This window comes from Phyllostomus discolor, chromosome 10 (assembly GCF_004126475.2).
Source record: "Phyllostomus discolor isolate MPI-MPIP mPhyDis1 chromosome 10, mPhyDis1.pri.v3, whole genome shotgun sequence".
In the NCBI taxonomy this organism is placed as follows: Eukaryota; Metazoa; Chordata; class Mammalia; order Chiroptera; family Phyllostomidae; genus Phyllostomus; species Phyllostomus discolor.
Window position 1 is genome coordinate 29,440,791 of NC_040912.2, and position 72,089 is coordinate 29,512,879.

At 38.2% G+C, this 72,089-nt stretch overlaps 1 protein-coding gene and 1 long non-coding RNA gene across 2 annotated transcripts; both read left to right on the forward strand.

The window, feature by feature from the left end:
* Nucleotides 1–33,236: 33,236 nt before the first annotated feature.
* On the forward strand, nucleotides 33,237–44,078 carry BET1 (Bet1 golgi vesicular membrane trafficking protein). The gene is made up of 4 exons (XM_028525616.2): nucleotides 33,237–33,409; nucleotides 38,008–38,123; nucleotides 40,871–40,927; nucleotides 42,900–44,078. Exons 1-4 carry the CDS (start codon nucleotides 33,391–33,393, stop codon nucleotides 43,053–43,055), a joined length of 348 nt encoding a protein of 115 aa, XP_028381417.1. The 5' UTR covers nucleotides 33,237–33,390; the 3' UTR covers nucleotides 43,056–44,078.
* A 535-nt stretch (nucleotides 44,079–44,613) lies between these two features.
* On the forward strand, nucleotides 44,614–51,222 carry LOC118497069. Its single transcript, XR_004899620.1, has 3 exons — nucleotides 44,614–44,623; nucleotides 45,943–45,953; nucleotides 51,073–51,222. It is a non-coding gene; the product is annotated as an uncharacterized LOC118497069 (long non-coding RNA).
* The last annotated feature ends 20,867 nt before the right edge of the window (nucleotides 51,223–72,089 follow it).

Below are 72,089 nucleotides of genomic sequence, written 5' to 3' on the forward strand. Positions count from 1 at the left end.
CTCCCTGTTGGGCACCTTCTCTCTTTCTTAAAAGAGGCTTGGACAGGGGGAAGAAACCCATAACAAATGTTTTAGACCTGTAACAACTATTTCTATTCTACTAGGAGTAATAACTCCTGTTATTATCAGTAAGGAACATAGGCGATGAAAATTATGCCCACATATTGTTGAGGCAGTATGGGAGGGCTATACAAATGGAAAGTTATCATAAGTTTGCATTATTTAAAATTCCAGACTTAGGATGCATTCAGTGTGGGTCAAACATCCATTTCTGAGGCATGTTTAGCCAGTGTTTTCCAGGACAGTTGGGGACTGGAGGTCCTCTCTGCAGCCATCAGCAGAGGTGCTACTGGTCCAGCCAGTGATGGAATCTTCCTCTTCTTCCTCTCTGTGCCTAAGTGTAGAGCAGCAGCTGCTTTGGATTGTTGTTCTGTGAATGGCAAGAGAGCGCCTGAGGTTAATTAGGCAATAAAACATGACTGAGCATGCATCAGCAGTGATTAATCACATCTCAAACTTGTGCTGGGAAACAAGAGGTGAGACTGAGGGCTTGGTGTCCTGAAAGTGAGGCAATCCCCACTGAGACTAGAGGTCTGAAATGCCTCCTCATGGCTGCTAGATCATCCAGACAGCTGCTCTGTGATGGCTATTTGAGTATGCTCATGCAGGAAGTGTAAGGTTCATGCTGGTGCTTCTTATAAGTAGAATGAGTTTGCACATGATGTCACAATGCAACAAGTTTTATTACTCTTTTCCTGAACAGTAAGGAGGGGCAGGTATCTATTATTATGCACAATGCACTGAGCTGAAAACTGAGGGTGAAAGAAATTAAGTGACTCAACCAACCATCACAAGCCACAGAAGAAGAAGGAGGAGGAGGAAGAGGGAAGGAGGAAAAGAAGGGGGAAAGGAAGAAGAAAGAGAAGGAGAAAGAGAAAGAAAGTAAATGAAGAGGTGATGAATTTTCATGGGGCAGCGTTTCACCTAGGTAGCAACATGGACCTTCAAGTTAGAAGTTAGAAAACATTCAAGGCAGAGCCAAAGAATTGAAAGTTTATTTGGAAAGTAATGGAAATCCTTGAATGCAATTTAATAGGGAAAGTGACATAGCAATGTTTAAAGGGGATTAGTCTTGTGGCAAAGAACAAGATTGGCAAAGAAAAAATTACTACCCAAACAACAACAAAAACTGGCCGGCAATACTCTGACCAGCTATGTTCAAAACCTCCCACTGTGGACTTTACACATACCGCCTCAAAGGAAGCTAAAAAAGAAGTGGCATTATTAGCTCTGCTATATAAGTAAAAAATCATTGGCATAGTTACAAGTGACCCTGCAAAGCCTTTCTAAGTAGCGAAGCCTGGGCTCAAAGCCTCATCTACAGCCTTCCTGGGGTCATGCTCTCATCTCCATGCTGTATTCTTAGGAAGAGGCAGTGAAGTTGACCTTGAGTGGCAACCATTGTAAGTCAAGATGTGATTATCCTCACCGTCTGTCTGGACTACTAGTGCAGGAACTTTCTGTTACTATTTGTTTTTACCTCCTATGTTAGCTATTTACTGCCACATAACAAACCGTCCCAACTTTTAGCTGCTTCAAATGACTAAAACTATCTCACTCAGTTTGAGAGTCAGGAGTCTGGGAGCCTTCAGGCTGGCTTGTTCTGGCTTTGAGTTGTCAGGATGTGGACAGGGGCTATAATGACCTGACAGCTTCTGTGGGACTGGAGCATTTGCTCCCAATTTGGTGGCCTCCCCCAGTTTCTTGCCCGAGGTCCTAGTTCCTCACAACATGGCAGCTGGCTTCCTCCAGAGCAAATGATTAAAGAGAGTGTGGGGGCGCCACACTGTCTTTTGTGACCCAGCCTTAGAAGTTATACCCTGTCACAGTATCGTGTCCTATTCGTAAGGAGTGAGTCACTAAGTCCATCCCATACTCTAGGGAAGGAGGATTACGCTCCATTTCCTGAAGCAAGGAATATCAAAGAATTTGTAGACTTTAAAATCATTGCACCCCCTTCTTCAATAGATTCTACATAGACAGTACAATCTTTTATAAGCAAATGTTTACATCTCTCTTCTCAATGTTTCAATGGTATTTCATGGATTTGAAGACAAAAACCCAACTTCTTTGGGTCCTACTTGATGTGGCCTGTGCCCCCTACCCTCTCCAATGTGAGGCTCATGGATTAGACCCATTCTAGGCTGTGAAGTGTCTTTTGCAATAGGAGAAGCATCTGAGTGAAAACTGGAAATCATCCACTGCTACTCATTTGTTGTCAAACCTTTTGCACTCACGGGGACCAAGATGCCTGCATTTCGGAGCATCCATTCACAGGGCATTGCAGAAGAGAGACAAAAATAGTTTGTCAGAAAATGAGTTCAGTCCCAGCAGCACAGCTCTGAGCCTAGACAGAAGACAAACAAAGCTACTGCTCAGAATAAAAGCAAGTCCAATATTTCTCTCATTATAGTTTCTCTTGCTTGAGCCCCTTAAAACCTTTTCCTTTGCATCCAGGCCGGAAAGCTTCTAGTGCCTCTGTAATTGAGTGCTTGCAGTTCATCCTATTTTTCATTAAAAAAAAAAATAAGTTCAGCAGTGCTATAGCCTCAGGGGTCCACATGGAACATGTTTATAGGGAAAAATTTTTGTGTTCATTAGCATCACACAAAGTCCATTATAACAAAAGCCTCCAAAATTCTCCTGGACTTCAGCAAGCTGAGGTTCCAAATGTGCATCCCTGCTGTCACAGCCACAAGTCATTGTTAGTGACAGAGCCAAAAAGTCACAACCATTCATTTTGGGTTGAGGCTGGAGACATTCCGGTAAGACATGCCTTCAAAGTAAAGCATTATGAAGTACCTACTAACCTACTCTATGTCCAGCAAGCTAGGTGACATAGACATGCTGATGTGGGCAGATATTCTCTTGATGAGAATCACTTACAAATCGCTTACAAGATAGATATAAGTTTCTGTTTTATAGATGAAGTCACTGAGACACAAAGAAATTATTGGCTTGCCCCAGGCCCTATAAGTAAAAGGAGGAGTCAAAATTCAAACAATATGAATCCAGGTCTATCTAATCTCAGAGCCTCTCTTCCTCCTATCAAAATGTATAACCTCTTAATACAAATGACAGTTTTCACCAAAGTCGCTTTGAGTGCCTCATCCCAAACTTGGCAGGCAAACTGGTGCCATGAAGGCACCAGGCCAGCAGACCTGGGTTTGAGTTCAGTGCCTGCACTGGGCCACACTGGTTACCCACTGGGCTGGTTGCTTCATCACAGATTAGGTTAACTGCCCTGCCAGAGGAAGACTTTGAGCACAAGTTACGCATCAGGCAACCAATATGTCAAGAACTAAGAAGAAATAATGTTCCACAAGGGTAAGCACAGCAGGAAGGAAACCAAATTAATTTCTATGCTGCCAGAGGAAACAAAGACATTTCAGCAATTGATACCAAATGTTGACTGTTATGAGATGAGCATAAGAGCAAGTGACTTGAAGTGAAACCTGACCAGACTGATGAGCATAAGTCTTCCAGTAATTGCCTACTAATAGCGGCTGCTGGAAAGGCACCCGGATGCTTGTAAGGACTCACAATTTCATCCAGCCCAAGAATTTCACAGCACATGAAAAGAAGGGACACATTTTGTGACTGACTATATTACACATATATACACATATATTACATATTGTATATACGTAATACATTACGTATTATATAATATACATATATATCACACGTGATAAGGAGGAAAAGACTAAGAAGCATATTAAATCAGCCACCTTTAAGAAGTGGTGGTTATATATAGATGTCATATATATACACATATAGGTATAATATAATCTGCATATGTATATTATATATACATATATAATACATAATATACACATATATGATATCTATATATAACTACCACTTCTTACAGGTGGCTGATTTACATGTGCTTCTTAGTCTTTTCCTCCTCACAGAACAGGTACATATTAAATGTTGAAGCAAGAAAATAATAAAATGCAATAAGCAAAGGATGCAACAGGTTTGCTGTATACTGTTTCCTAGGGCAAACTGATGTGCATTTTGCTAAGACAGGAGAGGTGTAAAATGAGATAGAAATGGGTGTCTGATTAACCAAAATTCACCAAAAATTTGGTAGGATTTGGTAAGATATAAACCCATTCCTCAAATATTTCTTCCTAAATTGAGGTTTAATTTTTCACACTGTTTCAATGTAAATCAAATAAAATAATTTTTTGAGTTAGTCATTATAAATCACCTGCCTATAATTAAAATAACTGATACAGAGTTACTGCATCAAAATAAACTCTTCTTTCATATTCAGTATACTAGTTGTATGTTAGGAGACCATCTACAAATGATCTGAAGCCTATTCTGAGACATAAGACCCTGGAGGCAGTGAACTCAGAGCAAGCAGCAAGCTCTGATTAGCATAGGTGTTATTTCAGGGTGTCTAAATCCATTAAGTGTGTTCCAAAGGTGGGTTTGCCTTAGGAAAAACCCAAAACATTGTGTGATTTCGAATCAAATTGGCTAACTGTGACCCAACGGCCAAATGCCGCCCCCTTCACCTGTTTTTATAAATAAGGCATTCTTGCCACATAATAACATCCATTTGCACAATAACATCCATTTATTTATGTGGTACCTATGTCTGCTTTTAAGCTACAAGAGCAGAGTTGAGTACTTTTGGGAAAGATCTGAAGTGCTGAACATATTTACCATTTAGTACTGTATAGAGAAAGTTTGTCCACTCTTGCTCTAAACTTTGACCAATTCTCCTCCAAATCCTATTCCATAAACCCAGTCAAATCAATAGTGCTCACTAAGATCTTATTTTGGGGTAAGCTGGCATACTCACTTCCTGCAGGGCCATCTCAGACAAAATCACCACAGGCTGGAAATAATGGGGCTGGCTGCTTGCACAGACAAGGTTCAGGGTCATGGCCAACACAGAATCTTTCAAGAAGCAAATATGGATCCCTGGCCTCTCTCCCATGGCTCTCTTCTCAGTGTTTTGGGCAATACAGGACATAAAAGGCCCAGATCATGCTATGACAGAGCTGGCATTCTGCCTGGATAAAATAGACTTACAAGAAATTAATACCCACAAGATTTAAATTTTGGAATTAGACTCAACAACCTACTCAAACTTTCAAGCCCCTTAGGCTTAAAAAGGGGGGGAAAGCTGTTAATTTTTCTGGGTTTGTGCAGATTCTTTGCTTACAGTTATATTAGGGTATTCCTACTTAAATTCCTTTGATACTGTAGGTTATTAATAAAAATATACAAAATACATAAACAACCAAATGTATGTAATAGCATGAGAACATACAAACATGTTTGTAGTAGTCTATCAACAAAGATCCTGGAACTGGCTCCCAGGTCAGAAACCCAGGCTTTCCATGACAAAAACCAGGCATGTTGAGGTCAATAGAGTAATCACTAGGCACATTTCTCCCCAAGTGCACTGAACCCATCAGTGGTGACAGTCTTAAAATGATTTGCTTTTGAATGATATCTTCATTTCTAGGAAATTGCTTTATGCCTAAGCAGGATATGACCAATACTTTATTTGATATTTGTCATTGTGCTATGAATACATTTCTCTATTTTGATTGCACATTTATGAGAAGATAAGAGTTCTTGTTAGTTTTCTCAGAAAAAAGAAATGGACATTTAAAACTTGGCAAGTTTTCTGGCAGCAAGTATTCTACAAGGGTTCGTGACATTTCCATGAAGCTGTCTGTAACACATCACCTAACGACCTCTTTGACACCATCTACACTAAAATATCCCAAAGGCAGTCAGAGGTGATGGCTCTGGAGTCTAATTAACCTGAAAGTGTCAAGTGCTCAAATTCACTCCAGCCTGAGGATTCTAGGAAATGTCATATGTATATTAATTCAACAAATATTTATTAAGTTGAAGGCAATATTTAGGATACAAAAATCAGTAAGAACAGGTTTTTGCCTCCAAGCATCCCAAAATCTCTAGTTTGAGTTGTGAGATGGAAAATCCTGACAAAAATTATTCAGGGCTTTTCTGTAGAAAATCACATCTAGCCTTTCAGAGAATCATTTCCTATGTGGAAAGGACTTTGTTAGAAGAAAAGAGATTGTATACTGTTTGGAAATGGTTGTAATTTTTTAAAGCGTCTTTCTGTTTTACTCCTTTAAAGATTCACACAATAAATTTCTTATTGATATCAAGCAATTCAGCCTATTTAAGTCATGGAAATGTAAATTACAGCATAGAGAATATAGTCAAAAATATTGTAGTAACTATGTGTGGTGCCAGGTGGGTACTGGAAATATTGGAGAACACTTTGTAAATATATGATTGTCTAACCACTATGGTGTGCACTTGAAACCAATACAAAATAATATTGAAATTAAATTGCAGTTAGAAAGTAAAAATTTAAAAAATGCAAAAATTAGCCTTTTTAATGAGTTTAACACTATTTTTTAAAATATGGAGTTATGAATAACCTTTAATACTTGTGAAAGATCAAAGCTTTTAAAATGGCTATGTTGTGTTCATTGTGTTACTTAAAGATAAAAAGGAAAAAGCAAAAATCTATAGCTCCTAAATATTAGTACAGTAAGATCCTAGAACAGAGAAAGGTCATATGTAGAATACTAGGGAAATCTGAATGAAGTCTATTTTAATTAGTAGTATTGTATCAATGTTAGTTTCTTTATTTTGATAAATGAAGCATGATTATGTAAAATGTTGATATGAGGGGAAATTGAGAGGCAGAATATATGGAAACTGTTCTCTTCCATTTTTGCAACTCTTCTGTAAATCCCAAATGACTTAAAACAAAACTACTCAAGAATATTGCGTATCCCGAGTCATCATAGATATGAGAGAAGCCAAACAGGAGCATCGGGAATTGGCCAGATAGTAAGGCATTAATTATCAGGACTTATTTTTCCTGAGGAAGAGCATTAGGAACAGAGGCTTCAGTGGCTCACTCGCTGTGACATGGACCCCTCCGCTTGCGATTTAGAGACAAAAGCGTATCATTAGGTACCATGAGGTTTATTCTAGTGTTTCTCTCTTTCTCTTTTTTTCATATACGAACATTCATAGCAGCACTTTTTAAAACTTTTTGATCTTTATTGTATTTTTCATTTTTCCCTGGATATATCCCTCACGGCCAGCGCTGCGGTGCACTCCAGGGGGTGTGGCAGTTTTCCCGAAGTGACGTACCTACAGCTAGAAACTGTCTTCTCAGTTTCAGGTTTAACTTTAAAAAATCACATAATACTTTTCCAAAAACGTTTTACTTATTAACTGCTTTCCCAAAGTTCTTATAAAAATGATGCTCAGAAACAAACAAGAAAAGAACTGATGCTCTTATTACTTAAAAAATATTAGCTGGTTATGCCATGCTGATTCAAGGGTATGGTTTAATCTTGGACACGACACTGAAATTTGGTGAGAGGTGGTGGTAGGAGGAGTAGGAACGGAGTTCAGCTGGAGAAGGATAGCGCTCCTGGGCGAACAGCTTTGATGCAATTTGCTCAAGTTCTCGGTCACCTGAGAAAAGGCCAACGACCACTGCTTCTGGGTGTGCGTGTGGGGCTTGGGCGCGTGGAGCACCACTCTCACCGAGCCCGCCACAGACCCTGCAGCCCGGGAAGTTTTGGTCCCGGAGAGCTCTTGAGGAAATTTTTCTTTCCATGCTCCCTGCCTTTGTTGTTTGTTTTTTCCTCCCATCTTTCCCCCTCTCAAATCCAGTCAATGGAGCAGACTGAGGGTCTGGCGTGCATTTTCAGGTACCTTTTCTTTCGGCCGGTTACCCTGATAAAACCGTCAGAATGGAATCTGAAACACTGAAGGAGAATGTGGGTCCTCCAGGGTTCCGCTTCTGTCAGGTCTTTAAAGTACAAGGTGAAGTTCATCCAGTCGGATGACTTTGGGCAGTCAAGATCAGTGTGCAGCTCTGATTTGAGACATCTCACTTCTCAATTCCACTTAAATAATTAAAGGAAGGCCTGTTTGAATTACTTAAGTAAGCCCCAGTTCATAGATTGATTGGCTTAATTCCTTGACCTGACATTTATTACTCATTTACGTTTCCATAATCATTCAGAAAGTTTGTTTGCCTGTTTTTCTCTCTAATTCCTATTGATGATCAAAATTAGTATGATAAAAACTGTTCTGTGTAGTTTATCAATAATTAGAACTGCAACATAACGTACTCTAGTGTAAATTGTAATTAGTCTGATGAGCTGAAAATCATAAATATTAAATTGCATATCCATGTTCTAAAAACTGGAACAGGAAATCCAACAGCCTGTGTTTCTAGTATATGGCTCATTTTGTAACCATATCTCCAAAAGAATGTTTTTTTTCCTTTTCTCTCCCATTAGGGAGGCAATAAGAAAAAAACAAAGACAAACAAAACAAATAACCTAAGAATTTTAAACAACTCTACCAGTTTCTGAATAATTCTAGGATGACACCATATCTGATCTCAGATTTCAAGCTTCCAAGAAACTTTCAGTAGGAGCATGTTAATAAAAGTCATGAAAGAGGTTTTGGCAATGTGACACTGTGGCATTTTAGAATTGTCATTTATCTCCTAGATTGTCACAATGTAAGAGAGTTTCCTCTATTTTTCCACTAATGACCTTTAGAATGCATTTCTAAACATCATTTAGAAATTGTAAAATGTGTTTTCCAAGTTTATAATTTACACATTTTCATGGGTTGTAAGTTTAAATCAGAATTGTCTTTTGTACATGATATTATTCTAATCCTAGCACGTAGTTGAAAGAAAATTGCTAGATTTACCTATCTCCAGTATTCATGGAATATTAATGCATTGAAATATTCTTCTCTACATTTCTCTTGAGTTCTTAGAAAAGCAACATGAATTTTAATCAGATCACATCATATAGGAGACATAAGAATTTTTCAACACTTTATGATACATGGTAGAGTTTATTCCTTTGCCTGTTATAATATCTAAGATTGCATTTAAAAAGCATAAACTGAAAACAGAAATCTCTCATTTTGACTTTTAATAGTCACCCCATATAAAAGGTAATGGAGTACCTTCTGAAATCTGAAAATGGGAAAAATACCCTGGCGACAGAATATTGACTCTAAACCACAGACGTCAACACTGGTTTTGTAGTCCATGTATCTCTTCTCTCCTTTGCCACCTAAATATTCTTAGTTGTAGTAGTCAAGGTTCTCCAAAAAACACAGACTATTATTCATAAACATGGAGGGGTGGGGGAGAAAGACAGAGAATATGAGTAAGGAAGTGGCTCACATGATAGAATCTGAGAAGTCCCAAGATCTGCAGCTGGAAAGCTGGAGACCTGAGATCCAATGAGCCAGGAGAGCTGAAGGCAGAAGTCCCATCTCAAAGACAGTCAAGTGGAGAGCACGAATTCTCCTTTATTCTGGTTTTTGTTCTATTCAGACTTTCAACAGATTGGATGAAGGCATCCACATGAGCAAGGGCAATCTCCTTTACTGTCTGGGGATGCAAAAGTTAATCTCATCCAACCCCGGCTGGTGTGGCCAGTGGACTGAGCACTGGGTTGCAAAGTAAAGGGTTGCAGATTTGATTCCAGGTCAGGGCACATGCCTGGGCTGCAGGCCAGGTCCCCAATAGGGGGCACAGGAGGCAACCACACATTAATGTTTTTCTCCCTTTCTTTCTCCCTCCCTTCCCCTCTGTCTGAAAATAAATAAATAAAATCTTTTAAAAAAAAGTTAGTCTCATCTGAAAATGTGCTCACAGACAGACCCAGAATAATGTTTAACCAAACATCTGGATATTCCATTGTCTAGTCAGGGCTGACATAGAATCAACCAACATGCCAATCAACCCATGATCGGATGTGGATCATCAGAGAGCTTCCAAGCTAGCTTGGTATTTCAGCCTAAGAAGAGTTCTATTGGGAGACAATTGATGAGTCAAACTGTAGCATCTGTAATTCCTATTGTGTAGCATACTTTCCTTCTTTTATTCTCTGAGTTCTTGAAAAACACTCCCTTCATTTTATATGTTTCAGATGGGATATCAGTTATGCTTCAGTCAGTTACTCCCACTAGTCAATTTCTCAGGACACACTGAGTAGAATAAAAGATAAATACATGGTGCCAGTGGGGCCAATGAGAGTCTTGCCTGGGATTGATATACAGCTGGAAGGAAGAGTGCTGCTTTCTTTCTATGGTTGTCACACTAGGATGGTGTGAAATTGTGATTGCAAGGGGCCATCTACTCTGGCCATGTGGAGCGAGCTGTCTGTAACAAAAAGTAAAGAGGCCATCATGCAGAAGAGAGATGAACAGAAACATGATGTGGATGGTAAGAGGGGCCATTAAAGAAAAGATTTGGAACTCTAGATCCAGTTGTACCTAAAGGCATCATTCCTGGACTTTCTGGTTCAGTGAGCTAATACATTTTGTTGTTCATAAGTTCATCTGAACTGAAACTAAGAGCTTTAACCAATGCAAACTATGTTCCTATGTTAAATAAGCATTCTTTCTATTGATGATTCTCCTTATATACTGAAGAGTATGTTATATAGGTAGATTGTCCTTATTAACCATATGTACAGTTTTGAGGAAGGACCTTTTAGAGCCATGTGGAGGATTAGGATTCTTGACCTTGAAGCTGAAGTTGTGCTAGAAAACAGTGGGATGGTAATGTTATAGCTAGAAGACCTTTTTGAGAACAAGTTAATAAGATTGTAGGAAGGATAAGTCCAGAACTAACACTGCCTGAACTGCAGATATTTAAATGCCTTAAGCCAATGGATACTACATTCAAACTTCAAGAAGAATGACACAGGATCATTCCGTTCCAAGCAGCAATTCTAAAACATAAAATGCTAACTAAACTTCCAGTGAAGTCCTTCCATGCAAAAGGTCTAAAAGAGCAACACAGATCCTCTGCAAAGTGTAATGAAAGATAAAATGCAAAATATTATTAGGGCAAATAAAACCTAGATCACTGTTTAAACCTCCTACAAAATTAGACTTCCACCAACCTGTGAGAAATCAGCCAGCCTCTTATTTCATAGGTGTACACTACATAAGGGCTGAAGCTGCATGGTTAGTAAGTGAAGCTGTTATGATGGCTCTTTTGTTAATTAAGAAAAAAGGGGGGCTCCAAGAGGTATCTGGGTCCCAAGGTTGGGTCATTGCCTCTTGTGCCCTACCCCATGTACCCTGAATCACAGCATGGCCTTCCATTAAAGTGCACCTTTCTCAATGTCCTAATATAATATCACACAACACAGCATCCTGTGAATGGGAGATGAGTTGGATGGTACTTGTCAGAAATTTAATAGAAATACAAACCAGAAAAGATATAGAAATAGCTGTATAATATGAGGGGGGAAAGTCATACTTTATTCTGTCATTGGATAAAAAATGAAAAAATATTAAGTTAGAAATTAAAAGTAAAGGAAAATGAGGAGCCTCACTTCATGAAGTGACCATCCCCTCACTGCAGATTGTGTAGTGATCTCACCCTTTTCAGGTTATTTCTTATCTCTTCCCAGAAGGCCCCTGTGTAGCCCATACCAAAGAAGTCAAAGCTTCTCCACCCTCTAGCCAACCCTAGTTAGTATTATATACTGACATAAAAAGAGACAATATTAAATGTCAGATTTATGCCCCAAAATATTTTTTCTGTGACTTACATATTTTCTTGGATCATCTGGATCCACAAGATAATTAACCTAAACATCCTCAGTCATGTCTTTCAAAGGGGCCTAGAGAAATGAGCACAATAATCCCGCCCTCTACACGTTCGTTACAGCCCAGCCTCGGTATATAGATAGATGCCATGTGTACCAACTGCATTTTCTGAGCAGCTGTCAATGCACAGTACAGAGCTATGTCATTCATGCATTCCAGTGGGTCCCTCAGCAAAACCACAGTCCCCTGCCAACCCATGTTATCTACCGGAGGACGATTTTGAAGGGATGCTTCCTTAGGGATTCTTTAGGAGACATTCTTTGTGAAAACAGGAAGGGTTAGCTCCAAAAGACTTTGTCTTCCATTTTGTAGGCCTCAAAATTTTTGTGTGAAAATAATCCATCCAGATTTTTTTTTTTAAAGATTTTATTTATTTATTTTTAGAGAAGGAAGGGAGGGAGAAAGAGAAACATCAATGTGCGGTTGCTGGGGTCTGTGGCCTGCAACCCAGGCATGTGCCCTGACTGGGAGTCGAACCTGCGACACTTATAATCCATCCAGATTTAATGTTCTCAGCATTTATTCATGTTTGTGGATTTCCTCCCAAATCCCACACACATTCCTCACATCCTGCTTTTCTTGAGAAGTGGAGAGTAGAGCATTCCTGGTCTACTTAGTGGGGAGCTTAAAGGAATACTTCTTTCATGGTTCCCAAAACTTTGCCTTCAAGTGGATCCTGCAGACTTTGCCCTCGACCCCGGTCTTTTTGTCCTGCAGTCCAGTCAGATTCATGTTCTTCTTGCCCTCATCTCACACAGCTGGCTGCCCAGCCCCTGACCCCTCCATGTCTGTGTCCTCTTTCTCTTGCCTTGTAGTTTCCAATTGTTCCTAATGCTGTGTGTTCTGATCATTTGCCAGCTCATCATGCTCATTTGAATTCTAATCTTCTCCAAAATGAAACAAATGAGCATGTTCATATCAAATGTCTTAAATCAATAGCTACTTCAGATACCCAAAGTGATAAAAGTAGAACCCTAAGGAAAAAAAACATACACATAGAAACACTGTTACAAACAGCAATGCAAAAGTCAAAAGGTAGACCCTTTCCTATTCAAACATCTCATTTTTCTCCCTATTTTCCCCATATATGTGAATTTAATTTGTTTTCCTTCAAAATGTGGTAGAGCTTTTTACCACAGTGGAATTTACTTCTAAAGCATTAAAGTTAATATCACCAAACATTGTAAATTATGCTGTACAGTTTATATACATTATTTTATTTAATATTTATAACTACTATGTAGACCCAGACAAATATTTATTTATTCAATAAAATATGCATTGGAAACTTCTGATGTGCTAGGAGAAGGGACAGTGATAAGAAGACCAACAATTCAGGATGCTCTATGGAAAATAGATTATAGTGTGCAAGAGGAACTATGAGAAGCATAGTTGGAACGCTGTGTGGTATACACAGGTGTGACATGATCGTGGCGTGGACTAGAGTGACATTGGTAGTGGTTGAGCAGGAAGAGAGAAAAGGCAGATTTGAGAGTTACTTAGGGTGTACAGTCAACAGTCTATGTTGATGAACTGGATTTTGGGTTGGGCAGGATATAATTTCAAAATGTAAGCCGTTAAGAAACTCATAGGTTTCTGGATGTGTTAACTGGATGAATGAAAACATTGTTCATAAAACCAGGAAACAATGGAAGAGAATATTTAGGGGAAGTACATCATGAGTTTGATTTTTAGACAGATTGAGTTTGAGGTTTGCTGAATGATCCCAGGGGAGATCACAGACAGGCAGTTAGATATACAGACCTGGGGCTGAGAGGAGTGGCCTGTGCTGGAAATACAGACATGGGAATTGCCCACATGTGACTGTTAACACCGTGAAAACAACTGTGGTCATCTGTCTATAAGCTGTAGAAGGGAGTCCCCAGGAAACTGCTTCCAGAAGGAGAAACAATCAAATTAAGACTGAGAAAATATGACCATGGAGCTAGAAGGCATCGGGGGAGACTGTGATAAAACAGATGCTCTAAATATAAAGAAATGAAAATGTGGCTAATCATACTGAGAAGTCACATAGAGCTATTTTATAGTTATGAACATGAACCTAAAAGCTGTTTTCTTGTGACATAAGCTTCAGAAAACTAGGAGGGACAGATGAGAGTGGAGTGGCAGAAGTAACAATGTTCCAGGCATGACTTTGTCTAATCCTCACTGCAGCTCTTATGGATGAGGAAACTAAAGTTTGGAGGAGTAAGGCCAGATGACCTGCCCACGCTCACCCAATTCTGTGAGGCAGCAGATCTACAATGAGTTCTAGCACCCAACGTCAAAGAGAACTGATATGAGTTTTGTTGTGAACCGTTTTAAAATTAAAGATGGAATGCTTCTAAAAGTGAAAGTAGAATAAATTTGCTTGCAGGTTACTTTTGAAAGAGTCAGAACAAAAACAAAAGCACAGTACTTACTTTAAGGGGCCCCGTTTCACTATGTCAGTACAGGAGCACAGTTAAAAGGCTTAATGTAAAAGCGCCTGCACCCTACCTTGTCCTCGCTCTGCCTCTACTCTGCAGAGCAACCACTGCGAACCCATTCAGCTGTGTGTTTGCTCTGGGTTATGTTGAATTTATTTTCACATTACTAAATAACACGCTTATGCTACTGTTTCTGAACTTTGAATTTTTGGATACTGTGTTCTTCCCGTTAGGATAGATACCACCCAATTACACATGCCCACTCCCCCTTCTCTTCCTAGCCAATATATTTACATTGTGATCTGAGTCACAGAAAATTATGCTATACATTAATGTAACTTTGTAAAAATTGTTTATCTGAGACAGATGTATTGTCTATTTTGGTCTGGAGTTCATAATTACTTCATTTTAACTTGCATGCCTCACCATAAGCCAAACTGCTCAAATTTGTCAGCGAAGACCTCCTGTTTCCCAGCATTTTCATGCCTCATTGTGTTTTTATTCTCCCTCCATTTACTTTTTTGGCTTCCCCTGGAAGTGTGCTCTTCTCTTTGGCTCTCACCTCATCCTTTTTCAAATGAAACCTATTGTCAGAGGATGAAAAGTAATCGGATACTGACTGGTCCCAGGTCATTGACATTTAGAGGGTTGGCTCCCTCAGCTGTGAAAGGTAAGGATTTGCTCCCTGCAGAAGGCAGGTGAATGAAGGACTGAGGGGTCCTATTCACCCTGAAATCGGCCTGAGAGGTTCCCTCGAGTCACTGGAGATGCTGGAGCACTGTCTCATCAGTTTCACAAGCATTGCCACGTCGATTTCAGACAATAACCTAACAGTCCACGAGGACCCTCCCTCCACAAGACTGGGGCCATCCATGGTCATCCTTAGTTACGGAAACATTCAGGTGAAGGCTGACTTCAAAACAGTCTATAACTCTACATTATTAATCTTGCATTAAACAAAATTATTCCTTATAATGTAATTTATGTTCAGTAAGTTGTTTTTCCAAGTTGTTAAAGCACATTTTTAATATTTTATAAGCAATTGCTGTCATTTTGTCAGAAACAAAATAACATCAGGGAATTTTACATTGATTTTTAGGAAAATAATTATGCAGTAAGTTGTAGAGCAAAGCAAACCAGTTTATAGTCACTATTCACTTATTTTGGCAAAAACGGTTGTTGTTTTAGAAAAATTAAGCAATCCTAAATACATGCAGTTGAAAACTAGGTACTCTTAAATGCATTAGTTGGGCTGTTCAACCTAATTGCCACTATCTACAATATAATCTGAGCTGGATTTTGTAAAGGGCCATATTATCTTGATCTAAAGAAAGTGACAGCCCCTGGTGAAGGAAGCTCATAGACCACAAAGCAGTAAGTGACAACGGTCTTTTTTTAAAAATTATTTATATAAAGTTAAATTGTATTTATTTACTTTTATTGTTGTTCGAGTACAGTTATCTCCATTTTTCCCCTCCACTCCCCGTCCCACCCACCCCCACCTCCCACCCTCAATCCTTAAGCCCCTTTGGCTTTGTCTCTGTGTCCTTTATACGTGTTCTTTGACAACCCTTTCCCTATTTCCCCCCATCATCCCTCTCCCCTCCCCTCCAGTTACTGTCAGTTTGTTCTTTATTTCTATGTCTCTGGTTATATTATGCTAACTTGTTTGTTTTGTTGATTAGGTTCCACTTATAGGTGAGTTCATATGGTATTTGTCTTTCACCACCTGGCTTATTTCACTTAGCATAATGCTCTCCAGTTCCATCCATGCTCTTGCAAATGGTAGGAACTCCTTCTTTTTTTCTGCTGTGTAGTATTCCATTGTGTAAATGTACCACAGTTTTTTGATCCACTCATTTACTGATGGGCACTTAGCAGATAAAGTTCTTTGAAACTGTGAGATATCTGCTGGTCAGATTTCACCAGATGAAACTTCTCTGGCCTATCCATTGACTAGGTCAGTTATTCTCAAAATGAGGTCCCAGCAGCAGCAACATCACACTCAAGTAAGGTGTGTTAAGAATACAAATTCTTAGGTCCCACTCCACATCTACTGAGTCGGAGACTCGGTAAATGAGACCTAAACCAGCACTTCCTAAACGTTAGTGTGCCTCAGAATCACCTGGACAGGCAATGCTGGGATCAACCTGAATTCATGAATTCCCAGATGACATGGATGCTGCCAGTCAGGGGATTTCACTTGAGAACTAATGACATGTGAAAATAAATCATGTGAATTAAATGGGTTACTGAATGGAATGTGACTATGTCATGATTTTGTGTGGGGAAATTTATCTGATTTCCTTTAGGTGTATACACATGTGGGGAAGAGAAAGGGAGAGTCGATCTCTGAACACATTTATTGACACTCATTGTGTGGCAGGCACTGAAACCAGAAAAGCCAGCATCGTGTTGCCTGTCTTTACCAGACCCAATAAGCAGACACAGGGATTGAATTTTTATGGGAGTTTTATTCAGATGGCCAGCAATGTGAGAAGACGGCAGGTTATGTACCCTAACAGACCATCTTATGTTTCCTTTCAAACCATGCTTTTTACAAGTAGGAAAAAGTATAGGTAAGGGATTTGGAATTCAGGAAAGACATTAATCAGATAAAAGCTGCAGTTCTGCAATTTCCCTAGCATCCTTTCATGCAGTGACTGGTGATTTTCTATGTGGGTCCTGTGTCCTGTGTCCTGTGCCCTGTGCCCTGGGTGATTTTCTTTGTCTGTGTCCTGAGCAGCAGGATGTCTCTCCTCAGAACACAATGGCTCAGCTACCATCTCGATTGCTTATCGACTCTTCTGGAGCACAAAGGTTGACTTGCTTGTGGTCTCCTGGAGTCAGGGCGGGTTGTACCTTCAGTTCTGAAACAGTAGCATTTTACATGCATTAACTACTAAGCTTATTAACTATTACCTAAAACTAAAATTTTCCAACTCTTGAGTTCCCCCATCGGGATGAGACAGACAAGGAACATACCCCTAAAATTTACACAACAGCAGGGGAAAACAACAATAAACCATGAAAAATAAAACAACAAATTTTAGTTGCAGATATTTTACATGCATTGAAATGCTAAAAAAAAAAATAGTAGTGCTGTGTTAATACAGGGTCTAAGTGGGGAACCTGACGATCTGAGGAAATCAGAAAGTGATTTTCAGCTGGCACTCTGAAGGATGAGGTATTAGTTTTTCATTGCTGCTATAACAAATCACACACATGTAGTGGGTTAAACAACATAAATGTTTTCCTATAGTTCTGTAGCACAGAATTCTGACATGGACCTCATTGGATGAAATCAAGGCTTTAGCAGAGCCTCACAGTCCCCAAAGATCATACAGGAAGGGGACTGCTGCTCTGACTCTCCTCTACCATCTCCCTCTTCCATTTTTAAGGAACCTTGACTACATTGGGCCCACCTGGATACTCCAAGCTAAGGGAGGTCAGCTGATTAGCAACTGTAATTCTATCTGCAACTTAATTAATCCTCAGCATGGGTGCATTCACAAGTTCTGGAGCTCAAAAGACTGACTTTATTAATGAATAGCATTCTGTTTACTACAGATGATAGACATTTAGCATAGTTAAAATTAGGGAAAGAAATTCTATAAATAGGTGTGGTTTCATAAACAACATATATGAAGGCCTAGGAAATGACAGGGGCATAATATTTAAAAAGATGAACATCCGTAAGATATATAAATTTCTACTCACTATGTTGTCTACCTGAAACTAATATAATATTGTACATCAACTGTGATTGAAGAATAAATTATTTTTTTAAGGTGAAAAAATTTCAGTGTGACCTGAGTAAGAAAGTGAGGGAGAATGTGAGATAAGTGGAGAATGGTGATCAAAAGGTAGGATCTTCAGAAAAATAAATCTGCAAGCTAATTAAGACTATAATTTTGGCAGAAAAGAGAAATAAAAAATCACCAGAAATATGCTAAAATCACATCAAAACAAATATACCCCAAAACTTTATCCATGCAGTATGAAGACATATCTAACTCTCAATTTTAAAGTGAATATTTTGCTTTGTAATAATGGTTTGTTTATTTCTGGGAGTGCTTAGAGTTACTCAGGTTTCCTAGATTTCTGCCAGAAATATCAATAGAAGAAAGGTCATTAGTCTTGAAATCTACATAATAGAGAGCTTTTAGTAGAAGGAAGTTTCCACATTGTCTTTCTTATCCAGGCAAACCCTTTTTTTCTTTTTTACTGGAGATGTGTAATTTAATGATATTTAAAGCATATAATTTGTTTAAATCTATATATCTTTGCTATTACTGAATAAATATAAATGCCCTTTCCATGAAATTCAGTCTCAAAAATAAAGATTTTATGAACACTATATAAAAATAATTTTAAAGTATTAAAAAGTGTTTTCACTTTTACAAAAAAGCATTTCCATTACATTTTACTTTTTCCTTAATATTCTCCATCTACATTTATGTCTGTGATGCCCTTTACATGAATGCATAGCAATTTCAAATAAAATAAATTTTAGTTCTTTGTTTAGCTGGAAAAGAATTATTCATTTTTATTTTCTCACTTGATTCATTTGAATTTACTGATTCTATTAGTGACATACAAAAAAAACATTGCTTAACTTTTTCTAAAGATGGTTGAGTTTCGATTATGTTTTAGGTGCAGGCTGGTGGAATAAGCTTCAGAAGGCAAACTGAAGGAGTAACCCACAGACTGTAGATCCCTGGCAGTCTCCCAGCAGGCTGCTTAAGGTCAGACGGGGTCAACATCTGACATCACCAGAGGCAGATCCAGAAAGAAAAACAGTGGTAAATACTAGAACAAGAAGAAATTCACGGTGGTCCTCTCCATGATTTGTGATATTTATTTTCTGCATACCTTTTTAACGTTCATTTCTTGTCCATCAAGTTTGTGCATATTAAGTCACTAGCTTTTATACTATAGCTTATTTATCTCCTTTCTTATAATAGTCTTAATCTTTTTACACCTTTATTAATACTTCTTCATTCACTGTTGATACTGGGATTGTGGGGGGCGGGGAGTTTTTTTGCAGGTGTGGGTTTCTTCCCCAGGCTTTGTGCTTTGTTTTGGCAGCACCTGCACAACAGCATACAAGATGTGTTGGGTGGAGTGACCCTCAGTCAACCAGCTGGAGGGAAGGACCCACCGAAGAACAACTCAACAACAATCAAAACCCAATTGCATCCAGAGAGCCAGCATAAATGGGATGAAGGGCATCCCAAAAGCATCAAGTTCAGGAGATCAAGGAGACTGCAGCACTGAATCTTACAGGTCTCCTACCACAGAAGTTCACACCACAAAGTCAGGGAATCAAAACAGATCAATTTAAGAAGCAGAAAAAAAACAAGAAGAGTCTCACAAATAATGGGAAGACAAAGAAACAACTCCCAATCAAAAGGAAAGGAGGTATCCTCAGAAAAAGTCCTAAATGAAATAGATGCAAGTTAACTATCAGATACTGAGTTCAAAACAATGGTTATACGGAAGCTCAATGAGCTCACAGAGAATTGCCAGAAACTACAGGGAAACAACAATGAACTCACTGCGAACTACATCAGCATGAAAAAGGACATAGAAACTATCAACAAGCACCAAGAGGAAATGAAAAATATAATTTCTGAATTGAAGAATACAGTAGAAGAAATAAAAAGCAGGCTAGATGAGGCAGATGACTGAATCAGCGAGCTGGAGGACAAAGTAGAAAAAACTCCCAAAAAGGGCAAGAAAGGGAAAAGAGACTCAGGAAGAATGAAGAGATGTTCAGAGAAATGCAAGACAACATGAAACATAATAATATCCATATAATAGAGATACCAGAAGGAGAAGAAAAGGAGCAAAGGATAGAAAACCTATTTGAAAAAGGAATGATGGAAAACTTCCCTGATTTGATGAGAGAAAAAGCTATACAAGTCCAGGAAACACAGAGAGTCCCAATCAAGAGGAACCCAAGGAGGTCCACTCCAAGACACATTATAATTAAAATGGCAATATTCAAAGACAAAGAGAGAATCTTAAAGGCAGCAAGGGAAGAAACAGGAAGTAACACACAAAGGAGCCCCAATAAGGCTAGCAGCTGACTTCTCAATGGAAACGCTCCAAACCAGAAGGCAATGGCAAGAAATATTCCAAGTAATGAAAGGCAAAGGCCTGCAACTGAGACTACTCTACCCAGCAAGGCTCTCAATTAAAATGGAAGTCGAAATAAGGAGTTTCCCAGATAAAAGAAGTCTAAAAGAGTACACCTCTTCCAAAGCAGCTCTGCAAGAGATGCTAAAGGGTCTGCTTTGAGAAGAGGAAGAAAAAGAGTGAGAGAGAGAGGAACAGGTATGAAGGAAGTAAAATAGCAATGAATAAGTACCTATCAATAATAACCTTAAATGTAAATGGATTAAATGCTCCAAACAAAAGACATAGGGTAGCTGAATGGATAAGAAAACATGACCCACACAGATGCTGCCTACAAGAGACCCATCTCAGAACAAAAAGACTACACAAACTAAAAGTAAAGGGTTGAAAAAAAAATATTCCAAGCAAATGGGCAGGAAAAAAAAAAAGCCAGGGTAGCAATACTCATATCAGACAGAATAGATTTTAAAATAAAGGTCATAAAAAGAGACCCAGAAGGACACTTCATAACATTCAAGGGAAGAATCTATCAAGAAGACATAAACATTATAAACAAATATGCACCCAACATAGGAGCACCCAAATATATAAGGCAAACTCGTTTTTATCTGTTTGACATGATAATTATTCTTAAAGGATAATTTATCATTGTCAGCAAACGTTACTTGGAAATTCCAATGTGGGAATATTTTTCTTCTGTTAGATAAAATGTCCTGAGAGATGCCCAGGCAGCTCCTGAGCATCTACATACTCCATTCTGCTCTTGGGAACACCCTAGCAGGCACTGCTGCACCACATCTGAGTCCAGTTCTCTGTTCTAGAGCAGGGGCTCTGAGGCAGCCTGAAAGTCCTGCCGTTACCTGCAACGTTATCCAAGTAGGTCCACGTTCCATGTCCAATTTTGGAAGAAAAAGATGATTGTGGCTTTAAACAAAGAATTATCTGATTTTAAAAACCATAAGATTCTTAGGGCAGTGAAACTATTCATGTGATACCGTAGTGGTAGACACACATCATTACACGTTTGTCCAAACCCATAGAACATACTGTGTCAAGAGTGAACCCTAACATAAATTATAGGCTTTGGGTGACAATGATGTGTCACTGTAGGTTCAGAGGTATAAGTATGAAAGCAAAAATGCCATCATGACTGATGATCACTGTACATGTTTTGGTAAACAACTTTCTAGATTCTTTTCCATCTCTTTATAAACACACACATGTGCACACACACAATACATGAATACACAATTAATGTGTAATTTACATTCAAATAAAATTTTCATAAACAATACCCAAAATACATTATAAACATAATTTTATGATACTAGCACAATTTACATAATGGATAATCTCACTGATGTTATTTTTCTTTTGGAATTTTTTATAATGATGAAATGAACATTATGGCACTTACATTCTTTTACATTCATTTTCTCCTTGGGAAAGTGTCAGTATTTTTTTTTTTTTTGCCTCAGAAGTATCAATATGTAATCATTTGAAATTTTGATGCATATTGCCAAACTGTCCTACAGGTTTTATTGGTTTACATTTCAATCAATAGTATGCTTCTCTCATCAGTCAGCCCCAGACAATTCCATTAAAATTTTTTTTGCTAATCCCTTAGGCTATTTATCAGACCCCATTGTTAATACATGATATTAACATCAATTGTTTGAACATCAGTAATTAGTTTGAACATTACTGTTAACTTAATAATACCTTCTTTAAAGAATTGCCTTTATCCTAATACTTACTGAAATATTTCTCTTTTAACTTTTGAATTTTAACTTTATTTCACATTATAATAATTTCTATATTTTGGCAATACATATTTTCAGTTTTAAGTTCATTATCTAGTGTAGCCCAAATTATTGTAAAGCAGACCCCTACGTTTATAATGGCTCAATTTAACGAAGTGGTTTTGGAGCTCAGATGCCTTTGATCTTATGACACTACTTATGACATCTTATGACACTACAGGTCTTGTTCCTGCCTTATTATCATATATATCCAGGTGGGAAGACAGCATGGAGAAAGCATACTGTCTGATCAGAAAGTATCCAGCCATGTAGTATGAAAAATAGAGACATTTATTGAAGAAGATACAAGGTACAAGAAACACTGTACACAGGACAATGATACCTCAGTCTGCTTCAAAGTAGGCACCTTGGGACCTCACACAGTTCTCTCAATCGCCATCAGTGCCCTGTCTTATTTTTGAGACAGATGTGAAATCAATGGTCTGAAATCTCTTCCCTTTCAAAGCTGATTTTAGTTTTGGGAAAAGCCAGGAGTCGCAGGGTGCCATATCTGGGCTGTAGTGGGGGTTGAGTCACTTGTGTAGTTTGATGTTTCGCCAAAAAATTCTACAGATTTGATGGATGAGCTGATGTGTTGTCAGTGGTAAAGCTGCCAGTTGCCAGTTGCAAATAGCTGTGGTCTTTTGAATCATCCAACAGTTTCCGAGAAGGAATATTCAGGTTTAACACAAAATTGGACGCAGTTTTGTTGTTCTACTCCAGGGGTGTCGAACTCAATTTCACTGGGGGCTCCATCAGCCTCGTGGCTGCTTTTAAAGGGCTAAATGTAATTTTAGGACTGTATAAATGTAACTGCTTCTTAACAATTAAGGGAGAGCTGGGTAGAAACAAGGTGCTGGGCCAGATAAAACAAGGTGGAGGGCCAGATTCAGGCCTTGTGTTTGCCACCTGTACTCTACTCACTTATTATGAATGCAACGGCCACATAGTACACATGCTCACTCAACTGCATCTACCACCCCTACTGACTAGTGAAGTTGTCTCTGTTTACACATGCACATTCCAGTCCACTCTCCTTGGCTGTCAGGTTACATGGATTTTGTGCAAACTGTTCTCGTAACAATGGCTGGACTTTTTCTGGACATACCTTCATATAATCCTTGGCCCAGAAGTTAGCATGTATTACTTTCACTCATATTTCATTGGCTACACCTGGGAGCAAATGGGATGGGGAAATTTAGTCCCTGGCTGGACCGTTACTTCCTATCTAAAGGTGCATACTATAGAAAGGATGAGCAAAATCTAGCAGACAGATACAATTTCTGATATAACTTGTTTGAGATGTTTTGGCAAGCAGAGGTTTTCAAATTTTGTTCTTTTTCTTTGCAAACTATTTTCTGACTACTGCCTGGGGACATGGAAGCTAAATAGAACATGGTAGCCTAGGACTTCCGTCCCATTGGGCCAGGGAGACAGAAATTGGAATTCAGAGCCTCCAAGACAACTGTTGCGCGTGGGTCACCGGCCAGCAGTGACCACGGAACGCTGTGGATGGCTCGCCGAAAAACATGCGAGAAAAAACACACATGCACAGAGACAAACTAGTTTCTGTGGAGAAGTAGGGATGAAATGGCCACCCCCCCTAGTGGGGAGCACCCTGATTTACCGTCCATACCTGCTTTTATTGAGCTCATTTTGCATAATAATTCAAGTAAAGTACAGTACTTATCAGGGGGAAGAAAGGAACTATAGAAAACAAGGAACTCTGCTGGTCTATTGAGTGGGGTCAAAGAGCTGTAAGACTCTGAGGAACCAACTTCCTCCTTGGACCCCTCTCATTCAACTGAGAGCATTCTAAACAAAGAAGGTTTCACAGTAATTTACATGTTCTTTCTTAGGCCTGATCACCCAGGGAATCTTCCCTTTTCAGCACAGAGCTGCACCACCCTGTCATTGTTTCAGGCTTAGGTGGAGCACGGGAACTAAGGCAATCAAGAGATAAGGAGATTTTCTCCCAGATGCTGAGAACTCAGGCTATGTCAAAGCCGAGGAGCGAGGGTCCGTCACCCTCTTTTGCTGCCCCCAAAGTCCTTCTTTTGGGGGGCCTCCCAAAGTAATCGTGCCTGGCTTAGGTCGTTCCCCCCGTGGGGAATCTTACCCCATCTTTGGCTAACCGACCAAGCTTTTGGGGGTTCAGTTATGAATAAAGCAGCAGAAGCAGCATTCCTGCCAGGGAGATAAGCTTTTGTCTCCTTGCTAGCTTATGGTTCCAAGGGCGTTCCCTTAGCCTTAGCCTACTGGGGGTTTCAGCTTCTGATACCAGTCAGGGCAGTTCCCAACAGACAACCAAGACTTAAAGGATCAAGTTTCTTGAATAAAGGGACCTGCAGAGAAATGAGCCCAACCTTCTGTATAGAATCTCTCCTCAATGCATTTGCTGACCCCCTCCCTGTTAAAATGTGATGAGTGGTTCTGAGGAACCATCCTGAAAGCAGTTCCAAAAGGCTAAACTTTAAAGCAGAAAGCACAGTGATGAGATGGACCAGGGAGAATTTTTAGCTCACCAAGGAGAAATGGCCCAGGAGGAAGGAGAGCCTGCAGGGATTGTGTTCTAGGACTAAGGGCAGATACAATAGTTCAACTGAGTATAACTGCCTACCAAAATAAAATTAAATTTCTTGGGAAAAAAAAGCTGGCAATTCCACTGAAAAGCTCTCTGTAACTGTTTATGTTTAGTGATAAAATAGTTACAGGAACCCCCAAATGATTCAATATTTCTCTTTTCTGCCGTCATCTTTTGGTTTTCCCTGGAACACTGAATGCTGGCTTACTGCCTTGGATTAATAGGTTGTTTTAATTAATCAATTTTCCCACAGATGTGAGTAGCTTGTACTACCATGACTCAAGCAGTCTCTGTGGCATGTTAGAAAAATGTCTTTTTCTTTCTTTCTTTCTTTCTTTCTTTCTTTCTTTCTTTCTTTCTTTCTTTCTTTCTTTCTTTCTCTCTCTCTCTCTCTCTCTCTCTCTCTCTCTCTCTCTCTCTCTTTCTTTCTTTCTTTCTTTCTTTCTTTCTTTCTTTTTATCTTTTGTGGTCATGGAGATCCAGCAATTCTGGAATAGGTGGTGGTTCATGTTTGACTTGGCTTTGATTAGACATTGGATTTTTACAAATGAAAAATTCTTTAATGTCATTTAAAAACAAATTGTGGAATGTGCAATTGGTTTAGGAATTTAATATGAAAATAGAGTCCTATTCCTTTATTTAATGTGGCTGTACCACTGGCAGCAAAAGTACATTCTCCTTCTCAGCTCTACATGTGTCATACTTGCTCTCTGTCATTAACACTAAATGTGCTCATTTCCTTGTGTGAAATCACATTATTAATTTTTAAAACCATATTTTTGTTATTCTCTGCAAATATCTCCCATTTAAATTTTTTAGGAAAAACCTAAGAGGGAAAACACCATAGAAGCTAAAACTTTTTATGCTTCTAAGAAATAAGAAGGAAATAAACCTGCCTTGTAGAAGGTGTTTTTGAGGGAAAAATTAACTTCTAATTATATTTTAGTAAATATACTTTATTTCTCAAACAAAATGGGTTTTTAAAAAATATCATGGGAGATTCTGGAGGTGAAGGGTATAGCAAAAAGAGCAGAAGAGCCTTTCTGTCTTTCGATTGCCATTCTATCGTATAGTATTTTAGCTGATGTACAGCATATTATAGTTAAATTGTGTGTGTACGTGCAATGTGTGTACTGAAAAGTAAGGCTCCAATTTAAAATTTAGGCTCACTAGTGGCATCAAAACAAGTTCCTTGGTCTGAAATGTAAACTACCCACGTGCACACATAAATTAGAATACCCAGACACATCAAATATAGCTTAAAATAGCTGGGCATTTATATAAACAATAATGTGGTCTATGAAAGTGGACTAAATTTTATGGGGACTGTGGGGAGAAGATAACTACTTATGTTCCATACTTTTGCCTTCAGGATATCCATGGAAGTGTTTGTGTGTGTGGGTGTGTAGTGATTTGAAACATTTTATAATTAGTTCCTAAAAGTCATCATAAGGTAGAAAAAATAAATACATTTTTAAGCTCTGGATGTCTGTTATATTTAGATTTTAAAAGTCTAAACAGAGTTTGCCAATTTCACTCCATTCTTTTAAAACAGAACAAGTTCTGAAGCTTATGGTGAATCAGTTACAGAACAATTTCATTTTACCTCTACAGGTTTCAACTTTATGGGTATCTTACTTTTCAAATGTATTAATAGATATGTACTGTCTTTATACTAACTTGTTCCATTTTCATTTGAACTAAGACTGGTCTGTTTACCTAAATCTTTGAGGCTTCAGAACCAGGCACATTTTAAAGAAGAGCTCATTTTGTGTTTTAAAAGCATTGAATGAACCAGAAAACGCAACATATTATATACTGAGGCGGAAAATGTTGAATTTGTGTGTGTGTGTGTGTGTGTGTGTTTACAGGAGAAAAATCAAAGTTTCACACTTGTGCTTGGGGAGTTTACATAGATATGACTATTCCATGATAATTCCAAAGACAGTGAGGCAACACTGGGTATGTAAGACATTTTGGATAAAGGAGAAAAGTGGAGAAATGGCGTATTAGATTTCCTAAGTGAGAAAGAGGGACTTACAGGTAGCTGAGGAAGAGTGGGACACATGGTAGGAAAATCCTTGATCGGCAACTCAAACAATGGGACACAGGGGGAGCATCTGCCTGAAGGCCCCCTGTTTGCCATACTTAGTTCAAATTAGGCTAAGCAAACATCCTAAGATCTTCCTGAAGCAGGTTTTTCTTGGGCAGCAAAGGGAAGAGGGTCAAAGTTTCTTTCTGAGTCTTTGTGTGTATGTTTTTGTTTTCAGTAAAAGCATTTCGAGCCCTGGCTGGCGTAGCTCAGTGGATTGAGCACGGGCTGGGAACCAAAGTGTCCCAGGTTCGATTACCAGCCAGGGTACATTCCTGGGTTGCAGGCCATAACCCCCAGCAACCGCACATTGATGTCTCTCTCTCTCTCTCTCTCTCTCTCCCTCCCTCCCTTCCCTCTCTAAAAATAAATAAATAAAATCTTTAAAAAATAAAAAAAATTTAAAAAAAAGCATTTCGAATTTTATGTGGTGACATTACATATACTCCACAATTCAATTAAGAGTTAAGAGAGGATCTAAGGAACAAGACCAATGACTGAAAACAAAGAGAAAAAAGACAATATAAATAAACCCACAGGTAATTCAGATATTGAAGCCCTACATTAATAACCCATAATGAGTGTTTTGAAGAAAAAAGATAAAAAATCATTAGAATCTGATAGTGAAGCCATTGAATTCTTTCAAATACCTAAGAAATTAGGCCACCATAACCTTGATTCTAAAACCTTACAAGTCATTATAAGAAAAGAAAGTTACAGGCAAATTTCTCTTATGAATAAAGATATAAATCTTTAACAAATATTAAATCAAAGTAAAGTATATATCAAAAATAATACTATATCATGATCAAGTTGAGTTTATTCTGGGACTGCAGAGCTGGTTTAACATTTGAAAATCAATTTAATTTGCCACTTTAAAGGGAGATTTTAAAGGGGCTGATCATCTAATTTGATTTAAAAAAGAATATGATAAAATTTTACAAGTGTTAATGATTTTTTAAAAAGCCCCTTGGCAAACTCAAAATATAAACTTCATTAATCTAACAAAGCATTTATAAAAAGTGCTTAAGATAACATTATACTTGAGTGTGGAAATAAGTTCGTCGCTGTTCAACATTGTACTGCAGGTCCTAGCAGTACAGTAAAGAAATAAAAATAGGAAAATGAGTGAGTGCTCAGGGTTCTATATATAAAAAATAAAACTATCTACTTTTTATAGAAAACTTGTTTAAATAAGTGAATAATTTGTAAGAACTCACTTTTATTTTATTTTTATGTACCAGTACCAGAAAATAAAGTTCCTTAGAAAGATATCATTTATAATAACATCAAAATAGCAATACATAGGGATACATCTAGTAAAAATTTTGCAAGATCTCTACACTGAAGACTATAGAATATTATTGTGAGAAATTGAGGAAACCCAACACAATTGGAAGAATTTATAGTGTTTAAGGATCAGACAACTCCATATGATAAAGATATCACTGCTTTCCTAATGCAATGCAGACCCAGTCAAAATATCAATAGGATTTTTCAAAGTGAAATTCGACAAATTGTTTTTGAAAAGTTGTACAGAAATGCAAAGGGGGCATAGTTCAGACATTCTTGAAGAAGGAGAGCATTATAGGAGGACTTGTTCTCCTGAACATTGTCTTATCATAAAGCTATTTAAGATAGCGTGTTGCTGGCACAAGGATATAAGAATAAACCAGTGGAATAAGTAGAGAGCTTATTAAAAGGCCACAGGTATAGAGGTCCTGTTTATGAGGAGGGATCAGGGGAAAGGAGATGGAGACAGTGTTTTTAATAGTAATGATAATGGAAAAATTGAATATTCACACAGAAAAAAACCTGCAACTTAATTCCTATTTTACACAATACACAAAACTAATTAAAGTATAGACATAAATGTGAATGATAAAACACTACTAATTTATGAGGTCTGTTGAGAAGGTATCCAGCCATTTAATATGAAAAATAGAGACATTTATTGAAGAAGATACAAGATATAAGAAACATTGTACATAGGACAGAGACGTCTCAGTCCCCATCAAAGTAGACACCTTGGGACCTCACATAGTTTTCCCAATCACCATCAGCTGCCCTATTGTATTTTCCTGAATCAAACTGACAGTGAAATCTCTTCCCTTTCAAAGGTGATTTTAGTTTTGGGAAAAGCCAGAAGTTGCAGGGCACCAAATCTGGGCTGCCATGGGTCTAAGTCACCTGGTGATTTTATGTTTCACCAAAGAACTCTGCACAAAACCTAGTGCATGAGCTGGCATGTTGCTGTGATGAAACTGCCAATCACCAGTTGCCCATAGCTATAGCCTTCTGAATCATTCGAACAGCTTCCACAGAGGAAATGTTCAAGTTTCATGCAAAATTGGATGTAGATTCATTGTTCTACCCACTCAGTCATTTTGAATGCAAGGGTTACACAGTACACATGCTCACTCAATGGCTTCTGCCACCCCCACTGACTAGTACAGGGAAGTTGTTGTTCACACATACACATTCCAGTCCACTCTCTTTGGCTGCCAGGTTACATGGATGTCACAAGCTGTTCTTGTTATATTAACAATGGCTGGATTTTTCCGGACATACCTTGTAAAGTGCTGCAATGATTCAAATGTCTGCCATTGTTCCACATTTGGTGTATCTCCATCAAATCATAGGGAATTCATTAAATGGGATCAAATTGTGATCAGAAAAGATCAGAATTCTGGAGTGTTTGAGGGGAATGGCCCTAAAAAGCAAGGAAGTTGAAGAAGCCCCAGGGAGATTTGAGGTGTTTGAAACTTATAACAATACTGTTCATTTGGGAATGGAAAGAAAGGGGCAAATCAATAAGACATGTCAAGAAGACTTGACAGGTGGTTTGATATTGTGGGCAAAGTGAGAAAAATTCACAATGACCCAGAGGCTTTGAGCCTTAATAATATCACTAACAAGGACAGAAAGTCAGGAAGACAAGCTGCTTGAGAGAGACGATTACTGAGTTTGAAATGACGTTGGCATACCCAAAGAGAAATGCCTAAAAGAATGGGAGAAGTAACTTACTGGAAATGAAGAAAGGGGCCAGAACTATAATGATGGATTAGGACGTCAGTGGTGTCTGGAGATAAATGACATATGACTACTCACTGTCTGTCCCAATTCTCCTTTATCCAATCCTCTTTTCACTCAGTTACAACTGTGGTGTCATCTGCATAAGCAAACCACTAGGCTGACTTTGACATGGAGGGAAAAGCACAAGTGCGGATGCTGGCAGAGATTGACTTCGGCTGAGGGCTGCATGGGAGTAACTCTTAAGTCACACTCCACATTGAGAGAATGTTGAGATGGCCCCAATCTTAAGACCTTCCAGGTAAAGAGATGTTTCAGTAGGCTTGACAAGCCACTCCAGGATTTCACTAACAGTAGAATCTGTCAGGTTCTTTCTTCCATCAGTTAAGTTAGCTTTCACCCAGTAGAACATTAGTGAGGTATGACGTCATACCTACTTCTGCAGTTGGGCTAAGAGAGAACACAGTCACCTTGTGTGGAAGAAAGTCCTCTTCATAACTACTCTTTTTCTATTTTCTACAGAACAGTGATAAGGCACCAGAGAAAAATATTCACGTCCATGGGTGATGGATGTCATTGTCCATCACCCCTGTAATTGATGGCACCTGTGTGCAAAAAACCACCACGTTATCATTTAATGGAATAAATCTAGATTTCAGAGGAGTGTATCAGCATGAATGAATGTTTACTTGACTCACTATCATTTAAAAACATTTTTCAAAGCTTTCTAATTGAGCTATAAAAGTTTATGGTAGCCTAGAATTAGGCATCCATGCTAGGTGCTCAGAAGTGCAACATTAACACCTGGATAAAGTTTGGGGGCTTGGGGCTACAATGGCAAACTCTCTGTCCCCTCCTCCTATGAAATCAGTTTTATAATTCTTTCTGTAAGAATTCTTCTTTCCACATAACTCCTTGCTAATAATCACTAATTAAACTACCTCTTTGATCTTGGAGCTCTACTTAAGAGAATTTTAGAGAGGGAAAAGGTACCTAGGGAAAAGAAAAAATCAAATTTTTAATGTGTCCCATCTAGCAAAAACAGTTTTTGCATGTGGGTAAAAATAAATCAAAGGTGATGTTTACTTTAAAACTGTCAAGTATAAATTACAGCCATTTTTATTCCAGAAATGCACTTCCTATGGAAAAGGAAAAAAAAAAACTTGCTATGAAAGAATTTAAAATTAATAAAATGCTCTGTTTCATTAAAATGTTGGGATGTGATTTGATTTCAGAATCCCTGTAGATAATCAATGGGCTACTAAAGGGATATAAGGGAGATGTGAACCGTGTCTCTGGGAAGTCACAACTTCGGACTCATCCTCCACTCAAGGGAGGGTCAGAGCACTCAGTGTGCTTCGAAGAAGACCATCTTTATCATTGGCTCCTAACAGAAGGTGGTCTTCGAACCCCAGTGAAGAAAATTCAATGAAATAAAACGAACAGGAGTGAAGTCATGGGTCGAAACTCGCCTGAGTTATTAACACGAATCATTGTCCTTACTAACAAACCCTAACTCTTATGGCCAGTTTGTGAGAGTGATGAAGCCCTCAGTGATGTGACGGAACACCACAGCCTTCACTTTTCTAAGTTGTGCCATGAAACTTGTGTATGGCTCAGAGCAGAGGCCTGGCACTTTTAGGCAAGTTCTCTAACTGTACACATGCTTTAATGTACTAACAACTATTCTCCCCTACTCCTGCTACCACCTCTTAGAACCTGCTCTGCGCAGGGTTCTAGAATCCCTCTCACTCAGCATCAACTGATTGGACCCACTAGCCACAGACCCCCATTTGACCAATCAGATTTTTTCTTCCAGGAGTTTGCCACAGGGATCAAACTGGAGGATCAGAGAAACATGGTGCTACAGTTTTTATTTTGGGACAGTTACGGGAATCTGGTCTTCAGACAGAAGAATGAAATAAATGACATCATCCTAATTTGAGACTGGCACCAGGAGCAATAAACAACTATTTGGATTTTTAGCTCACAAGCTTGATATAAACCAGCTTTGCCTGTCTTGTGTTATATTTTTGATACACTTTATTTTTTCTTTTAACTGTACTTTATATCTCCCTGCCATGTAAAGAAAGTTTATAAAGAGGACAAGTACATATGTAATCTAAATAGTCTGTTTTGGTAAATTTAACATTCGACTTTTAAAAAGTTGCATTTATGTGAAAACAAAAAGCCTTCCTTAAATAAGATGACTTTCCTGACATGTTTTGATTATAGAGCATGTGTACTTTTTACAAAAAAAGAGACTGTCAAAGATAGTAAGGAAAAAAAGGAAGCTTTGCTATCATTTTTCTTACTGAACCTTCCTTGTTTTTTTGCAATAATTGTCCCTGATGCAATCTTCATTTAATTCCATTGATTTTAGAGAAGGGAGGTTTATTTTTATGAAGACTACTTTTCTCTCAAAATGCTATTGGATTAAGCTTATTTCCCAAGTTAATAACTTTTATTAAAAATTGTTTTCAAGTGGATTTTACAAAAACAACCCTAAGGCAGAGACTTATCTGCCACGGCTATAGTCAATGTTTATATTGGGAAACTATGAGGGAAATGATCAGAGATTGCATTTTCAGAAATCTCTAGCATGGAGAAAGTATTCCACTGTGTCTCAGCAGCAACCAAACCGCAAAAACACCCAGTGCGTTCTGAGCATTTTACTGTACGTCAGATTGAAGAAACAAAAGCAAAACGTTATTTCAACAAAAACCGTTACTTCATTACTCCTCATGATAATCCTGTGAAATAAAATGAAATTCTAGGACCAGCTTTGATTTCACTACCACCCTGACTGGCCAACAAGCTTTTAAAATCTTAATAAATTGGATCATTGCCATGTGTAAGAGTATTTCAGTGTCCCCTGTGTAAGTTTAAAAGGTCAGAACAGTTTACAGGTCTTAGGCCCTCTTAACAAGCAATACCATGGCTCTTTGTAGAAATACAAGCAATCCAGTAACCGGGAAGTTTACTGGGTGACCCGGCACGAATCGCTCAGCGTTCTTGCTTTCCTTCGGTGGCCTTAGATTTCTTACGTGAGCGATCAGGAACTTGGAACAAGTTTTCTTCGACTTGCCCTGAACTGACATTGGACGTGAGAGGAAGTGAGAGGTGGAATCAAGAAAAGACAACCATCCTCTTAAGGTCTGGGAAGGTTAAACTCCGGGACCTACACGCTGAGAACAAATCCTAGCGAGGGCGCGAGCTCGGCAGCGAAGACCCAGAGTCGCAAGCGCGGGAGCCTAGGCACTAGCCGGAAGCCCAGAGTCACGTTCACACCACGCCCTTGCCTAGGCCCGGCATCCGGTGTGAACTACATTGCCCAGAATGCCATTCAAACAGCCTTGCAGGGCGCCAATGAGCGTCTGGATGACGCCATCAGCCCGCGCGATGTTTAGACTCCACTGATGTCGTGGCGCTTTAGGGGAAGAAGTTGTTTCGCCGGGCCCTCGTCCTGAAGTTGTGGTGCGCGTGACCCCTGGCTCCCTCCTACCTACCACTCTCCCGCCTTTCTCTCCCTCTTCTTGCAGGATGAGGCGTGCAGGCCTTGGTAAGGAGAGGGCTGAGGTTCGAAGTTCAGGGGCCCTGGAACTGGCGGTGCTGGGCGCCGGAACGCGGGGTTTCTGTCACTGGAAACAGCCAGAGAGCAGGATGTATGGAGGGGTGTTTGGAGGCGGTGCCAAGTGGAAACACTTCATTTGTCCCGGATCCTAGGGGTTTCCTTAAGTTTGGTTCAGTCCCAAGTTTGGATGGGGGATTTAGAGAGAGTAGTGGAGGAGTTGGGGGTGGACTGTGTGCAGGTGGCAACTCAGCAGTCAAGTCTTTAGTGTTAATTCTCTCACCGAGCATAATTATGGAAGCTACTTACTCCCCGAAGCCCGGCTTCGGTTTCTTCTTCTCTGCTGGCCTTGGATGTTAGTTTCTTCAGAAGTGAAATTTGAAGAGTGTTGCATGCCAAGCACACTAACAGTAGTAGTAGTAGTAGCAGTATGATCACAACGAGTTACAAAGGTAAATATACGTGTCACTAGTATTAAAGTCCATGATATGTAACATCAGGGTCAGAGGCCGCTTTGCCCAGAACATTTCTTATCTGAGCCTTATTCCACTGTTAAAGTAGTAGAATGTGGTAATGCTTAGCGACTTAGCATTTGTTCTCCACCTTTTGTCTTAGGAAGCTTGTTCACCAACCAGCAGGAATTAGTTAGGCACAAGGATTTGTAGTGGGCCATTATAATGCACAGCTATTAAAACAGCGTTTTCTGATTCTGAAGTTCTCTATTAGGAGACAATTTAAAAAGAAGAAAGAAAAGAATAGAACCCTGCTAAATGAGCATACAGTGTACCGGAGAAAATGGTATGAAATATTTAGAAAAAGATGTTACTTTTTTCAGTTATAATAAGAGAGAAAAAGAAAAAATATCTTTTTCAAAAGTCTCAGACATATTTAAAGTTAGTGAAAGTTACCACTAACTCTAGAATTGTACATTGATTAATAAATTATAGTATAAGAAACAGCTTTTGAAAAAATGCAGTTTTTATGAATCCTCAGGTCACAGTAGGAAAATTGACCAGGTAAATTGTAGAGAAAAAAATAACTAATTTTGAGCAAGTTTAGTTTTATATACCCAGATGTTTTTCCTTTGTATCATTAATAATGACAAAAAAAAACCATTTATTATGTACTTGAGTAAGCTCTAGGTATATAGTCGTTTGTGGCTCTGTTTGTGCTCCCCAAAGCTTCCAATCTAGTTGGGGAGTAGGAACACATTCAAAGATAAGTTATAGTACAAGGTGGCAGTCATACGTCCAAATGCCAGACAAGTTCTACAGATAGTGAATGTTTAGGGATTTCAGAGATGGAGTGCTGTGTACTTTGTGGAGACATAGGAACTTGAACTAGAACTTGAAGACAGAGGGTGGGGGATGTAAGTTCCAGCTGGAAGGATGAACTGCCTGCCCTCCCCCCCAAAAAAGTTATAGGAGTAGAATTATGAATGATGCGCTGACAATATTATGATCAAGCCAGTTTGACTGAAGTAGGAAACTCAGAACCAAAACTACGAGGTTGTAGAGATCTTTGAGTGCCGGGCCAAGGAGTTTGGATTTTATCCATAGGCCCCTTGGACCCTTTGAATATTTTGTTCAGCAGTGTGTCATGATAAATTGCAGGAAAAGAACTTGACAAGTGGTGATTCTCAGCCCTCATTGTACATTAGAATTACCTGGAGAGCTTTTAAGGCAATGCAGCCTGGACCCCCGCTCCCCCAAGCTCAGACTGGTTAAATTAGAATCTCTGGGTAGAGACTTTTTCTTTCAAGCTCCCCTGCAGTTGAGAGGAAGGGTGATAACCTAGGTGTCCATTGCTATCATTTATACTGGTATTATGTGAAGCAGGCTGCTTGTTTTTTGTTTTTGTTTATTTGTTTAAGATTTTATTTATTTTTAGAGAGAGGGGAAGGGAGGGAGAAAGAGAGGGAGAGAAACATCAGTGTGTGGTTGCCTCTCACGTGGCCCCCACTGGGGACCTGGCCTGCAACCCAGGCATGTGCCCTGACTTTGTTTCTCAGCCTGCGTTCAATCCACTAAGCTACACCAGCCAGGGCGTTTTTTGTTTTCTTTTAAGTATCAATGTGTACTCACCTGGAATTTTAAACTTGGGATAAGTAGTGAATCTGATAGCTGTTCATGTGGAGAGGCTGTCACACTTCACGTGAATCCCTAAATGATGTGGTTCAGCTATTGATAGAAACTACCCAAAAGAAGTAGCATGTATCTAATGGACAAAGACTGAGGATGGTGACTTTGCCACTCACTGGGTTTTTTACAGCTTTCATAGCAGTGATTCAGACAAAAAGGGGAGCTAAGTTGGGAACAGCAACTCCTAGAATTTCATTTGAATTTATCTTTTTTTATTGGGGGTTGATCATAGTGTGAGGGAAGTCTAAAACTCTTTAACAGAAGAAATGTACATCGAAAGGTTCCTGGGTGGTAGATGAGAATTTTACTTTCTAATAAATGGAACCTTATAGAACTTTAAAATTAAAATTAAGGTAAGCCAAAGAGCAAAACAAAGGAAATAAAGTGAATAGCTATTAATTTAGAAATAAATTCCTTGGTGAAGTTGTCAAGGGATTAAATTCAACCAGTCAATAATTATTTATTGGGCAAATGTACATTCAGAACCTTAGTGATAGAAGACATAACTCTTTTCTTTAAGGACTTTGATCCTTATTAGAGTGTGTACAGAGTATCATTAATTGATGGAATGAGAATACATTTTTAAATGATTACTTGAATGAGTGGGGGAAAACACCATGCTTAGTCATAGAATGTTCTTCACTTTCATAATAACACTTTGGAGACCCTTATTGTCAGCAGTTGAGGGAGATTTGGGGAAATGCAACTCTTTTTTCCTTTGGAAAATACTTTAACATTTTGTTGCCTGTTGAGTGTGGCTTTCTTGTCTTTTCTTTTCTCTTTTCTTTTCTTTTCTTTTCTTTGTGGTGGTGGTGGTGGTGGTGGAGATTGTGTGTCTGCTGCATATAAAATACTCATTAGGTACAGGGGACACAGAATTATGAGATACTGTATCTGCCCTCAAAACTTGTAATTCCATTCTTAACAAAGGCAAGCACATTCAAAGTCGAATAACGGTGAACTGAGATTCTACTCATTAATTCATTTACAACTTACTGTATGTGTATGCACACATATGCATGTGTGTGCAGACATTTGTAGGGTACACATGGCCATGAGGGAACATTTAGTTTCTGCCCTTAGAATGCAGCCTGGAGTATGGTGTTAGTGTTAGATACAGCCAGAACTGTAGGAATTTGAAAGAAGGAGTTTTGATTTTTAGAGAAAATGAGCTCTGGCTGTGCCTTGAAAGAGCTTTCTAGTCACACCTCAACCATCCTTCAACTACCAGTGCTGACAGCCACCTCCCGTCCTCCATCTGTTACCCTCACTTCCACTCCACTGACCCTTTGAGTTTACCAGACCTCTGGTTTCTGGATCGCCCCTTTCCCCATAGTCTCAGACATCTATTGAAACTACTTGAAGCCCTGTCCAGTCTGGACCCTGTAATCCATATCTTCAACCGCTCTTTTGGTAAGCAGTCTCAACCTCTTGGGGTTCTATGCATCTGCAGCCCAACACTGTACACTCCCAACTCTTGAGTAGTCTGACCATCCAGCTTCTCATGGGCAACTCGGGCTGACGACCTCTCACATACACCCAAGAAGGTCAAAACCACTCCTGTATATTGCTTCAGCCGGGATTGTTTCACCCCCCTAGGAACCTGTGCAGTCAGTTTCCTCCATTCTCTTTATAGTTTTCTCCAGTCTTCAGAGACAGCTTTTTCTTTTGGTATCAATTATTTTTTAAATGTTAAATAACACCTTGAACTATACTTTCCTCTCTCATTCCCCCAACACATTTATCTAAGGACTCACTGTGCAAGGCTCACTCCACCAGTTTGATTGCCTGATGAATATCAAATACTATATTAGGCAGTGGCAGGGACCACATTCCTGTGTTCTCAATTTTATCCCTTAGAAGATGAGCTCCAAAAAGTAGAACCTAAAAAGAACAATGGATCTGACAGATGGTTTCTTAAATATTTGTTGAAGAATGAATGATCCCCTGTATTCATAAGTTATTCCAGCTCTCCTCTATGTAAGAGAAGGATGCCAATACAGGACCCTCCCTCTGCTGTGAGCTCCCTCCTGCTGTATTGTCCTCCCCTTCCCTTTCTCTTAGCCAGGCTTCTTCAGTGGGGAGTCAGTGTCACAACTTCCAGTTCTTTTTCCAAGTGTGTAGTTCTGTGGAGCCATAACTATGTCCTGAATATCCTTATGCATCAGTGCTTATTTTAGTGTGTTGTGGGCAATCAATTAGCAATCAGGAAATGTGGACTCAAATTAATTGAATAGTCTTTGCTTAAGAGAGGGCATTGAAGGAATTGTTCTGCTCTTTATTTGGTTTATTAATTTTTAAAATTCCCCTGAAATGTGAATGTTATAGACATATGTGGTCTGCAACGCCCTCCAGGGGTCTTTTTCTGTTCTTTCTTATCAAGGTTTCAAAAGTGACTTTTTTTTTTTTTTTTTTGGCTACAACTGTACTTGGGGCCAATCCTTGCAGGTGAAGGAGCACCGCCTGGCAACTATGGCTATGCTAATAGTGGGTACAGTGCCTGTGAAGAAGAAAATGACAGACTCACTGAAAGTCTGAGACACAAAGTAAATGCTATAAAATCTGTAAGTATATGACATATTAAGTACTTTTAAATTTGTGTATTTATATGCATATATATTATATAATTAGAAACTGCATATTTTTCTTGGCATCATATAAGGAATTCATTTACCCAATAGTGTAATTCAGTTAGGTACACTCAAAATTTAGACATGATTTGCATGGAAGTTTTGAAAATGTGGCCAAACAAAACATATGGTACATTTGTTTATCTTGTATAAACTTCAGCCCTTTTGGTGGCAGAACCTCAAACACTGCGTGCTGTCTGCCTTCCACTCCCAGGCCGTCTCCTGAACCTGTCTTCTCGTCTCCTAAGCTGCAAATCTTAGTCTCTCTCGTTTCTTTTACCTCCCATCAATCACCAAATCTTATGTTTCTTTCTACTGTTTCTATTTTTGCTTTTCTATTTCTAATACTGTCCCCTGGTTTTCTGTTTGGAAAGCCTCTTAACCTCTCTGTTCCTGTTTTGTACACATTCTGGTCTGAGCTACATAGATCACCACAGTCGTCTTTTTAGAGGATTAGTTTGTTTTAAATCTTCACCCATGGATTTGAAAGAGGGAGAGAGAAACATTGCTTGGTTGTCTCCAGTACATGGCCCAACCAGGGATCAAACCTGCAGCCTAGGTGCATGCCCTGACTGGGAGTCGAACCTACAATCTTGTGGCATGCTGGATGATGCTTTAATGAACTGAGCCACCCGGCCAGGGCAAGAGTATTTTTGAAATTGCATCCTACACTCCCAGAAGACTTCACGGTCCTCCCATAATGTAAGAAATAAAGTTCACACTCTGTAGTTTGATTGAATAGGTCCTTTAAAGATTGTCCATAGCTTTTCAGACCTCATCTCGTGCACTTTCAGAGTATGTTTGTGCTTTCTGCCGAATTAGAGTGCTCTCTCTGTCCTGGGCAGGCCGTCACTTCCCGCTCCCCCTCCCGCTCCCATATCTTTGATTGTGCCATCCCTTTGCCTTGGGTGTTCTCACCTCCTCACAAGGGCTGGAGTCTTGCCCATCTGCAAGGGTCCACTTCATTGCACCCCCTTCCATCCTCTAAGCTTTACTTTTTTACCACATCAGAAGTAACTTTCTCTTATATATAAGACCATTTGTACCATTTCTGTAGCACTTACTGTATAGTGATCTACATTGGAATTATTTGTATGTTAAAGAAATTTACCAGTAAGTAGGGTTTTCTTTTGTACTTATTTTTATATTCTACACAGTTGGTTTGTAGAATACAACTCAGTAGAATATACTGAGAACTACACAGTTCTCAATATTATTATCAGTTGTATTGAATTAAATGTATTAAATAAAGAAAAATGGTTTTAACAGTGTGTGTGATTGATTCTGCATTACAATAAAAATGCTATACATTATAGAGCATATAGTAGAATTCATATTGCCAAAACTTAATTGGTATTTCACTAGTCTTGGAAAATAGAATTGTATTCAACCTGGAGACTTACGTCCTGCAATGAGTATTGTTTTCAAAGTCATACTAGATCAAAAGGAGTTGATCTATGAACTAAGCAATATTGTATAATGTTAATAATTCAGAAAATATAACATTTAGTGGAATTAGGAATGAAATGATTTTTTTAAAAAAACCTCTAATGTGATAATACAGGCTCCTTGTTAAACGAAAGGTTTTTTCCCTTGGAAATTCCTTTCAGTGGCAGGAATGTAGAAAGCAGTTAGGTAATTTGGGCAATCGAGCCTTATAATTGCTTTATTATCTCATATTATGATCTGTAGAATTCTAGTATGGTTTTATGTCAGTAATATCCCCACATACTTTTCACATGAAGTAAGCTGAGAACAATATTTGCAATGGTTTGCCAAGGTTTTTAGTAATTGTGATTGTATTTATTCGAGTATCTTAGAAGTGAAGGCTTTGATGAATTTGTCATATAAGGTATTTAGCAGGTTTTGGTTTGAATAGCAAACATAATCACAGATTTCTTTAGGCTCATTCTCATTTATGCATAACTTTAGAATGTTGATAATACTAACTCGTAAAAATTTTTTTTCAAATTTGTTATATTTTAAAGAAAAATGCCTTTAGAATCTAAAGAAATAATCAGTCTAGGCATATAGTCAAAGTAATATCACATTTCAGCAGGAGAATATTAAATACTTATATCTGAATTTGAAATGATAACATAGGTACTTATATAAATCTTTAAAAATATAAAGAAGGAAATATACAGCTAAATGCTGTTATGTGCATAATATAAAGAAAGATATGCCCTGACCGGTGTGGCTCAGTTGGTTGGGCATTTTCCCGCAGAGTGAAAGGTCATGGTTCACCTCCTGATTGGGACCCGCGCCTGGGTTCTGGGTGTGGTCCCTGGCCGGAGTTCCTACTAGAGGCAACTGATGGATGTTTCCTTCTTTTTTCTCCCTCCTTTACCCTCTCTCTAAAAATGAATAAAATATTTTGAAAAAGAAAGATAAAAGCATGCAAAGATAGGAGAATCAGAGAGACGTATGTACCAAAATTTAAAAATGGAGTTGGATATTAAGATGAAATCCAAATGAAGAGTAGGGAAGCAATATTCTTGATGGGGAAGGAGTAGAACAACTAAATATATTTTCTATTAATTCAGCGAAAATGTATCAGAAGAGGAGTATATTTTTTATTTCTAGAATAGTTTTATTTGAGAAAGTATATATTTAAAATGGCATTATATTTGTTTTATAACACTTTATATGAGTAGTAATATATGTTTTTTGCTTTATAGCTTTCCATTGAAATAGGCCATGAAGTTAAAAGTCAAAATAAATTCTTAGCTGAAATGGTAAGTGGGATTTTAAGTGTAAGAAATTTGATCTAATATTCTCAGTCTGTTACTCAGGAATAATATTTTAAGTTTTATCCATTTTGAAATATATCTAGAGATTATAAATCCTAGATTTCAATCCATTTATATTTAATTGGTTTAGAATAAGCACAAAGTTTATTTTTGCCATATTTTTACAAATTTCATCTTGCCTAACACAAATAAGTAGGATGAAGGAGTGGAAGCCAGTGGAGCTTTAGTGCTGTGTTTAGATGCGCTGTTGACGACTCAGAACAAATGACTGTTTTGAGTGTTCAGTCTGTATCGCAATGGATATAGGCTACTAAGTGATTAAAAAGCACTTTGCCTCCAGCCAGCCAAAGGTCTTACACTTAATATAAGGTTATTTCTTTTTTTCTTTTTTGATTTTTTTAAAATTATTTTATTGTTAAAATACAGTTGTCTGCATTTACCCCCCACCCCATCCATCCCCACCTCCCTCCCCTCATTCCACACCCCCCTTGGTTTTGTCCATGTGTCCTTTACAGTTGTTCTTGAAAACCCTTCCCCCTAACCCCAGTACTCCTTCCCACCTACCCTCTAGTTACTGTCGGATTGTTTGTAATTTCATTGTCTCTGGTTATATTTTGCTTGCTTATTTGTTTTTCTTTTGCTTGATATCCTAAGGATCACTTCTGAACAAATCAGTAGGATTTGAACTAGTAACATCCCAGAGTCTTTTATCTCTAGTCTAAACAATCTCAGCAATAGATACCTTTTCTTCTGCAAGCCTCTTTCTGTTCTTTAGTGTTTACTTTGGACACCAAACTTGTCCAGGCTTTCCCCAGTTTTTCCACATGCTTTTAAAATTGTCCTGTTCAACACGGAGCCTCGCATTGACAGCCATGCTCCTGTGAAGCTTGTGCTAACATTAGAGCCCCGTGGGGGGCTGTCTGAAGATACCCACACCTGGTTCCCACTCTGTACTGATTGTGAGTGTCAGGGAGAGGGACCTAGGTATATGTGTTTTTAAGAAAGCACCGCAAGTGATTCTGATACATAACCCTGCTGAGGAACTACAGATGCATAAAGTGCTTGAGCTCCCTGGAACCTGAGTGGTGCAAAGACTTAGAATTATCCCAGGTCTTTACACCTCAGGACATTGAGTTTCCTGTGCAAGTGCAATAGGTCTAATTCGTACCTAGTCCTCATCATCAGGACTTTAACAGCTATGTTTTAACATGGTAGTTTTCCCCATCCGTGTTTGTAGTTTTTACTAAGTTTTACTACTTCTACATGATACTTCTACATTCTACATTACTACTTCTACATTCTCTTAACTTTTAATAGACTCTACTTCAAAGGCAGCTATTTACATTAAAGGACCTTAAAAGTAAAGGTACATTTAACTGCTAAACAACCATATGAAATTTTGGGTGAATTACTGTACCTAGAAGCACAACCATTTGACTTAGGAGAGCACACCCAACAAAACCACAGTTCAAGACCGCTTTCCCAGACAGCCCCGAGCTGGGGACATCCTGGTCAGGCCGGAGGTGTCAGATCTCATTGTCCTCCCAGCCCCTCGACCCTCCCCCCGAAGACCCTCAGTAAAATGGTTTGATCACCCACCCCCTTGCCCCTGCCCCAAAGTGGGAAAAAACCTGTGTGGTAGTAGACAAACTACTTTATTGTTAGTGTATTTTTAATCCACATAATTGGAATGAGACCTAAATAGTTTGGGACTTTTGAATTACTCTGGAGCTAAAAGAAATGTTTATTGGATAATGAAAGAGCTTTTTATTCATTGAGAGAATTACTCAGTTTTGCATGGAGTAATCAGACTGATTATCCAAGTTATAAAAAGACTCCCGAGTTGATTAAACACTAAAAATGTCATGAAAAATGTATTCTAATAACAATATATCCAATTACTTAAATGTGCATGTGTAGAGTATTAGAATCTAAATATTATAACTTGTTTTTATAGGATTCACAGTTTGATTCTACAACTGGATTTCTAGGTAAAACTATGGACAAACTGAAGGTTTTATCCAGAGGGAGCCAAACAAAGCTGCTGTGCTATATGATGCTGTTTTCACTGTTTGTCTTTTTTGTCATTTATTGGATTATTAAACGGAGGTGATGCAAACACGTGTGAGTTTGGGATTTGTTCCAACTTCAGTGGCTTAGAGTACTACTTTGGTAAAAAAAAAAAAATCATCAAAACATTCCTAATTTTGAGATACTATGGCTTTTTCCACTGAAGATGACTAAATTTTACTTGTTTTATAAATCACATTAGATAATACAGTGCTCTTTGAATATTGTTTGTTAATGACTCATTTTTGCTCCTATTTTCAGGGGTACTGAAATGGCCAAAAGTCAGTCTGGCCCTAACAATTGTTTTTCTTTTGTTTACTGTCAGATTAAATAGCAGTACAGCATTCTGTTGCTGCCATACATGTGGGTTTATTGTCCATGTAGAGAAACTCAGTGGGAGAATAACAGAATGCCTGGAGAGCCTGATGCTGAGCCCTTGAGGTGGTGGACGAGTTTGTGGTGGAATGATAAATGTATACTCCTGAACTGACATGGACCCTGATGATATACCCCCCTTTCCTTTTTTATTGGGTGAAATTGTAAGCGGGTTCCTTTTTACCTATAATCTTTTCTAATAATTTTTGTTGGTGTGACTCCTCTTCCCCCAAGAATCTCATTCTTTAATGAAGCTTGTTATTTTGTCATGTGTCTAGTGCGGTGTCCAACAAATGTCTAACGCTATAGTTGTTATGTTAACTTTATGCATACCACTGACTTAGCTTAAAAGTTTTATGGTTTTAGCTACTTAGGCCATTTGGCTATCGTTTGTGAGAGAACATTGTGAAGCCAATGCAATTGCCAAGCTCCGAGTGAACATAACACGTTCAGGAATAACTAATTGCCTCTGCTTTATTATGTGCTCAAAACGGATAATGGAAAGTGCTCGGTATTGAGTTTGGGGCTAAGAGTATTGTTGCTTTAATCCAGTATATTTGTTTACAGAAAGCAAGACAGAGGTGGAATGTTGAGTAGAAAGAAATAGTAAAATGTCCTTAAATACTCTGTATTGATACTATTTTGGAATTTACTCATTTGAGCTCCAAAAATAAATTTTTAATGAAATGAATTAATCACCTGTGTTGCTTCTTTATTCAAGTCTCTAATGTTTTTGCATAGAACCTGAGAAATGATCTGGAAAACTCAGATTCCAAGCAAAATTAGGATAAGCTAACATATTTGTATTATTTCCAAGCTTACTTCAAACAAATGAAATAAATGACTGCAGTTTCAAAAAATTTAATTTTTAAATATTTTTCTAGTTATAAATCTATTATCATTGATTTTTCTGAGTTTGCAATCCTTTTTGTTCATCCCTAATTACCTGTCAGTTCAGATCCTATGTTTTCTGGCTGGATTTGTTGTCATTAGGCCTCCGCTTGACAGGTTAACACACTGGAACTGAGAGGGGCTAAGTGACTTAGCACCGACTGAGGCGTGTTACATGGCCGGGGTTCAAATCTCCATTCCTTCACTCGCTCACTGTTTTTTCATTAAGTCACCTATTTCACAGGATTGTTATGAGATACATAGTATATTGGAAAGTGCCTTACACGTGATAGTCGCTCAATAAATGTTAGTTCTCCCTACGATTACAGACACATCAAAGAGGGAGTTATTTTAAGAGTAAGACAAGAAGTTGGTTTCGGGCTTTGAGGTGGTAATGTGACCTCTAAGTGGAAATTTCTAAGACAATTAGAGATTGATTCTTTTTTCCAGGAATTATTTAATTATGCACTCTGTGCCAATTATGTGACATCCAGAACTTAGGGAAGACTCAGAAATCATTGCAATAATTAAAGCTGCAAAAAGAAGAGAACAAAAGGCCAAAGAAAAATGACTGGGAGATGGAAATAGAAGGGAATCAACAAGAAATAGACAAGATCAAAGCCCTAGGAAAATCAGGGAGGGTGAGACAAGGATGGATTTCAAGATGAAAGATAGGTTATTACATGAAAATGCTTTGTAAAATATTAAAACACAGTTTAAATGTTGGCTATGGTCATCAAGGAGGTGATGATAAGTGGTCTGGGGTAATGTAAATGTGCTTCTCATCACTGCCTTGTCCAACATTACTTATTTTAGAGTTCTTTTTAAGAACTGCCTAAAAGCAGGTCCCTAACAAGTATTTCACACCACCCTTCCCCTCACTGCCTTTCCTGAGGTTGCTGACAGGTGACTCCTGAAAGGACCTGTCCCTGCCCCACTAGGGGTCCCTCTGCCAGCACCCTCCTTCCTCCTGTTTGGGGGCTTCCTAGGAAAAGGTACTCCCAGAAATAAAACTTGGGGAAAACATTAAATATGGAAAAGTTCTAATTCCTTGTCACCCTTTACAAGCTCATTGCTAACTCTGAAAAGGAAATTATTTCTGTATGTATCTGGGAGGTTGAATATAATAAACAGGCAAAATATTCATCTAATTTTTATCCAAACAAGACTTGCAGATTTTGGGTTGGTAGGGACATGTTATAATTCCATTATTTTAAATGGTAAAGCAGATTCAGACAGCAATTCATAAAAATCTATAAAAATCCCAAATGCCCAAAATTTTGTGCAGAATATCTAGTTCATTTCACTAAGAGTGGGTCCTTGGAAGTAAGCCAACACATTTGTAAATAATAAAAAGTATAACTTATCGGCACCACCCCCTTCAGATATCAGGCATAGATCTCTACAATGAGGAAAGGGAGAATTATACTTACTGTTGCCAGGATTTAAATTAGCATGCAAATTAATTCTTGGATACTACTTGAGCAAAGAATAGTTGTTAAATCTAAAACAAATATGCAACATTTTAATCATTTGAATTTCATCAGAAAACCCTGGCACCTGCACCCATAGAAAGCTTCTAGTTCTATAAAATAAATTAGTTTTCCTAATTTTTCCATGCACTTAAATTTCAAATTGCAGGTATTGAATTTGCTTCCTTGTAGAGAAGGAGAAAGTTCTTGATAATTTAGGTTCATTTAGTCAGTAAATAACCTCATCAGGCCATATTGATGAATTGACTGACTCAATATTTACTGGGAAGCAAACCAGTAAAGCACTATAGCCGAGACGCAGCCATGAGCTCACACTGCCTCAGCGTAGATCCTGGCTCCACTACTCACATTAAGACCGGGGGCTGTGGCCTCCCCACCTTACTTACTCTATTTGTAAAAGAGTAATAAAAATTTTACACAGCAACAATATACAAGGAGAGGGTTATTGTGATAACTAAGTATTAACTTGCAAAGAACTTAGAATCAGCTCCTGGTCCTCTATGGTATTGCCTTCAGGGTAGTTGCTCAGAGTTCTCTTTTCAAACTTCAAATTTTAATTTATTCTTCAAAATGTAAATGGCAAGCTTCATAAAACAACAGCATTTTACTATTTAAATTTAATTTACTATAATCTTGATGTAATTGCTTAAATCCTTTGTACTTTCATATGGCCTAGAATCAGGAAGTTCTCATGTAGTAAGGTTTAATGTAAATTAAATATGTACTAAAAAAGTGAAAAGAATATATGTTCTTATATATTTTTGTGTATATTTATTACATAGAAATAAAATACTGAGAAAGAAAAATTCAATCACTTTTGTATTATACAGGCTTCAATCTTAATTATATTAAATTATTTGGAGAATGTGGGCATTCTAAGGGCAGGCAGAATAAAAATTTCATGTTAAATAGTTTGCTTTTTAATTAAGTGGGCAAGTGTTGTTTTATTCAATACATACTTTTGCTTTTGTTCCTAGGAATGAAATGATGTTTTTAGGAAATCTGACTAATTTCTAATTAAACAATTCCTACTGGTACTAATCTCTGCCAAGTTAACTCAGAGTGGGTTATGTTTTCATATAACCACAAGTATTTACTCCCAACTTAAATTTTTGTTCTAATGCTTACATAGAGCTGTTATAAATACATTCCTCTTGGAGATGCACCATCTGGTATTTTAAACTCTTTTTTCCCTTACCAATGAGGACATTTTTAGAAACTGTTACATATTCAAAAAATATCTGTGTGGTGTCTGATGGTCATATATCCTATAGACTGTTTTTCTGTATTTTTAGAGATATAAATTCCTAATAATAAAAGAACAAAAATTATTCATAGGAAAGAAAGTTTAAACTATTAAAAATATTTTTGTTTGCTCTGGCTGCTGTGGCTCAGTGGATTGAGTACTGGCCTGTGAACCAAAGTGTCACCAGTTCGATTCCCAGTCAGGAAAGTTGTCTGGGTTGCAGGACAGGTCCCCAGTAGGGGGTGTGTGAGAGGCAACCACACATTCATGTTCCTCACCCTTTCTTTCTTTCTCTCTCCTTTCCTCTCTCTCTAAAAATAAATAAAATCTTATTTTGTTTGTTTGTTTGTTTGTTTAACTCATTTGGGAAGGAAATACTTAGCATCTTTTATGAAGTACCTGTGTTTTTCCTAGAGCACTTGGTACAGTAGTAGATCCCAATAAGTGAGTAGTGAATACATTCACAGTTCCTGCTAGAGAACATATCTTTTTTTATTATCTCTCACTAAAATTTAAGTGCTGAGACCATAGAATGCCCTTAATAAAAATGTGTGGCTTGATTAATAACATACTACGTTCAGTTGCTGGCTGAGCTTCTTTGACTATTGGAGGCACAACACTACAACCATTGGGTTAATTAGGGACCAGAAATTGTTGCTAATTTAAAATTCTTCTTATGGTTTTTCCTTTGATAAAGCTGAGGGAAGATGGGTTAAAATTGAATGCATGCCACTTAGTGAGGTACATGAGGCAAATGAGTTGGGGAAAGCTGTTTAATGGTGCTCCTCTCCCATCACCACCCAGGCTTCTAAACACATCAGGTTTACCAGTATCGCTGATCCAACTTACTTAGGTAAGTAGGGCATTCCATTCCAAAAAACCTAGTGAGTTATTTTTTTAAAGGATTTTGTTTCTAAGTCATTAGACTGGACTGCTCTCCTTAGCCAGGAAGTCTCAATTTTACTCATTAAGATGGGTAACTCACTTAGCAATGGAAGTGGGGGCTTCTCATTTACCAGGGAGTTTTGAGGACACACAAATGAAGGACTTACTCAGGTCAGAGGGTGGGCCATCACATTGCTGGTACAGTTACTTCGGCACATCTACTCAGCCTGGCTCTTCGGAGTTGTCCACATTTTGCTGCTATTGACAATATAGAATAAAAGATACACAGGTATAGATAGGTAAACATAGGTATAGATATTTTATTTTGTATCTGTCAGAGCAGGCATTCCATCCTCATTCATGAAAGGCAAGTGATAAATATTAGCAACTTCGAAACTCAGTTCTTTATGTCTACCTGTCTGCCATGGTTTCAGAGCTAAAAACGTCTGGTCTGTTCACAGGATTATAGAATTTTGCATTGGAAATGAGACACTATCTAATTATAACACATTGTTTTTAAAATGCAAGGTTCTGCTCTGCATATCTTTACAGGTAAATTTGAGAGGCAACTGAGGGAGGATTCCTTACGTCAAGACGGTAGCTGTAGGGGAAGTAACAAAGTCCGACAGATTTGTCTTTCAGGTCTGACTACCCTCATTTCTCACTATTGACTTCCTAACCATTACCTTTATGTCTGAGAAAATAGCAGCAGAAAGAAGACTGGTGTTGGGGGAACAGAAGAAACATTTAAATCACTGTCATGGTAGCGCCGCTATGGCCCACTGCCAGCTGCACAACCACCAGCTCTATGACGTTCTAGGTCCCGGGTATAAAGGAAGAAGGGAAAGATCGGGAAATCTCCAGGGCACAGAGTTTGACTGAACAATCTAGAATGCAGCACCAAAAGACAAAGAGTAGAAAACTGAAAGTGAATGAGAATTCCAACATGTATCTATATTCCTAAGTGAAAAATGGAGAAAATGGAAATAAGGCGAGTTTTGGAGAGATAGTGCATGAAAATTCTCCCAAAATGAAGAAATACATGAGTTTTCAAATTGATATTCCATACTAAGATACAGGCAGTGTTATAAAGAAAAAATAAAGAAAAGAAAAGAAGCCCCACAGTTAGGCACAACATATTAAAAGTGCAGAATGATTAAAGATAAAGAAAAAAGTCTTAAAAGTATTTCTTCAGTATGAAGAAAATTGAATGTAGGGAGAGGAAGATGAACATAAAAGCAACACATTAAAGGGAGAAAATACCTAATTTACCTGACCATTTCCCTGCAAATTCTAACTGTTCCTTGCTTTGTTTTCAGGGCTTACAGATCCAGAAAAATGGGGGAAAGATGGTTTGTGAAATAAAACCTCTCCCATCTTTAGAACTCTATAATAGAGGCTAAAGGTGCTGCTGGGTAGGTGCTTCACTCCCACGTCTGAAGTTGTGGGGTCAAAGGAACACAGGACTAAAACTGGGCCAAATTATTGGAAAAGTAAATGGTTAGTTCCATGAGAATTGAGGCTGTTTGTTACATGCCCTGGTCTATTCCCAGTACCCAGGTCCTCTATAAATACTTACTGAATGAATGAATAAAGGTAATCTGAAACACAAAGGAAGATATAACTTTAATAGGCAATTTAAATCACTCTGAAATATATCATACTCTATCAAGATAAATTTTTTAAATAAACAGAATCTAGCTACTGATTCTCTTCAGTCATATTTAAGAGATGTTAAATTGAAGTTCATGAATTTATGACATGACACAACAGGGAGAAATCTACTATTTTCAGGCAATAAAAGCATATTTTTAAATACACATATTTATAAAGCATCTTTCAGTTGGTTGCATGTCCTTGCCATGGCATTGAAAAGAGTCACAGCAAGGCCTGGGTGGTGGACATTGGTTATTTTTATGTCCCAGTGCTAGGCAACTCTGCCTATTATGGGCATATCCTCACTGTACTAGTGTTGCTTCCCACCCAGAGGCTAGAGTGAGGCAGATACTGGCCAGCAGTATCCATCCCTACTGCGATGCTTGTCAAAACATGAGAAAAACATACAGAGACAACCAGGTCCTGTGGAAAAATAGGGACAGAACAGCCACTCTCTCTAGTGGAGAGCACCCCATTTTTTTGCCCAAGCAGGTTTTTACTAAGAAAACAGACACAGTTTGTGGATTCACAGTCTGGCAGGAAAGATCACTTGCCATTCTTAATACAAGTTCAAATAGTAAAGTAATTTTAATATTGCTAAGAGAAAACACATCAAATAGACATATAGTGGCTTACCTTACATATTTGCCACTTTGACTTGGAGGAGAAGAAAAAATTCTGTGAGTTATGGGGTGAATCAATTTGGTAAGAAGTATTTCTGACTTGTCTGGGTGCTACTACCTGTGCAAATAGCAATACAGACCATAATGGTGGCAATGATTACATTCAGCTCAAAATCTGATGATGCTGGATTGCATACTTTGTCTTGCAGATAATGTATCCTTATTACACATGCATGTTTCATTTTTAACTAGGTAACTTACCTTTTGAGAGTATGATATGGATGATATTTTTAGTCTCTGCACTGCTGTTGCTTTTCTGTGAGTGGTAAGTAGCAGCTGATTAGGGACAGAGTGATGCTAACTCATCATTAGAGCATCCTCTGGGGCCATTCACAGACATAAAACAGACTAACCTGCATATGCTACAGTAATCTAATAGGCTTTGTCGTATCATCACAGTTCTAGAAGAAAACTAGATGCTATTCCAAATGGTTTCTGGTTGATGTAGAAAAGAAAAAAAGAGAAAGAAACAAGAATTACACATAATGTATATATTCTATCACATAAATCTGATTCTACATATACCCACAATTGCACTTAAATTTCCTTTCATTCACTAAGTCAGGAATATCTTCATGTCAACAGAAATTTAAACTTTAATAATGAAAAATAATAAAAATATTCCCAATCTTAAATGAAAGGAGTAACAAGGTCAGGGGTAGAAACAGGGGAGGGAGGCGGGGAGGGCTGGGGTGGCAGGGAAGGGTGAGGGGGAAAGGCAGAAAACTGTACTTGAACAACAATAAAAATAAAGATGTATTGAAATAAATGTTTATTTTCCAAAGGGCCCAAATGTAAATATATTGATCGGTGAGATTTTTGTTATAGAAGACTTTGCTTGCAGCAAAAATAGCCTCTACAACAAATGGTGTTGGGAGAGCTGGACAGCTACATGCAAAAAAATGAAACTCGATCACCAACTTACACCATACACAAAAATAAATTCAAGGTGGGTAAAAGACTTAAATATAAGTCGTAACACCATAAAAGTCCGAGAGGAAAACATTGGCAGGAAAATCTCAGACATTCCATGCAGCAACATCTTAATGGATATGTCCACTAAAGCAAGAGACATAAAGGAAAGAATAAACAAATAAAGGAAAAATAAACAAGCACATCAAAGTAAAAAGCTTCTGCATGGCTAAAGGAGACAGCATTAAAATGAAAAGAGAGCCAACCATATGGAAAAATATATTTGCCAATGACACCTCGGACAAGGGCTTGATCTCCAAAATATATAAAGAACTCACATGACTCCATTCCAGGAAGACAAACAACCTAATTTTAAAAAAGGGCAAAAGACTTGAACAGACACTTCTCCAAGGAGGACATACAGAGGGCCCAGAGACACATGAAAAGATGCTCAGCATCACTAGCCATCAGAGAGATGCAAATTAAAACCACAATGAGATACCACCTCACACCGGCCAGAATGGCCATCATAAAGAAATCAACAAACAAGTATTGGAGAGGATGCAGAGAAAAGGGAAGCCTAGCGCACTGTTGATGGGAATACAGACTGGTGCAGCCACTGTGGAAAACAGTATGGAACTTCCTCAGAAAACTAAAAATGTAATGGCCTTTTGACCCAGCAATTCTGCTGCTGGGCTTATACCCTAAGAACCCCGAAACACCAATCTGAAAGAACCTATGCACCCCAGTGTTCATAGCAGCACAATTTACAATAGCCAATTGCTAGAAGCAACCTAAGTACCCATCAGCTAATGAGTGGATCAAAAAACTATGGTACATTTACACAATGGAATTCTATGCAGCAGAGAGAAAGAAGGGGCTTATACCCTTTGCAACAGCATGGATGGAACTGGAAAGCATTATGCTAAGTGAAATAAGCCAGGAGGTGAAAGACAAATACCATATGATCTCACCTTTAACTGGAATATAATCAACAAAAGAAAAAAACAAACAAAATATAATCAGAGTCATTGAAAGTAAGAACAATCTAACATAGCCAGAGGGGAAGGGGGAGGGGACCGTGAGGAGAAGAGTTTTCAGGAACTACTATAAAGGACACATGGACAAAACCAAGGGGGAGGGTGGAAGCAAGGGAGGGAGGTGGGTTTGGAAGGAGTGAGGGGAGGGATGGGGAGAAAATACAGACAACTGTAATTGAACAACAACAAAATAATTTTTTAAAAAAAGAAGACTTTGTTCCACAAAGCATTAGGTTCAATAGTTTATTTTTGAGGGGATGGAAACACAGGAAGGTGCTAGCCTTCATTTGTCTTCCATAAGCCTGGATATTGTAAAATGATGACTTCACCTCTGCTGTTTTTTCTTAAGAAAAAATGCTTTGTCACTAGTGCATTCTCAGTCCATCTTTATGAATTTGTAATTCTAGGTACTAATAGAGAAGGAAACATGTTATTTTTTTAAAAGAAGAATGATTGTTTGTTGGCTCCAGTACTCAATCTAAAGGAAAAAATGGGCCCTCTCCTTTGACTTAACCCCACGCTCCATTCAGTATTAAACTTGCACACAATGCCTGCCCACACTGCCGCCCGCATCTGCTTATTTGGAACTCTTTGATGTTACCTGGCTATTTTACAAGCACAATTTAAGTAAATAGCATTTGGAATACAGAAATAATTGGTAAAGATCTATTTAGGGGAGAGGAAATATAGTTTTCATTAAAATATTTTAAATGGCTAGATGAATGTTTTCAAGTTCAATGATACCCAGCAAAGCTCATTATCTGGTAAACTGCTTCTTAAAAGTTGAGAACTATAGATATATGGGAGACTGATATAAACTTCTTTACTCATTTAATACATTTAATAAGTATAATATCAACATTTAAAAATTCTTAAGTCTGAAGCCACTAACCTGCACAAAAGACATCTCAGTAAGCAAAATTAAAGCCACAACACGTTTCTATTGCACAAGAAACAGTTAATTTTAAATTATTATTTTTGACAACTATCTGCTTCTATCACAAGAAGCAGTAAAATAATGGTTTTTTAGGAAGTTAATGGTCATGAAAGAGTTTTTAGGGGCAATGTGATGGAAACCACCACTGAAACAATGATAAAGCTGAGAGACCATCGTGTAAATTGCACTGCGGAAGAAGAACAGAAGCGGTCAGCAGGGCAAGGTTGGAACCAGGCCTGGTTCCCTTCGAGTTGGCTGCTTTTGTCCACACCACCACCCGCAGTCCCCCTCAGCCCCATTTGTTTCTCAGTGACTTTTTCCACGTGAATGTCACTCAAAGGAAATACAGTTAACAGGAGTTTGCTTGCTGTTTAAAATATTTAAGTATTTACATCAGGCATGAAAGGATTGGTTATGCTACCATAACAAACCATAGGTGATTCTCCTGGCTTAGAACACCAAAGTTTATTTCTTGCTCTTGCTACATGCCCATTATGGTTTGACTAGGGACCCCTGCCTGGTGTCATCCTCAATGCTCACGTGAGGATGGTCCCATTTCAGTGCTTCATAATCACCAAAGGAGGAAAATCAAGAGCCGCAAACAGCACTTTATTTTTGTGTCCAGAAGTGACATGTGGCATCTCATTCATATTCATGACCAAAGACCACCTCATGGCCACCCAAACTTCAGAAGGCAGGAAGAGAAACCTTCCCACGTGCCTGGAAAGAAAGAGAAATGTTTGGTGGGCAAGCATTAATGACTACATTATACATAGAACAGCTATTGCTTTGAGCTTTGCAGGGAAAATATTTACTTCATTATGCATTCTGTGAATAATGAATATTCATATATCTGTGAAAATGCTACCAGAAGACTGAAGGCTAATAAAATTTGATATCTGATTATATCTGCCTGCTTCATGAAATATATTATATTACTAAACAGACTTTTAAATGGATAATATGCAACACAAAAAACTAGGACTTGAGACCAGATTTTAAAATCTCATTGTGATTTGAAAGCTTAATGCCTCCAAAATTACACTTGTTTATTTATCAGGTAATGCTAATTTCTCCCTCAATTCAGTTATACCCAATTTAGTAATAAAGTCAGTACAGAAAATTAAGCTATTGGTATTCTCTCTATTTTATTGAAAAACCACCATACTTTGAAGGAAGTAACTGAGAAAGATTGACATACCCTACCTGTGGAGGTCTAAACAGCTACATGCGAATCAAATATTAGCACTAAAAACACTAAATGCTTTTAGGGGAAAGAAAGTTAGAAGCCAAATAAATTGTACCTTCACTGTGTGGAGCGTATGCGTTATGTTAGCTTATTTAAACATTTTTTTTCAGGTGCTGTGCAGCCTATACAAGGTTAATATATGACAACAACCGCCTGCACAAAGATTAATGATATTATAACAATTTTAAGAATGTAATTTACTCAAAGTTCTTAAATAGCCAACTAACTGAAGCTCTTGCTGGGGTAGGAAAAACTTTGAGTCAGAAACACAGAGGTTTAAATTCTACCTTTTTCATTTTAATTGTGTGGCAAGTCATGTCATCTCTCTGGCCCTGTTTCCTTTCCTCTGAACTGGGGATACTTTTATCTGTATCATAGGACTATTGAGGGAATCATCCATTCACTCATTAAATAAAAAATATTCAGTCAGCCTCTCCACATGCCGTGCACTTTACTGGGCATTAGAAATACAAAGAAGTACAAAGCAGGCAGGAGAAAAGCTAAAGCCATAGATAAACAGAAGCAGCATATTTTGATAAAGAAGTAAGTTGGATAACCAAAGTGAGGGTTAGTGGGGAGAATGGTCAGAGAAAGCCTGTCTGATGAGGAGCTGTGATTGAGGGGATGAAGATGGGCCAGCAAAGCCAGGAGAATGGGAGGAAGGCCCATTGGGCAGAGGAACTAGCCAAGGACAATGGTATGGAAGCCGACTCAGTGAGGTGGCAAATAACAACACAGCCCCAGAACATCCGGCTTCTCCCTCACCACTCCCGTATCCACTCCCACCCACCCACACTCATATAGCCATCCTGCTTTGCAGATGAACACCGAGTTTCAATGGCATAAAATCTAGTGAGTGAAACAGCAATTAGTAAAAGCCTTTGTGGAAATTTATTATTTAATGTTAATATAGTCATTCAAGCCTAATTGCCTGAGGCATTTTCAAAGAGAAGGGGGGAAAATAATGTCGAATAGTTAGCTAGGAATCTGTAATCTTGGAATAGGTCATCAATTCTAAAGCATTCAAATAAAATTGTGTCTGATATTTGCCTTGCTACAATTTAATTACTAGTTAACTGTCTGTACAACATTAACTCTTCACCACAATAAATAATTTAACAATATATTAAAGTAATATCCAAGTTCAGTGACTTGATTTCAGAGTGGTAACCAAAGTTGCTAAATTATCCAGGCTGAGCTGAACAAAAATCTTATAGAAGTTTTTAGCTTGAGGTCCCTCGGGCGGGGGGTTGTCCATTTTATGTGTCTTGTTAAATTCACTGAAAAATTGCTATGAGGAAAGCAGGGCACCACCAAGCAGCCAAGTAAAATCATCTTTAAAAGATGCGACAAATAAACTCTACTGCAAGCTGCATGTAACATTTTGATCAATGCTCCTGTCAAGCACCAGGCAATAGCCTTGTTAAAACCACAGGCCCAAAATGGCATCACTTGTGCTAACACCCATGATACTAAACCTAGATTTAATATCTGACCTAATTGATGTCTCAGCCTCTCCCAGAAGCAAAATCTTAATCAACCAGTCTGGTATTTTCTGGTCAAAACCAATGACATAATCTCCAGACGCAATCTGCACTATTAGAAACCCATACCATTCCCTTCGCCCCTGCCCCAAATTGTCCGGATTTAAAAATAATCCTTTCTTTTCTGTTGTTAATAGTTTTCTTGTCCCATCCTCTTCTTATAAAAACCTTCCACTTTGTACAACACTTTGGAGTGCCCTTCTGCTTGCAAGATGGCCATGCTGTCTGATTCTGGATCACTTAGTAAAGCCAGGTACATCTTCAAATTTACTTGGTTGAATTTTGTTCTTAAGCAGCTTCTTGATTCCACATGCATAAAATGCATACTCATGAAGACTAACATGTATTAAAGAACTAAAAGTGTGACCCTAGTGTGCCTGTTCTGGCAGACTCTGAGTCACTGACAGAGACCTGCCCCGTCACCGTGGAACTGAGAGCCCCGTGAACGGAAACAAACGTGCATCGCCTGTTATGACCTTTGAAAGGTGGTGTGCAGGCCACCAGCCTAAAGTGTTCTTCATCAAATGAGAGTGCTTTATTAACCACAAATGATCAAGATGAGATAAAATATTAGACCAACAAAAAAAAGCACTGTAATGCTAATTCTTAATTTTAGAATTGCAATAAAATTATTTTTTTCCTTTTACGGTTACCCAGAAAACTATTGTTCAGGAGCTCCTACCTGCACTCAATTTGACTAGTAGATAAATAAATCTGATAGCACCAAAGCATTCTTGTTTTAAATTATTTAAATTGTCATTACACCACTGAATGTGAATGTTATATATGTATATATGTATGTGTATACGTTTATCATGATTAGACACCCTTCAAATGTATCCTGTTTAGTAAAGTTCTCCAAGTAATCTTGTCATATTTTCTTTGATCTACTTTTGAAAGTAAAAATGTGTCCTTCCTTCATGATGTGACAAACGGTTTGGATATGAGGGATGAGGAAGGGCAAGGGTGAAAGAACGGCTTGGGTTTTCTACCCCCCAAGACATCCATTACACCCACTGACTACCTGCTCAGCTTTTCCGCAACTCTCCTGAGATTACATTTGCTTCAACTTTAAACAAAATTTTAAAATTACTTAGAAACTGAGATGTAGGGTTTATTTTCCCCCACAGTGGATACTTCAGGTTCCCAGTAAGGACAACAGTGGAAGTCTGTCTCTGCTGATTTCTTGTCTTCCTTGGTATTTGTCCAGAAGCCTAAAAGGAAGCAGGCATTTTTTCAGTGCCATCTATCATAGCCTCGGAATTGTATAATAACGTGTCAAAATAATGACTCCGAGGCACTGTGAAATCATACAGTGCCTTCCAAAACTTCTAAGAGAGATGTAAGTTTTTTCTTTAACAAGTACATACTGTAGACTCATACTACTTTGAAAACTGAAAATTTTTATATGGTATTATAGTTGAGCATAATACTGAAAGACAGTATCATAACATTCTTCAACTATTCAAGAAAATGCAGCATTTCCCACACATGCTCATTATACCTGATATCGTCTTTCAAAAATGGTAGCTGTATGCTTGCAATTAGATCGTAAAGGATGACTCAATGGCAATTGAAGTGTCTATGCAAAAACAGCATTAACTGGGGTGCTATTTCTCCTAGCAGAAGCTGAATTTTCTTTGCTGTTAAAGTGTTCAGATACTTTCTAACATGTGATATACAAATTTTGCATTATCTTATTGAAATAAAAACCATTTTTTTCACAATTAAAGCCACGCTTGAGGAAATTCACACCTAAATACATATGCTCATTATAGAGACTTTATAAAACAGGAATGTATGAAGGATAAAATAAAAATCATCCATATTTTCACTTTCCAAGGATATCTACTCTTAATAACCTGGTACATTTTGTTCCAGTTTAAAAAACTTTTTGTTGTGAAAGAATTTTAGGCTTATAAAAAAAGCAGCAAAAATAGCATAAAGGGTTATCTTGGGTTACCGTATATCCTCTACACCTCTCCCTTGGTTATGCAAGGTTGACCTTGCATAACCCTAGCACCATTGCCCAGACTAAGAAATCAACATTAGTGCAATACTTTTACCTAAAACCACAGACTTTCTTTCAATTCCTCCAGGTCCTTTTCCTCTTCCAGGGTTCTCTCAGGATCCCACCTTGCATTTAGTTGTCATGGCTCTATGATCTCCTCTGTGACTTGTGATGGGTGATGACAGTGAAACTTCTGAAGGGTGCTGGTCGGTTATAGTGCAGAATGTTCTCAGGTCGGTTTTGTTTTATGTTCTCTCATGATTAGGATGAGGTTATGTGTTTTACGCAAGAATGATACAGGTGTGATGTATCCCTCTCAGTATATCTTATCAGGGAGTTCAACACACTACGGACAAGGTCATATATGTTGACCTTGATCACTTTGTAAAAGCAGTGCCTGCCAAGTTTCTCCACTTTAAAGTTACTATTTTCTTCTTTGTAATTAATATACATTTTGGAAGAGGTACTTTCAAAAGCAAATACTGTGTTTCTTCTTAAACTTTCACCAATAATTTAAGTACCCGTCCATGAGTCTTACCTAATGGTGACTTTCTATTCCCCTCATTGTGTCACTTATTAACTTGGATCCTTCTCTAAGGAAGAGCTGTCTCTCCTCCTCCATTGTTTATTTACTCATATGTGTATTCATATCTATATGACCTCATGGAATTTTTTTATTCTATATGTTATAACCCAATTCCATCTCCTTTTTTGTAAATTGTTGTACCTTTGACCTTACATTCTGCCACTGCAGCAGGCAAGGGTTGCATCTTGCACATTTTCTATCCCAGCTCTGCAACCAACTGAATCCTTGCAAAAGCCCCGGCTCCTTTCATTAGATAATCATATTAGAAACCAAGGTCTGTGTAGTAGGGATGATCATTGCTACTGGCGTGTCACTACTAGTTCCTCTCAATTGATGGAGCTTGAGAATACATGTAAATATACTAACCCATGTATATACACAGATCTAAATTTATTTCTGTACTTAATACCTGTATATATATTAAAACCTTAAGTTCCTACCGATGCCCACAATTCCAATACAACACTACAAGACTTATTCTAGTCTTTTCCCTATCCTTATATTTTACCCCTATCCAGTATAGACAGAGAGAAAACTGGCTCCCATTGTCTGCAATATATGTGTTTATTTGCTCCACACTAGAATTCGCAGAAATAGTTTCTGAATTCAGAAGCCATACCCATGTGAGAAACAAATTCACTACATTAAAATCATTATTTGTGTTTACTTCTTTTTGTCTAGCATTATATCATTCACTCAACATAATTGTCAGTTCTGTCCTTTTACCCCTCCTCAGTGTTATTTTATTCATTTGTAATACAGTTAGATTTATTTGCTACAGTTTCTGTTCCTTGTGGGGTCCATTCACATCCTGGTGGATTTAAAAAAAAACATTTTACCTGCTATATAATTCATTCTTTCTGCTGTAGTTTTATGAGTTTTAACAAATGCATAGAGTCTTATATCCACCACCAAGATCAAGATGTGGAGCACACATGTAACCTCGACGCCCCAGCCTCCAAAGTGAGTTGAGAAGCCTGTGGCACTCCCCACAGCAGTCTTGCTTAGAAAAAGATACACCTCCGTGGTAGGCCAGGTGCTGAAGTGTGCTTGGGAAGTCTAAAGACCCGTTTCATCTCTGTGTCCTTATGGCTAAATGCCTCACAAACACCAGCCCTTTACAATGTAAGGGGTTCATATGCATGTGAAATCATTCCCACTCCCAACCCCTACTCAGTCTCCCAACATGTTCTCTTATGGGTCAGTTCCCGGAATCAACCCTGAAAATATATTTTGTGAAAATTTCTTACCCAGTGTTTGTTGCCCCAGAGCCAGTTCTGGTGTGATGAATGATGGGCTTCTTTGTTAAGCCAGAGAGCTACTGGGAAGTGAAGCTCCCCAAAACTCCCTAGAGGCAGCTCAGTCCTTGAGCTTCAGTCATCAGGCAGCACCATGGGGACCAGCAGTGGATAGGATCCCAGGTCTACTTAAGCCCCCTGTTGACTGGTGAGAGACGCTTTCTGAAACAGCAGGCTTCCGGACAGTGGGAGGGCTGCAGAGGCTTTAAAGGGCCCTGGATTCTGTTGGTCCAAAGTATGGGCAATCTTTCATCCCCCATGTGAAGAGGTATTGACAACGGTGGCAGCTGTGATTACAATTAGCCCAGGACTTTTTTGACATCTGTTAACTATACTTCAAATAACTCTATAACCAAGCGATCCATTGATTCTTAAAAACTAAATGCAAAGAATTTCACATTTTCCCACTCTTCTTTGGATTCCTAATACTCTTTAATTTCAGAGCCACCTTTTCAGTTTTGAAGTTGAAAAGACTGAAGAACTTCTCCAGCTTACAGCTTCAAAAAAAGAAAGAAAGAAATGGAGAAAATAAGGCTATCTTGAGGCTACAATAAGAGTCTTCCACTGAAATGTACAATAGCCTTTGTAAAATTGTTAAGGGCAGATGGGAGAAGAAAAAAAGACAAGGATGATGCTGTCTGCCCACTTTTACCTCCATGCAGGGATTCTTATTTTAGTTTACAAAGAAATGGTTTCTACCCATCTGGAAACTCTGTTCTCAGCCGGATATCAAAGACGGGAGCTAGCAAAGCTAGCGAAAACAGATAGCAAAGACGGGGATGTAAGAAGAGGTGAGGCAGAAAGAACACACATGCTGAATCAATCTGTCTGAATTTGAATCAATCTTCTATCAATTATCAGCAAAGTGACTTAAGTCACTTAATCTTTTTGGCTCTCATACTTCATAGGTTCTTATTAGGATCAAATAAAACATTTGGGTCAAAATGTCTGGCACATAATAGGTTTTTCATAAATGTTCATTGAATGAGAGAGTAACTGTGGTTCAACATATCTTGCCTTGAAGCCAACTCCAGTGATAGCATGCCGTGTGTATGGGTTTTGTTGCCTGGCTGCTTTGGCACTGTCGTGCACATTAACATAAGAGAAACAGATTTGGTCTTGGATGGGCGGCAGTTCACACTCCAGAGCTAGCACTGCACACTCAATCACATGTGAACAGAACGGCACACTAATGTCTACAGCAGAATTATGGCCAACGACTGGATAGAGAGTGTCACTTCCTGGGTAGGAAGGAACACAACCATAGCATGATGCTTCAAATAAAGCCCGATTTTAAGAAAAACAAAGCCTCTTACAAGAATTTTCTCAAGACTGCTTACCCCCATCTCCCCACAATTTGACTTGAAAAAAATTGCAGCTGCTGAAAATAATTGCAAAATTAAAAAAAAGAATTTTATTGAATAAAGCATTTTTCTGCCCCTTTAAAAGTCAGCTTACTTCATGGAAAATCATTGCATTATTAAAGCTTTCTTGGTTAAATCTCACTAGCAACAAGCTCATAGCATTAATAAAATTTCCCATATTTTGTCTTAACCAAAAATAATTATATAATTTATTATCCAGACTGAGACACTTTGGGGATTAAAAGTGGGCTTCATTAATGATTTATGCTGGGACCATAAGGCATATTTGAGAATGGACTTAGGAACACCTTCCTGAGAGGTTGGCTACCCTGATCCCTGAAAACCTGAGGACTGATGCACAAGGGAGCTGCAGAAGGAAGAGGGCCTGTTTAGATAAGCAGAAGCATCTAATGATTCTTTTTTCCCCTGAATTGGGAGACTTTCATGCAATATTCATTTTCGCATTAGCTGGTATTCTAAAAAAAAATAATTCCTGTATGTCTGAATTGTCACCAAATTTCAAAGCAGGAATAGATGTCCTATATTGATGGCCTGGACTTTGATTTCTTGTTTGCTAATACATTAGAAGCGGTGTGCCAATTTTGTGATCACTATATTTGAACATCATTGCGTGGTACCTCTCTCCTCTGTAAAGGGATGCATTATTTTCAACAAGCCTAAGGATATAAGGTTAAAACACAAATCTGGGCTTTCAGATAAGGTGTGAAGGGAAACAGGCATGTCTACATACGTGTTGCATTCAGTAGACATTTCTGTTCAAACATTACTTGCAGTACATGCAATATATGTTTGAGTTCATTGGAGTTATCAATTAAGTACAGTGGTAGTTGTCTTAATATTGTGCAAAGTTCTTTCTGCCAAGTAATTTGTTTAATAACATTACATAAATACCCTCATTAATTGTTTATAAGTAACTCACAGTTATTTAGAATGTTTTGATAATGACATCTTTTCACTGTGGGATTAGACAAGGCCTACTGTTTTATGTTCTGTCTTTTTCAAGTTTTCTTATGTTCACTTTGAAAATTCAACACTTACCTGTACCTTCCAGCTACTACATAACAGGAGACAGTGGAAGTTTTTTTTTTTAACAAGAATGATTGAAATTTAAACACCTAATTAATAAGAGTTTTTTGTCAAAAGCCAGATACTGTATAATATTTAGCATTTATCCCCAGTTGCATTTGTAAATTAATTTTTATCTTTTTCTTCATATGATTCATTTATTTTATAATCCAAGTAGTATTTCTGAACTATTTTCTATGTGCTGGCACCATTGTCACTGTAAGCACACCCAAGTGAAAAAGGTGTGTGCCCTGCCTCAAGGTGCCCACTGTCCAATTTTCATGATTTAGAATAAGGTAATGAAGTAAAAGTTTATGACTACATATTTGTAAAGTTGCTCAGGGTTCAGAAAAAATGTGAAAAATATGCAAAGTCTAAAATTATTTTGAAGTCTAGCTATTTAAAAGGTCAAATAAGGTGTTTTCCTCTCAGCAGCTAATAGAAATGGAGAAAAATCTGCCAAGCAGAGAGGTTCAATTTGGCCAGGCATTCATTAGTTCTTTCACGCACTGCTACTCCACCCAGATAAGAAGAGGCACTTACTGAGTGTTCTGGGGAGTGTCAGGCATGAGTGACTTTCCCAAAGGGAAAACCTTATTTGCCACTAATATTTAGTCATTTCTTTTTTTTCCCCTCAACTAAAACAAAGGTCTTTGCAAAACCCACCTATTTATCTCCTTCATGAATGTTACATTGTACAAAATTTCATTTCAGAGTAAAATATCTTTAATGCAAATGCTCTTGTATAACACTAATTTTGTATGAGATCGTGAACTTATATAACTTATTTACAAAGAACCATTGACTGAGAATGATTAGTAATTTATATTCTTGTGGAGACAATAAAACCCCAACTTGTAGATATTCATCGGATTAATACATATTTGGGTAACTATGACTTTTCCAAGTGTTGAAATTCATGGCTGAACTCAGTGAGATTACCTAAGGCATTTAAAATCATGAACCAAGTAGGAACAGAACTGTCATTTTCAAAAGTATGGAGACTCAAGATAAGCAATATGAAAAAATAAACATATAGATCACTAAAATCGCTCAAATGACCACAAAAATCAAATATTAAAAGATATATTACATGAGATTTCAGTAGGTATTATAAATTGAAGGAAGTAGAAAAATAACCACATGAAATTAGCCTAACCTCAGGTGACTATCTTAATTATTATGACTCAAGGAATTTTTGCTTTCCAGACAACAGCAGATTATAAATGCATCTTTTTGTATAGGGGAAAAAAGTGGCCTAACACCTAACTCTCCTTCCTGGTCACTCATATCCACCAACAATACAAGAAACAAATTTATACGCTTACTTGTTATATGGATAACTGGAAAGCAGTAACCAAGTTCCAATATTATCAGGGAGGGGGCATTCCTTAGGAGAGCAATGAGTTTTTCCAGAAAAGTCAGATCCTTCCTAAAGGCGTTCACTGTTGGAGCCTGTTGTTACCAAATTATCACATATTTCTCCTATGCGAGTTCTGAACAAATTGAGAAATGGACTCAAAATTGGAGATCAAACTATCTATTTAAATTTCATTAAAGCTGGATTAGCATGTTCCCGTGGATGCAAGAACAAGAACATGTTTCTAATCCTTCCTCCTGGGAATTCCCAGAATAGTCACCCAGTCAAAGGAAAAGTACCAGCAGGGCAGACTTTCCTCTCATCAGGAAAGCCCCTTCCCACTGGACAAAGCCCTTGGAGGAAAGAAAAACACATGAGCCTTCTAGAGGAAGCCAAAGACAACGGTAGGACAGAGAGACAAGTGACACCTGAGCCAGCGTTTTACAGCCTGATTTTGCCTAACATGAACCAATAGTTCTGTGTTTTACTATCCCATCAGTGAAATAAGTCACCCTCTTAGAGAAAAGGAGCTGTTTCTACCTCATGCTTTACAGGGGGCTGAAGTCACTGGTGAATCGATGGGAAGAAAGTCAGAAGATGGTCAGCTTTATGGCAGTTTAGAAAAAATGCAGGTCCTCTAAACCAAATGCAGGAAGAGACAAGAACCTCTTCGATTACCTTTGTCTGGATTGTACTCACCTTCTCTGACTACATCCATACACACTGAACCACTTATACTGACACAAAATCATTTTTGGCTTTTCATTGTTACTTAAATATTCACATTAGTCTTCTCTCCCTGATGACAGATTATAAATTTCAAGAGGAAGCCACTATAGTGCAGCAAAAGCATATGGGCTTTAGGTTCCCAGAGAACTGGGTGCAAATTCCAGTTCTGACGTGTACTAGGTGTGTAACTGTGGCTGAGTAATTTAACCCTTCTGAGGCTCCATCCAGTCTATAAAATGGGCTGAACTCCTAGGATTATTATGGGGCTTATCAATAACAACACATGTGAAGATCTACTGAACATGTTTTAGACACATCACCACTCGTATTTTCCCCCCACAGGAGACATTCTGCATGAAGCATGATTTTCTGTACAATGCCAAGAATGGCAAATGACTTCACGAATATTAAGCTCCCACTGTCCTGCCTTGGAAGGCCACTGCTGAACGGATGCTACTTTTATATGGATAGTTTGGGAATATTTGTATATTTTTAGTGTTTGAATATTCTGTCCTGGTACTTCAGGAGTGATCTGCTTTGCAAGTTCGAGATGTATTTTGTAAAACTATGCCAGCACGTTGGCAGTTCATTGGTTCTATGAACAACTGAAGGCTTATTCCAAAGGGTACGAAGCTTCAGTTTTTCAAGATGAATAAGTTCAAGAAATCTAATGTATAGTATGGCATCTAGAGTGAACAACAATGTATTATATACTTGATATTTGCTAAGAGGGTAGGTACTAAGTGTTCTCACCACAAGAATATGTAGTACCACAGAGATGGGATATGGTTGGCACCAAAGCACGCCTGAATGATTGAGTAATTCTGAGCCATCCCAAACAGATTCTTAAATGGAGTGTGTGAACCTTAATCTGTGGGTGTCTATAGACTGACTGTCTGGGAGATTTTTTTATGTTACTTTTGTGTAAAATAGAGTGTTCATTAAAGGATAAGTAATAAAGCTATGCTAATTTGAAGTAAAATATAGTATTGAAACTCAACAGTAACCAAAGCCATTTAGTTATAAGATCACCAAAACCAAATTTTTTTCTAGTGGGAGCATTTTATCCACTACATTTTCAAAATTATTGGTGGGTGGTAATAACAAAAACAAGTTAGAGCTTTTCTTGGTTTATTTATTTGTTTATTGATTTTTACCTACAGTTCCTACTAGTTTCAGCATCATTTATCCTAGCTTGTTCTTTAAGCTTTGGGAACTGTCATTCATAAGATGGTGAATACTATTGTGAGAATTTGGGGATGATTCAAATTTTTATAAATACACACACATATATGGATGTGTATGCAAGTTCACTCTGTTAAAAATAGTTTTTTGGGGATAAGCTGTCCCTTCACAACAATTAGTGTGGCAGCAGCAAATTGTTGCTCCCAACAATTGCTACCTCTTGGTAGTCACCCCTCTGCATTGCCTTTGTGGCCACTATTTTGCAGCATTCAGATCAATATAAGAATAAAATGTCTCATGCTTAAAAACAGGAGAAAATGCCATGAAAGCTACTAAATATAAAGCTTTCCCCCTTCTTCCATGGTCATTCCCTCTTTCAACTGTTCATGGTATTTTTTATTTGCTATTTAATGTCAACCATACTATTTATGTGTGTATAAATACTTGTAAATTGAAATTGGACTCCACTTACAAAACATAAATTCAAATATAAAATTATTAAGATTTTCAATGGAAAAAGCAAAGCATTAAATCAATTGTGGTGCCTTCTGAGCAGCGGGTTCTCTACAGCTGCATAATCTGCAAGTCCAGGAAACAAGCCCTTCCCTTTTCACTTGGAACCGGGGATAATCTGTGTGTCCGTTAGAATGGAACAGAAGTGGTGTTAAGTCATTTCCATTATTTAGTTATATGAGACTGCTGCATCTGTGTCTGTCTATCTATCTATTTATCTATCTACATTCATCTGTCGATCTTTCCACTTACTGCAAGAGAAGCAAGCTTCCATGTCTGAAGACACTCAGGAAGCCCCACGGAGAGGTCTAGGTGGGGAAAAGTGAGGTTTCCAGCAAGCAAGACACTAGCTGATAAGCGTACAGCTGAGCCTTCCTAGACATGGTTCCATCAGCGCAGTCACAGCTGCGGATGATGCAGCCTCTGCAAAACTGTGATTATAACCTCAAGCCAGACAGTGAGTCAGAACCACCCAGCTGGGCTCTCTTGAATGCCCTGTCCTCAGACACTGTGAGATAATTATTTGCTGTCTTAAGCTACTACATTTTGAAGTAATTTCTTAGGCAGTGATACAAAACAAATACAGTTAAAATAGGATAACTGCTATAAATAAATAGATTGCTCCAAAATTTATGACTTACCAAACACCAGAAAAGCATACTTTTTCCTTACATAACAGTGTTGGGCAGGAGAAAGGGTTGTGAAAGCAACTCTCTTCCAGGAAGTCATCCGTGTGCCCGGTCTGCTGTGGCTTTGCTGGCCTCAGCATGTGGCTTCCGGGTCTCTCTTGTGATGAAAACGACTTCTTTTTCCAGAAGAAAAATGTGATATTATCCAGATCTTCAAATTTAATTGTATGGGGTTGAGAAAAGCAGTTGCTTATTATTCTTTGTATTTCATCTAACTCTTTGTTTATTCTCCCCTCATTATTTGCTATTTTGAGCATCTAATTCTTTTTCTTCTTGTTTAAGTGAGCTAGCTCTTTATCTTTTTATTAGTACTTTAATAGGAAATTTTTTTTTGCCAACCTTATTCCATTTTTATTTTATTACTGCCTCATTTCTGTTTATTTTGTTTCCCTTTCAACTTCCTTAGTGGGATGTATAATTTATTATTTTATTTTTATATGAAATGGTTATAAATATTTAACACATTCACCTCTGAGCAATGTTTAGTAGAATGCCACTATTTCTGACATATAATGGTTTTGCTATAGTTATAGATATTCTGTCACTTTAGTTTGTATTTTCCCTTTAATCCAATAATCATTTTTAGGGATAATATAAATAAATAAAGTGACATTCTATATTTTCTAATACAATGACTTTTTCTTATCCTCAACCAGTAACACAAAACCCAAGTCTTGAGACACGTGGACAAGAAAAATTTTCCCTTTGCTGTTACTAGTACTATTGCTTACACTTTTGCACACCCATAGGTTTTAAATGTAAATGAAGTCACATGGTTTAAAGTTAGCAGTAGATGGAATGGAAAGAAGTAGCATGAAGAGTAAACTCAGGCTCCTGTCCTCGAACACATGATTGTCTCCTAAATAGCTCTTCACCTTTGTGTGAGGTGAAGAGTTCAACACACTTGTGGAGGTGCTACCCCATCTTCTGTTTCTCATTCAGAGAGTACAAATGAAATTTGGTGTCCATCTAAAATTGCATCTGTGACTTTTCGGATCAAATTTTATTTATATTTAAAAATACAGCATTTTGTAGGGTGAATCCTGAGTTGATTTATGCAATATACTATTTATTTTGTTTTAATATAAAGAAATTTTATATAATGAACTACCAGTGGGGTGTTAAGATATATTTATTCCTATCATCTATCTTAGAAGATCTTTGGAGGGAAGTACCATCAGTGAATAAGCAAAATTCAGAGCTACTCTCTGAAGCAACTGTCCTTTGGTGACTCAGATTTTTCATATTCTTCCCTCTTAATTTAGAGGCTGCAAACCTGGTAGCCATGTTGACATTGAAGGGCTGAATGTCTTAGCTGTAGACAACCAGGACTGAAGGCAATTGGATGAGTTATTTCTCCAGTGTGCTCAAATCTCTCTCTCTCTCTCTCTCTCTCTCTCTCACACACACACACACACACACACAGGCACACACACACACACACACACACACACATTCTCTGGCTGGACTTCTTATCCATAGAACAGTTTCTACTTGTGTGGATGGAAAAGGAGCAGAGAACACTGGTGTGCAAGATGGAAAACAAAACAAAACAAAACAAAACCCAGCAGAATGGGGGTAGGAGGAATATTGGAGAGTCTGCAGAACAATTCAGTTCTTGGTTTTTGTTCTTATTTGTCTTTGGCATCCTTAGGGCATTTCTGTTGAATGATTTTCTTTTTAGCTCAAGCTATTTCAAGTTCTCTCACTTTTAACAGTCCCAACTAATATAATGTCCCAGTCATTCCCCCTGGCACGAGAAGGCAGGGACTGACTGCCAGTATTTTGCTCACACTCTGAGCCTGGGTCATAGAACTGCAGTTTCTCTGAACAGCCTGTGATTCGGCCTGGGTAAATGAACAGTATTGGCCTCGGCCCTCTGCCTTCTGCTTCCACCTTCTTGCAGTTGCTCTGGCTGCACAAGATCCCCCAGGCCTGCTCCATCCACTCTGCAGCCAGCTCAGGCTTGACTCCTGGATAACAACTGTCTGCTTTTCTGTTCCCAGCCTGGCTAAAGTTATTTTTGCTGTTTTGGCTGGAGGAAAGTAGAAAGAAACTAATGTGCAGCAAACTGAGAAAAGTTGAAAAGTGTGGAGAATGAAAGGTGTGAAAAAAGCAAATAATAAAAGGGCAGTAGTGACAAAACAGCCTGAGAAGATGGGGTTGGTCAGAAATAAAGGAAAATGGGTAGAAGTTATAAAGAAGGGAGTGAAATAAGTAAGCAGAGAATAATGCAAAAGACTGCATCTACCACATAGATAAGGTTGCACTTTCATTGTTCCTTCCTCTTCCAGGTCCACATTTTCTTGACTTCTCAGTCAAAAGGTATTTTTCCTTAATGACTCTTTCATCTCAGAAGATATTCAAACCTTTTTTGTCTCTTGTAATATGGGTACTCCAGCCTTTCTTTCTAGGTCATGGTTCTCAACTCCGAATGAACAATAAAACCACTTGGGAAATATTTTAAAATACTAATACCTGTGTTCCACATCAGACCATATATATCAGAATCTCTGGAAGTATAGCCCTGGCTGCTGTGGCTCAGTGGATTGAGTGCCATCCTATGAACCAAAGAGTTGCTAGTTCAATTCCCAGTCAGGACACATACCTGTGTTGTGGGCCAGGTCCCCACTAGGGGGTGCCTGAGAGGCAACCATACATTGATGTTTCTCTCCCTTTCTTTCTTCCTCTTTTCCCCTCTCTAAAAATAAATAAATATAATCTTAAAAAATTCTCTAGAAATGTAACACAGCATTGGTATTTTTAAAAGCTGTCCAACTGGTTGAAGACTGCTTACTTTCCATTCCCTGTGAACAGAACCGTATGATGAAAATCCTCACAATATTATTTCTTTTGCCTCAGATTCCTTCAGCTATTGTCATTCATATTTCTTTTCTTCCCTGTGGTCTTGGAGGAAAACCATCCTATGTCCTTTCTAAGATCGGGCCTCTGTGTGTACTCCTCATTCCACGGCCTCCTCTCTGTTCTGTTAACTTGCTTTTTGGTCACTTCTCTTTCTCATTCCAACTTCTCCCTTTCCTTAACCTAAAAAACTTCCCCAAGCAGAAGTAGGAGTGGGTTAAGCACTTTATTTGACATAGTAACCCCACGTGGTGGATGTTATCACATTCATTTTATGGATGAGAAAAATAAACTCCAAACTAAAATTCCAAGGAGAAAAGTACTCATGCAGTCTTGCACAGGAAATAAGGATTCAAGTTTGTCTAATTCCAGATTCTACAATTGTTCTTATGCAACTTGGTAGTTATGTCACCAAAGAATAATTACATAACATGTATAAATAACAATAAGAATCTGAAGGGAAAAATTTTTTGCACAATTGGCTTATATGCATGTATGTGTGTACATATACATATATGTAGGTATATATGCACTTATTCACTGTCACTTTAAAAATCTCATGCTGTTTTTTAAACAGGCCTCTAAAGGTTTAAAGAAGAATGGTTTAGTTATTCTGACAATAGAAGTATCATCATCCATAAATGCTACAATTATATAAACCTTATCTAAATAAAGAAATTGATTAGATAGCTAGAAAGGGAGAGGGAAGGAAGGAAGGAAGGAAGGAGAAATTTGTTTTTAGGGCATTCATAATGGATATACAATAGCATATATACATACACATAAATGTATACATTTCAAATTATGTTGCCATTTTTCTAAACCAAATGCTTTGGTTAGGAAATTCATACTATATTTAAGTATTAGCACATGTATGTCTGTATACATGTGCTAATACCTAAATATGTCTACACATATACATATATATGTTGTGTGTGTATGTGTGTGTGTGTGTGTGTAGTCTGTCCAGAAAAAGCCCAGCCATTGTTAATATAACGAGAATGTCTTATGTGACATTGATATAACCTGGCAGCCAAGGAGAGTGGACTGGAATGCACGTGTGTAAATAATGATGACTTCACTGTCCTGTTCAGTGGGGATGGTAGACGCTGTTGAGTGAGCATGTGTACTGTGTAGCCATCACATTCAAAATGACTGAGTGAGTAGAGCAACGAATCTGCATCAAATTTTGCATTAAGCTTGAACATTCCTCCATGGAAACTATTCGAATGATTCAGAAGGCTTTCAGGGACAATGCAATGAGTGATGTGCAAATAGAAGTCTGGTACAAATGCCTCAAAGATGGTTGAGAATCTGTTGAAAGTGACCCATGTTCTGGAAGACCTGCAACAAGCAGACACCTGAGAATGCTGAACGTGTATGGCTGCAATCAACAAAGATCGGTGACTGACAATGCAGGAGCCAGAAGCCAATCTGGGGATTCCAAAAACCAGTGTCCTAGATTTTGATGCAGGATCTTGGCATGAAATGTGTCACAGCAAAATTCATTTCACAGCGTCTGCTACCAGAGCAGAAGAGACATTGTGCTGCAGGTGGGAGAACTGTGTGAGGTCCCAATGTGCCTAATCTGAAGGAGACTTGAAGTGTCATTGTTTCTTGAGGTGTACATACAATGTTTCTTGTATCTTGTATCTTCTTCAATAAATGTCTCTATTTTTTCATAGTACACGTCTGGATGCTTTCTGGATAGAGCTCATATATCTGATTTTTCACTATTACATCATGCTAGGAACTCCATCTACCCCTCTATACTCCATTAGATGCACCCAATTTTGTCTTCAACCAAAGTGGTGCCCTACACCCATCATGTCATGCTGACAGTCCATAGAATAATTTTTTGGGATGAGCAGCACAACTTTTCACATCTTGCCAATTCTCTTTGACCTTTATGCAATTCTGATGAACCACTGTGAAAACAACCAATTGCAGGTCCCCGGTTATATATTTGTGTGTGTGTAGGAGGGAGGGAACATTCATGCATGGAATAAACTCTGCCCTTTTGCATGTGTTTCAAACCAACACAGGTATGATCCACTGGATCTCCATTGATGTTTCTTTAACAAGGAGGGGGAAGATTTCTTCCTTTTCCTCATAAAAGTTCTAATCCATTGGGAGTAAGTCTACATATTAGGGATATCTGGTTTTGCCCTTCTCCAATATGCATATTCTATTAGCAACAGAATAACAAAAACACATTTTAGAAGGGTAAAGTTACAAAGCCTTGGGGAGGAAAATGACTTGTATAATCAAAATGCTACCAGGCACCTTACTAAAGCAGCTCTGGCGGGGATAATTATAATATAATTTATCACCAGAAAGCACACTAAGATGCGGAATACATAATCATCTTATCAGTAAGCTGAGAGCAGTGGCAAAACTCATTTGAATGAAGAACAAAAATTTAAGTCCCAAAGAAATTATAATGTGTCAAGCAATCAGTAAAACTGAGATGAATGTTCAGT

Excerpts from the sequence above, each read along its gene's own strand:
- BET1 (XM_028525616.2), top strand. Across the intron at positions 38,124-40,870 it reads AAGTAAATGCTATAAAATCT|CTTTCCATTGAAATAGGCCA; the intron begins GTAAGTATATGA and ends TTTGCTTTATAG. Across the intron at positions 40,928-42,899 it reads ATAAATTCTTAGCTGAAATG|GATTCACAGTTTGATTCTAC; the intron begins GTAAGTGGGATT and ends TTGTTTTTATAG.